The following is a 72,089-nucleotide window of genomic DNA, read 5'->3' as shown; positions in this document are numbered from 1 at the left end:
GTTAGAGAGAGGAAGGGGTGCGAGAGAGAGAGAGGTGGATGAGAGAGTGGGGGGCGAGAGAGAGATGGGGTGCGAGAGGGAGAGGAGGGGGGCAAGAGAGAGAGGGAGGGTGCAAGAGAGAAAGGGAGTGGTCGAGAGAGAGGGAGGGATGGGCGAGATAAGAGCTAGGGGGTGCGAAGGGAGAGATACGGGCCGAGAGAGAGTGAGGGTTTAAGAGAGAGGGAGTGGGTGAGAGAGTGAGAGGGATGGAGAGAGAGAAAGAGAGAAAGTGTGGGGCGAGAGAGAGATGGAGGGGGCGAGAGAGATGAAGGGAGGGGGCGGGAGAGAGAGAGGGAGGGGGCGAGAGAGATGTGGGGAGGGGGCGAGAGAGAGAGAGGGAGGGGGTGAGAGAGAGAGAGGCGAGAGAGAGAAAGAGGGTGCAAGAGAGAGAGAGGGAGGGGGCGACAGAGAGGGGGAGGGAGGCGAGAGAGAGTGGGAGGGGGCGAGAGAGAGGAATGGGGCCGAGAGGGAAAGCGTGGGCGAGAGAGAGAGAGGGAGGTGTTGGGAGAGAGAGGGAGGGGGCAAGAGAGAGAGGGAGGGTGGCGAGATAGGGGGAGCGAGAGAGAGAGAGGGAGGGATGAGAGAAAGAGAAAGGGAGCGAGAGAGAGTGGGAGGGGGCGAGAGAGAGGGGGGGGGAGGCGAGAGAGAGAGGGAGGGGGTGAGAGAGAGAAAGAGGGTGAGGGGTGTGAGAGGGGGGTGAGAAAGAGGGAGGGGGCGAGTGAGAGAGAGGAAGGGGGGCTAGAGAGAGAGAAGGGGTGAGGGGTAGGCGAGAGAGAGGAGGAGGGGGCGAGAGAGAGAAGGAGGGGGCGAGAGAGCGAGAGGGAGGGGGTGAGAGAGAGAGAGAGGGGGCGAAAGACAGAGGGGGAGGGGGTGAGAGAGAGAGAGGGAGGGGGTGAGAGAGAGAGAGGAAGGGGGATGAGAGAGGGGGGAGCGAGAGAGAGATGGAGGGGTGAGAGAGAGAGGGAGGGGGTCAAGAGAGAGAGGGAGGGGGCAAGAGAGAAAGGGAAGGGTCGAGAGAGAAAGGGAGGGAAGGGCGAGAGAGGGAGGGAGGGCGGCGAGAGGGAGAGATACGGGCCGAGAGAGAGAGGGAGGGTTTAAGAGAAGAGAGGGAGTGGGTGAGAGAGAGAGAGGGTGTGGAGAGAGAGAGAGAAAGTGTGGGGCGAGACGGAGATGGAGGGGGCGAGAGTGATTTAGGGAGAGAGCAAGAGAGAGAGGGAGGGGGTGGGAGAGTGAAAGTGGGAGGGGGTCAAGAGAGAGAGGGAAGGTGTGAGAGAGTTGTAGGAAGAGGGGGAGACAGAGAGTGAGGGGGTGACAGAGATATAAGGAGGGGACGAGAGAGAGAGGGGGTGAGAGAGAGGGAGAGGGAGAGGGCGAGAGAGAGAGAGGCGAGAGAGAGAAGGAGGGTGCAAGTGAGAGAGAGAGGGAGGGGCGACAGAGAGGGGGAGGGAGGCGAGAGAGAGTAGGAGAGGGCGAGAGAGAGGGATGGGGCCGAGAGGGAAAGGGAGGGGGTGGAGAGAGAGAGGGGGAGGTGGAAAGAGAGACAGAGGGAGGGGGTGAGTGAGAGTGAGAAGGGGACGAGAGAGAGGGAGGGGGCGAGAGAGCGAGAGGGGGGGTGAAAGAGAGGGGGAGGGGGCGAGTGAGACAGAGGGAGGGGGCGAGAGAGAGAGGGAAGGGGCGGAACAGAGAGAGAGAGTAGAGGTGAGAGAGAGGGAGGGGTGTGAGAGAGAGGGAGGGGGCGAGAGGGAGAGAGACGGGCTGAGAGAGACGGAGGGGTTGAGAGAGGGATGGGGTGAGAGAGAGAGAGGGAGGAGGCGAGAGAGGAAGAGGGAGGGGACGAGAGAGAGAGGAGTGGGCTAGAGAGAGAGTGAGGGGGGGAGAGATAGAGAGGGAGGGGGCGAGAGATAGAGAGGGAGGGGGAGAAAGCGAGAGGGAGGGGGTGAGAGAGCGAGAGGGAGGGGGTGAGACAGAGAGAGGGAGGGGGCGAGAGATAGAGAGGCAGGGGACGAGGGAGAGAGGGGATCGAGAGAGAGAGTGGAGATGAGAGAGAGGGCGGGGTGCGAGACAGAGAGAGCAGGAGGGGTGTGAGAGAGAGGGGGGGCGAGAGAGCAGGAGGGGTTGAGAGAGAGAGGGAGGGAGGGGGCGAGAGAGAGGGAGGGGTGAGGGGGGGGTGTGAGAGAGAGGGGAAGGGGCGAGAGAGAGAGGGAGGGGGATAGAGCGAGAGGGAGGGGGCGAGAGAGCGAGAGGGAGGGGGTGAGAGAAAGAGAGAGAGAGGGTGTGAGAGATGGAGGGAGAGGGGGGCGAAAGATACAGAGAGAGAGGGGAGCGAGAGAGAGAGAGAAGGAGGGTGAAAGAGAGAGAGAGTGGGTCGAGATAAAGAGTGGATGTGAGAGAGAGAGGGAGGGGTGCAAGAGAGAGAGAGAGGGAGGGGATGAGAGAGAGAGGGAGGGGTCGAGAGAGAGAGAGGGAAGGAGGGGAGAGAGACAGAGAAGAGGTGAGGGGGCGGCGAGAGAGAGAAGGAGGGGGCGAGAGAGCGAGAGGGAGGGGGTGAGAGAGAGAGAGAGGGGCGAGAGACGGAGGGGGAGAGGGGACAGAGGGAGAGGGAGGGCGGCAAGAGAGAAACAGAGGGTAGAGATAGAGAGTGGAGGTGAGAGAGAGCGAGGGAGGGGTGCGAGAGAGAGAGAGAGGGAGGGGAATGAGAGAGGGGGGTGCGAGAGAGAGATGGGGGGGCGAGAGGGGGGAAAGAGAGAGATGGAGGGGGGCAAGAGAGAGAGGGAGGGGGCAAAAGAGAGAAGTAGGGGTCGAGAGAGAGAGGGAGGGAGGGGCGAGAGAAGAGGGAGGGGGGCGAGAGGGAGAGATACGGGCCGAGAGAGAGAGGGAGGGTTTAAGAGAGAGAGGGAGTGGGTGAGAGAGAGAGGGATGGGGAGAGTGAGAGAGAGAGAGAGAGAGAGAGAGAGAGAGAGAGAGAGAGAGAGAAAGTATGGGGTGAGAGAGAGAGGGAGGGGGCAAGAGAGAGAGGGAGGGAGCGAGAGAGAGAGGTAGGGGGTGGGCGAGTAAAAGAGGGAGGGGTGCAAGAGAGAGAGGGAAGGTGTGAGAGAGATGTAGGGAGGGGGCGAGACAGAGAGTGAGGGGTGAGAGTGATGTAGGGAGGGGAATGAGAGAAAGGGGGGCGAGAGAGAGAGAGAGGGAGGGGGCGAGAGAGAGAGAGGGAGGGGGACGAGAGTGTGAGAGGGGGTCGAGAGAGAGAGTGGAGGGGAGAGAGAGAGGGCGGAATGGGACAAAGAGAGGAAAGTGTGTGAGAGGGAGTTGGGGAGAGAGAGGGAGGGGGCGTGAGAGAGAGGGTGGGGGGCGAGAGAGTGAGAGAGAGAGGGAGGGGGCGAGAGAGCGAGAGGGAGGTGTCAGAGAGGGAGAGAGATGGTGCGAGAGACGGAGGGGGAGGGGGCGAGAGAGAGAGAGGGAGGTGGCAAGAGAGAGAGAGAAGGCGGCAAGAGAGAGGGGGCACGGGCGAGGGAGAGCGGGAGGTCGGCTAGAGAGAGGGGGGGGCGAGAGAGAGAGAGGGAGGGGGCAAAAGAGAGAGAGAGAGAGACAGAGGGGGTAGAGAGAGAGGGATGGAGGCGAGAGAGAGTGGGAGGGGGCGAGAGAGAAAGAGTGAAGGGGACGAGTGAGAGAGGGGGGAAAGAGAGAGAGGGAGAGAGACAGAGGGACAGGTGCGAGAAAGAAATGGAGAGGGGTGGCGAGAGAGAGGGAGTTGAGACTGAGGGGGTTTCAGAGAGAGATGGAGATCGCGAGAGAGAGACGGAGAGGGCGAGAGAGAGAGGGAGGGGGCGAGATAGACAGGGAGGGTGGTGAGAGAGAGAGAGGGGGTTAAGAGAGAGAGGGAGGGAGCTAGAGAGAGAGGGAGGAGGCTAGAAAGAGAGGGCGGGGTGTAAGAGAGAGAGGGATGGGGAGAGAGACAGAGGGAGGTTTTCAAGTGATAGAGGGAGGGGTGAGAAAGAGAGAGGGAGGGAGGGGGGTGAGAGAGAGAGGGAGGGCGGTGAGAGAGAGAGGGGGGGTCGAGAGAGAATGGAGGTGGGAGAGAGAGGGAGGGAGGGGTGCGAGAGAGAGGGAGGGGTGCGAGAGAGAGAGAGAGAGAGAGAGGGCGAGAGTGAGAGGGAGGGGGCAAGAGAGAGAGGGCGGGGTCAAGAGAGGGATGGAGGGGGCGAGAGAGAGGGAGGGTGTGGGCTAGACAGAGGGAGAGGTGCGATACAGACAGGGAGGGGTTCGAGAGAGAAAGGGAGGGGGCGAGACCGAGAAAGGGAGGGGTTGAGAGAGAGAGGGAGTGGGTGAGAGAAAGAGGGGGAGGGGGCGCGAAAGAGGGAGGGCGCTAGAAACAGAGGGAGGTGGTGAGAGAGAGAGAGGGAGGGGGGCGAGAGGGAGAGAGGGAGGGGGGCGAGAGGGAGAGAGGGAGGGGGTGACAAAGAGGGGGTGAGAGAGAGAGGGGCGAGAGAGAGAGGGAGGGAGCGAGAGGGCGAGAGGGAGGGTGAGATAGGGAGGGGGCAAGAGAGGAGAGAGGGAGGGGGGCGCGAGAGAGAGAGACAGGGGCGAGAGCGAAATGGAGGGGGTGTGGCGAGAGAGAGAGGGGGTCGAGACTGAGAGGGTTGTGAGAGAGAGATGAAGAGGGTGAGAGAGAAAGGGAGGGTGCGAGAGAGAGAGGGAGGGTGCAAGAGAGAAAGGGAGGGGGCAAGAGAGAGAAGGAGGGGGCAAGAGAGAGAGGGAGGGGCGAGAGAGAGGGGAGGTGGCGAGAGAGAGAGGTATGGGTGCAAGTGAGAGAGTGAGGTGTGCTAGAGAGAGAGGGAGGGGGGTGAAGAGTGAGAGAAGGGGCGAGAGAGAGGGAGGGAGGGGTTGAGAGAGAGAGAGCGAGGGGGAGAGAGAGAGAGGAAGGGGGCGAGAGAGAGAGAGAGGGAGGGTGCGAGACAGAGAGATGGAGGGGGCGAGAGAGAGAGGGACAGGTGCAATAGAGAAATGGGAGGGGGATGGCGAGAGACAGAGGGGGTCGAGACTGAGAGGGGTGATAGAGAGATGGAGAGGGGTGAGAGAGAGATGGAGAGAGTGAGAGAGAGAGGGACGGGGCGAGAGAGAGAGGGAGGGGGGTCGAGAGAGGGGGAGAGAGAGAAAGGGAGGGTGGGCCGGGGGGGCAAGAGAGAGAGGGAGAGGGCAATACAGAGGGAGAGAGAGGGAGGGGGCTAGAAAGAGAGGGAAGAGTGCGAGAGAGAGAGAGGGATGGGGGAGCGAGACAGAGGGAGGGGGTGCAGGTGAGAGAGGGAGGTGTGAGAGAGAGAGGGAGGGAGAGGGCGAGAGAGAGTGGGAGGGGCAAGAGAGAGAGAGAGGGGCTCGAGAGAGAGAAGAAGGGCGGCGAGAGAGGGGGGGTCGAAAAAGAGAGGGAAGGGGCAAGAGAGAGGGGGGGGGTGCGAGAGAGAGAGGGATGGGGGTGAGAGACAGAGGGAGGGGGAAGAGAGAGAGGGAGGGGTGAGAGAGAGAGAGGGAAGGAGTGGGGAGAGAGAGAGAAAGGGAGGGGCGGCGAGAGAGAGAGGGATGGGGCGAGAGAGAGAGGGTGGGGGGCGAGAGAGAGACAGGGAGGGTGCGAGAGAGAGAGAGGGAGGTGGCGAGAGAGTGAGGGAGGGAGGGTCGAGAGAGAGATGGAGGAAGGGGCAAGAGAGAGAGGGAGGGAGGGGCGAGAGAGAGAGGGAGGGGGGCGAGAGGGAGAGAGACAGGCCGAGAGAAAGAGGGAGTGGGGTGAGAGGGAGATGGAGGGGGAGAGAGAGATGTAGGGAGGGGGCGAGAGAGAGAGGGAGGGGCGTGGGCGAGTGAGAGGGGTGTGAGAGAGAGAGATAGATGGGGGCGACAGACGGAGGGGGAGGGGGCGAGAGGGAAAAGAGGGAGGGGGCGAGAGAGAGAGTGGAGGTGAGATGGAGGGGTGGAGAGAGAGAGGGAGGGGTGTGAGAGAGAGAGGGGGGAGGGGGGGGGGGGGGGGGGGGGCGAGAGAGAGGGAGGGGGACGAGTGAGAGAGGGCGGGTGGCGAAAGAGTGAAAGGAAGGGGCGAGAGATAGAGGGAGGGGGGGCGAGAGAGAGAGGGAGTGGGCAAGAGAGCGAGAGCGAGGGGGCGAGAGACGGAGGGGGAGCGGGCGAGAGAGAGAGAGGGAGGGAGGCAAGAGAGAGAGAGAGGGTCAAGATAGAGAGTGGAGGTGAGAGAGAGAGAGGGAGAGTTGCGAGAGAGAGCGATAGGGAGGCGAGAGACAGATGGAGGGGGGCGAGACAGAGAGGGAGAGGGGCAAGAGAGAGAGAGAGGGAGGGGGCGAGAGAGAGAGGGAGGGGTGTGAGAGAGAGAGGGGGGGGCGAGCGAGAGAGGGAGGGAGGCGACAGAGAGAGGGAGGGAGGTGGGCAAGAGAGGGAGAGAGACGGGCCAAGAGAGAGAAGGAGGGGTTGAGAGAGAGGGATGGGGTGAGAGAGAGAGAGGGAGGGGGCGAGAGAGAGAGGGAGGGGGCAAGAGAGAGAGAGGGAGGGGGTCGAGAGTGGGAAAGGGGGTCGAGAGAGAGAGTGAAGGGGAGATAGAGAGGGAGGAGTGGGGAGAAAGAGAGAGAGGGGGAGAGAGAGGGAGGGGGGCGTGAGAGAGGGTGGGGGGCGAGAGAGAGGAGAGAGGGAGGGGCGAGAGAGAGGGAGGGGGCGAGAGAGGGGGAGGGGGTGAGAGAGAGGGAGGGGGCGAGAGAGCGAGAGGGAGGCGGTCAGAGAGGGAGAGATGGGGGGACGAGACGGAGGGGGAGGTGGCAAGGGAGAGAGGGAAGGCGGTGAGTGAGAGGGGGCGCGGGCGAGGGAGAGGGGGAGGTCGGCTAGAGAGAGCGGGGAGGGAGAGAGAGAGGGAGGGGGCGAGAGAGAGGGAGGGGACGAGAGAGAGGGGGAAAGGGCGAGAGAGAGAGGGAGGGGGTGAGAGAGCGAGAGGGAGGGGGTCAGATAGGGAGAGAGAGGATGTCGAGAGACGGAAGGGGAGGGGGCGAGAGAGAGGGGAGGTGGCAAGAGAGAGAGGGAAGGCGGCGAAATAGAGAGGGGGCACGGGCGAGGGAGAGGGGGAGGTAAGCTAGAGAGAGATGGGGCGAGAGAGAGAGAGGGGGTAGAGAGAGAGAGAGGGAGGGGTGTGAGAGAGAGGGAGGGTGGCGAGAGGGAGAGGGAGGGGGGCAAGAGGGAGAGACACGGGATTAAAGAGAGAGGGAGTGGTTGAGAGAGAGGGGGAGGGGGTGAGAGAGAGAGAGGGAGGGGGGCAAGAGAGAGAGGGAGGGGGTCGAGAGGGAGAAGAAGGGCGTCGAGAGAGGGGGTCGAGAGAGAGACGGAGGGGGCAAGAGGAAGGGGGGTGCGAGAGAGAGAGAGGGATGGGGGCGAGAGACAGAGGGAGGGGGGCAAGAGAGAGAGATAGGGAAGGAGTGGCGAGAGAGAGAGAGAACAGGAGGGCGGCGAGAGAGAGAGGGGATCGAGAGAGAGAGTGGAGGTGAGAGAGAAGGGGAGGGGTGTGAGAGAGAGGGGAGGAGGGGGGTGAGAGAGACAGGGAGGGGGTAGAAAGAGAGAGAGAGGGAGGGGGCGAGAGGGAGAAAGACGGGCTGAGAGAGGGAAGGGGTGTGAGAGAGAGAGAGGGAGGAGGCGAGAGAGGATGAGGGAGGGGACGAGACAGAGAGAGGGAGTGGGCTAGAGAGAGAGGGAGGGGGTCTCGAGAGAGAGTGAGGGGACGAGAGAGAGGGGATCGAGCGAGAGAGTGGAGGTGATAGAGAGGGCAGGGTGCGAGAGAGAGAGAGCGGGAGGGGTGTGAAAGAGGGGGGAGAGAGAGGGAGGGGTGCGAGAGAGAGTGGGAGGGGTGAGAGAGGGAGAGGGGAGTGAGAGAGAAAGGGAGGTGTGCGAGAGAGAGGGGGGATGGGGGATGGAGACAGAGGGAGGGGTGCAAGTGAGAGAGGGAGTGGTGAGAGAGAGGGGGGTGAGAGTGAGAGAAGAGGTGAGAGAGAGTGAGGGAGGGGTGAGAGAGAGAGAGGGGTGGGGCGAGAGAGAGAGAGAGGGGGGGACGAGAGAGGGAGGGAGGGGGCGAGACGGAGAGTGAGGGACGAGAGAGAGGGAAGTGGGCGAGAGACGGGTAAGGAGGGGGCAAGAATGAGGGACGGGGCGAGAGTGAGAGAGAGTGAGGTGAGAGAGAGAGGGAGGGGGTCGTCAGAGAGAGGGAGGATGCGAGAGAGAGAGGGAGGGTGCGAGAAAGAGAGAGGGAGGGGTGAAAGAGAGAGAGGGTGAGGTGTTGTGAGAAAGAGAAAGGGGTCGAGGGACAGTGAGTGGGGGGCGAGAGAGAGATGAGGTGGTGGGGGGCGAGAGAGAAACAGAGAGAGAGGGGTGAGAGAGAGAGGGAGGTGGCGAGAGCGCGTGAGAGAGGGGGTGAGAGAGAGAGAGGGAGGGTGCAAGAAAGAGAGAGGGAGGGCGCGAATGAGAGAGGGAGTGAGGCGAGAGAGAGAGGATGAGGTGAGAGAAAGAGGGAGGCGGCGAGAAAAAGAGGGAGGGGGCAAGAGAGAGAGGGAAGGGGAGAGAGAGAGAGATGGAGGGGTGAGAGAGAGGGGGCGAGAGAGAGAGAGAGGGAGAGGGCGAGAGAACGAGAGGAAGGGGGTGAGAGAGACAGGGAGGGTGCGAGAGTGAGAGAGGGAGGGGCGAGAGAGAGAGGGAGGGGCGAGAGAGAGGGGGAGGGGATGAGAGAGAGAGAGGGAGGTGTTGATAGAAAGAGAAAGGGGGCGAGAGAGAGTGGGAGAGGGGTGAGAGAGAGATGGAGAGGGGCGAGATACAGAGAAGGGAGGGGTTGAGGGAGAGAGGGAGGTGTTCAGAGAAAGAGAAAGGGAACGAGAGAGAGATGGAGAGGGGCGAGAGAGACAGGGAGAGGGGCGAGAGACAGAGAAGGGAGGGGTTGAGAGAGAGGGAGTGGGTGAGAGACAGAGGGGGAGGGGGCAAGAAAGAGAGGGAGAGGGCGAGAGAGAGAAGGGGAGGGGATGCGAGAGGGAGAGGGAGGGGGTGAGAGAGAGAGAGAGAGAGAGGGAGGGGGCGAGAGAGAGAGAGGGAGGGTGCGAGAGAGTGAGGGAGGGGGCAAGAGAGAGAGGGAGGGAAGCGGGAGAGAGAGAGGGAGGGGACGAGAGAGGTGGGGGAGGGGTGAGAGAGAAAGGTGGGTGTGAGAGAGAGAGAGAGTGGGGGCGAGAATGAGAGGTGGGGTGAGAGAGAGAGGGAGGGGGCGAAAGAGAGAGAGGGAGGGGGCGAGAGAGTGGGGGAGTGGGCGAGAGAGAGGGGGAGGTGTTGAGAGAAAGAGAAAGGGGGCGAGAGAGTGGGAGAGGGGCGAGAGAGAGAGGGAGAGGGGCGAGAGAGAGAGGGAGACGGGCGAGAGACAGAGAAGGGGAGGGGCTGAGAGAGAGAGGGAATAGGTGAGAGAGAGAGAGGGGGAGGGGGCGAGAGAGAAAGAGGGAGGGGATGAGAGAGAGGGAGGGGGCAAGAAAGAGAGGGAGGGGGCGAGAGAGAGAGAGGGAGGGGGGTGCGAGAGGGAGAGGGAGGGGAAGAGAGAGGGAGAGAGGGAGGGGGCGAGAGAGAGAGAGGAGGGAGGGGGCGAGAGAGAGAGGGGAGGGGGGCGAGAGAGTGGGAGGGGGGCGAGAGAGAGAGGGAGGTGGGGCGAGAGAGAGAGGAGGGGAGAGAGAGGGGGTGGTGAGAGAGAGAGAGAGGGAGGGGACGAGAGAGAGAGAGAGGGAGGGCTGCGAGAGAGAAAGGGAGGGGGGATGAGAGAGAGAGGGGGGGAGGGGGCGATAGAGAGAGGGGGGCGGGCGAGAGAGAAAGGTGGGGGTGAGAGAGAGAGGGAGGGGTGAGAGAGAGAGGGAGGGGTGAGAGAGAGAGATGGAGGGGGCGAGAAAGAGGAGGGTTGAGAGGGGGGTTGAGAGAGGGAAAGGGAGCGGTGAGAGAGACAGGGAGTGGGCAAGACAGAGAGGGAGGGGGCGAGAGAGAGGTAGGGGTGCGAGAGAGTGTGGGGGGGAGAGAGAGAGAGAGAGGGAGAGGGGCGAGAGGGAGATGGACGGGCCGGGAGACAGAGAAGGGAGGGGTTGAGAGAGAAAGGGAGAGGGTGAGAGAGAGAGGGGGTGGGGGCGAGAGGGAGGAAGTGAGAGGGCGAGCGAGAGAGGAATGGGGTGAGAGAGGGAGGGAGTGGGACGAGAGAGAGAGGAATGGGATGAGAGAGGGAGGGAGTGGGGCGACAGTCAGAGGGAGGGGACGAGACTAAGAGAGAGGGAGCGAGAGAGAAAGGCAGGGAGCGAGAGAGGGGCACGAGAGAGACAGGTGGCGAGAATGAGGGGAGGGAGCATGAGAGGGGGGTGGAGGGGCGAGAGAGGGAGGGAGGGGGCTGAGAAATTGGGATGTGGTAAGAGTGAGAGGGAGGGGAGTGTGAGAGAGGGGGGCGAGAGAGGGGGATGTGGTGAGAGAGAGGGGGAGGGTGCGAGAGAGAGAGTGACGGGGCGAGAGAGAGGGAGGGGGTGAGAGAGAGGGAGGGGGAGGGGGCGAGATAGAGAGATGGAGGATGAGAGACACAGAGAGGGAGGGGGTGAGAGAGAGAGAGGGAGGGGGCGAGAGAGAGGGAAGGGGGCAAGAGAGAGAGAGAGAAATGTGCCGAGAGAGAGAGGGTGTGGGCGAGAGAGAGAGGGTGTGGGTGAGAGCGAGAGGGAGGTGCGAGAGAGCGAGAGGGAGGGTATGCGAGGGAGAGGGAGGAGGGCGAGAGAGAGGGAGGGAGGGGTCGAGAGAAAGGGAGTGAGGGGGCAAGAGAGACAGGGATGGGGTGAGAGAGGGAGGGAGGGGGACGAGAGAGAGAGGGAGGGGGGCGAGAGAGAGAGTGGAACGGTGGGTGAAAGAGAGGTGGGGGGTGAGAGAGAGGGAGGGGGTGAGAGAGAGCACGGGAGGGGGGCGAGAGAGAGGGAGAGGGCGAGAGTGAGAGAGAGGAGGGCCAGAGAGAGAGAGGGAGGGAGGCGAGAGAGTGGGGGAGTGGGCGAGAGAGAGGGGAGGTGTTGAGAGAGAGAAAGGGGGCGAGAGAGGGGGAGAGGGGAGAGAGAGAGAGGGAGAGGGGCGAGAGAGACAGGGAGACGGGCAAGAGACAGAGAAGGGAGGGGTTGAGAGAGAGAGGGAATAGGTGAGAGAGAGGGGGGGAGGGGGCGAGAGAGAAAGAGGGAGGGGATGAGAGAGAGGGAGGGGGCAAGAAAGAGAGGGAGGGGGCGAGAGAGAGAGGGGGAGGGGGTGCGAGAGGGAGAGGGAGGGGGCGAGAGAGAGAGAGAGGGAGGGGGCGAGAGAGAGAGAGAGAGAGGGAGGGGGCGAGAGAGAGAGGGAGGTGCGAGAGAGCGAGGGGGGTATGCGAGGGAGAGGGAGGAGGGCGAGAGAGAGGGAAGGAGGGGTCGAGAGAAAGGGCGTGAGGGGGCAAGAGGGACAGGGATGGGGTGAGAGAGGGAGGGAGGGGGAGGAGTAGGAGAGGGAGGGGGGCGAGAGAGAGAGGGAGGGGGGCGAGAGAGAGTGGGACATTGGGTGAAAGAGAGGTGGGGGTGAGAGAGAGGGAGGGGGGCGAGAGAGAGTGGGACGTTGGGTGAAAGAGAGGTGGGGGTGAGAGAGAGGGAGGGGGTGAGAGAGAGCGCGGGAGGGGGGCGAGAGAGAGAGAGGAGTGGGGCGAGAGAGAGAGGGAGAGGGCGAGAGAGAGAGAGGGAGGGGGGCGAGAGAGAGAGGGGGAGAGAGAAGGAGGTGGCGAGAGAGAGAGGGAGGGAGGCGGGCGAGATAGAGAGGGAGGGGGGCGAGATAGAGAGAGGGAGGGGCGAGAGTGGGAGGGGGGCGAGAGAGACAGAGAGAGAGGGACGAGAGGGAGAGGGTGATGTTGCAAGAGAGTGAGAGGGAGTGGGGCGAGAGAGAGAGGTGCAGTGAGAGAGATAGGGAGGGTAGGCGAGAGAGAGAGAGGGAGGGGGGCGAGAGAGAGAGAGGGAGAGGCTGTGAGAGGGGGGGCGAGAGAGTGAGGGGGGGGCGAGAGAGAGAGAGGGAGGCGAGTGAGAAAGAGAGAGGGAGTGGGCGAGAGAGAGAGAGAAAGGGGGCGAGAAAGAGAGGGAGGAGGCCAGACAGAGTGGGAGGGGGCGAGAGAGAGAGAGGGAGGGGGTGGCGAAAGAGAGAGGGGGGTTGAGAGAGAGGAGGGCGAGTGAGAGGAGGGCAAATGAGGGTGCCAGCGAGAGAGAGCCAGAACGAGAGCAAGAGACACAGAGAGATGAACAAAGGGGGCGAGCAAGAGAGAGAGCGAGCGCGAGAGAGACAGCGAGAGAACGACGCGGCGAGAGAGAGAGAGGTGACAGAGAGACAGAGAGAGGGGGCAAGAGAGAGAGTGAGAGACAGGGAGAGTGCGCGCGCGAGAGAGAGAGGATTGGTAGAGAGAGAGAGAAAGGGGCAGGATAGAGAGAGAGAGGGCTACAAAGAAAGAGGGGGGAGAGTGAGAGTGAGAGAGAGAGAGAGAAGCCGCGAGAGAGAGAGCGGGAACGAGAGAGAAGGGATAGCGAGATGGAGAGAAGGGACAAGCGAGAGGTAGAGCAAGGAGAGATGGACGAAAGAAAGAGAGAGGAGGCGAGAGACAGAGGGAAGGCCCAGAGAGGCAAAGACAGAGGGATGAGAGAGGAAGAGAGGATGCGAGAGCAATGAGGCAAGAGCGAATGAGGGAGAGAGGTGGCGAGAGAGAGAGAGAGAGGTTCCAAAGAAAGAGAGGGGCAAGAGAGAGAGAGGGGCAGGAGATAGAGGGATAGAGTGGGGAGAGAGAGAAAGGAGCGAGACGGAGAGGGGGAGAGAGAGAGAGAGAGAGATGGGGGGACATGATATAGAGAGAGGGAGAGAGTGACCGAGAGTGAGTGAGACAGGGAGAACGAGCGAGAGAGATTGAGAGAAAGAGCGAGAGAGTTGCAAGAAAGAGGGAAAGAGGGGGCAAATACGAGAGAGCGAGGGAAAGAGAGAGGGAGAGAGGGTGTGGGAGAGAGGGTGGGGGAGAGAGTGATCGAGAAAGGGCAAGGCAGGGGTTAGAGAGGGGCGACAGAGAGAGCGAGAGAGAGTGAAAGGAGCGAGACGGAGAGGTGATAGAGAGAAGGATAGAGAGCGCGACAGGGGTGAGCGATGGTGAAGGGTGAACAAAGAGAGAGATATAGAGAGAGACAGGGGCGAAAGTGGGTGTAAGAGAGAGAGGGTGAAAGTGATGGCGTGAGAGAGGAGAGAAAGTGGGTGTGAGGGGGGGAAAGGAGAGCGAGAGAGAGAAGGAGTGAGAGAGAGAAGGGGAGAGCGAGAGGGCAAGAGAAAGTCGGGGCGAGTGAGAGACAGAGGGATGAGAGACAGAGGGGTGTGAGAGAGGGAGGGAGGGAACGGTGGCCCGGGGGGGCGGGGGGGCGGAGTGAGAGGGGGTGAATGGGGGGAAGAGTGGCCCGGGGGGGGCGAGAGGGGGGGTGAGGAAGGGTGCGGGGGGGTGCGAGAGGGGGTGGGGTCGAGGGGGGCGAGAGGGGCGGGAGAGGGGTGGGGGTTAAGAGGGGATTGCTGGGGGCGCGCGAGAGAGAGGGGGGAGGGGGGTGGGATGGGAGGAGTGAGTGGGAGAGGGGGGAAGAGAGGGAAGGAGAGTGCTGGCTATGTCATTTCATCAGCTGTGAAACACATTAAGACCGGCGAAGTCCATCATGGTGATGACTTTGTGGTCAGGGCTCCAGTCACTAACTTGCTGCCAGGTTCTGATAAATAACCAAAAACACAACAGAAGTTGCACTTGCAGAGAATAAGGGTGCCATGGTTACATCAACATCAGAACACGAGGAGGCTATTTAGCTCCGTGAGCCTATTCCACCATTCACCCAAATCATGGTAATTTTCCTCGTCATGACAAATCCCTGTCTTTGCCCCATAATCCTTCAGTATTTTCATTCAAAATCTACCAATCTCAGATTTAAAATTTGCAAATGATTTCCAATCAATCGCTGTTTGTGGAACTTTGTCAAACTTTATCCATTTCTGTGTATAAATGTGTTCCCCGATATCACACCTCAATGTTCTGACTCATTGTTTATCTGTTTAATCTTCTTAAATTAAGCCTTGGAATCCAAGTATCACATCAGTAAATCTACACTGCACTTCCACTCAGAGTGATACTCTCCTTAAACCATGGTGCCCAGCCCTGACAGCTTGGTCTAACTAGGTTCTGATTTGCTGAAGCATGACTTCTAATCCTTTGGTATCTCGTCTTCTGTCGAGATCAATGTCAACATTCCACCGGTTTCTTGGTCACGTTTCTGAACCTGTTTGTGACATTTTCATGGACTATACAGCTGGATCATCCCACCAAGTTTCCTTGGAGTCCACTGTCTCTATTTTCACAATCAAGAAATATCCTATTTTGATCCAACCTCTCACTTGCCGACACAAACTCATCTGTCGTTTTTTTTTTCATTTACTGAACCTATCAATATTACTTTCTAATGCTGTGCTTCCATTTACCTACACTTGGAATCGCAGTAATCTGCAGAGTGGCCCCAAATTTTGAATGTGGCTTTCCTTTCATTATGAATAGTGAATAATTAGGGCTCCAACATCGATCCGTGCAGGATATCACTAAACATATCCTTCCAATGAGAATATCTCTTATTATCTGCACAAATGTCTCTTGTTCAAATCGAGTTCCTCTGCAAGGACATCTTTTGCATCTTATTACCTTTAATGGAGAGTAGAAAGGTGTAAATTTAGGGCCATTCTTCGCAGTCAAATTTGCCTTGTGTTTATCTGATTGGGGGAACAATGAATCCCATTAAATATTAATCTGTGTCTTCACGACATGTTAACTCAATCACAATGATTAACAATGTTAAATATGTTTTCTCCTTCATGATTGATAAACTCTGGGCACATTGTTACCGATTGGTACTCGCTTTTTTCTCTCAAAAACACAGGCCCCGCCCAACTGTTGGCTCACACTCGTTACACCATATGGTCCTCGTCCTCTCCATCTGAATCTCATGACAAGATCCCTCGAACATGGAGAGGAGCAACGATTCCAAGCACTGAGATCCCAGTAATTGGTACCACCACTCACCCTAATCCATTGGAGAAGCCGATTGATCCCGCACTATGTCCTCATCTGAATCGTCCTGCTGGCTGCGTTCCTTCCCCATATTAAAGTGGTGATGGCTCTCTGATGGCAGAAGGGAATGGACGGATTTCTCTTCACTCTCATCTTTCGTCATTGACTCATCGAACTCATGGGAGTACTTAGTGGCAACAGAAGCAGAGTCTGGAGAGACAATAAATGATTGACATTGTTTTTTGTGATTTTCCATTGCTCAGTGAAAGGTTTAGAACTTGAACTTGAAGTTAAGGGCTGAGCTAGAATCCTTGGATTAATTATCTGCTCAAGGAGCAGAGTTGGGTTACAATTATTGATTCAACACAACTTTGATATTGTTTTACACATTGTTTAAGTTTCCTTATGCACAACCACAAATCCAAGGGAAACACAAGGAAGTTGGATTGAATAGCTTAAGCACATGACTGAATAAAGGAATCTTGAAATAAATCAGTGCAGGACATGTGCCTATTTGACCCACATGTCCTTTGGGTAGGGAAGGAGAGCTAACGTAGCAAAAGATTTGATTTATTCAAATCATCTAACTGAAGAGACACATTTCCCTGCTTAAGTCATGAGATCAGTGGAAGGACAAAACATCATTCCTGGTTAAAGAATTCACCTTTCTCACCAGGTAATGAAGGCACACTGTCTCTGTGGATCGAGACGTAGACCACTGTTTGAACCACCTCCTCAATAGAGCTATTTCCCTTTTGTGTGGCCAAAGGTTCTGCTTTTCTCCAAGAATGGTAAGGGTGAGCTGCCTTATTTACTGCTGCCGCTGCTGCTCCTACAGAAATGTCACAGAACAACACAGATGTATAGTTTCAGGACACAAACACAGGTTCTCAGTATTTGTGATTTACACAGGCCTCCTTCTCAACGTAAACACATCAACATAGTTTTCTTCGATTTCTTATATTCCAAGTTCCTCCTTGATATCATCTTTTATTTGCTTCAATTATTCCTGATGAAGTAAGTTCTACATTCAAACCCCTTTTTGGTAAAGACTTTGTCGCCCTCTGCAAATTACCCATTAGATTTAATAATGATTACAATTATATCCCCAGATCCAGTGGATTCTGTCATTCGCAAGCAGAAACATCTTTTCCATGTCTACTCGATCAAACGTAACTGGACCATGTCACTCTTTTTCAATGAGACAACACTGCCCAATCTTACTTGATGAATTCACACTCCGTTTGGATATAATCCCAGTAACTATTCTTTACCTTCCCCGATCCGAACTGTGTGCAGTGCCCCAAGGGTGACCTGTCCCCGATCCGAACTGTGTGCAGTGCCCCAAGGGTGACCTGTCCCCGATCCGAACTGTGTGCAGTGCCCCAAGGGTGACCTGTCCCCGATCCGAACTGTGTGCAGTGCCCCAAGGGTGACCTGTCCATGGTCCTACACAGATCGGACACATTCCCATTCTGTCGCCCCCGAAATAAACCCATGACCTACTTCTCCATCTAACCTCACAAACCGGGGCCATTTGCTGCCAGTGACTCATTCCTATCTCCAGATCCCTCTGCCCTATTTAAGGACATATTTCCAAAGAGGAAGTGGTCTCTTTAGTCTTTTGACCACAGTGTACGACCTCACACATGGGTGGAGGTTAATCTTCCACAGCTTTGACTGCAATATTCCCTTAACCAAATCTTCCCAACAGTAAGTCTTCCTAAAAACAAAACTCCAATATATTAATGTACTTAATCTCATCAACTATTTCTTATTTGAAAAGCACTAACTGTCCAGCTCAGTTTTGAACCAACATCCTCTGCCACAGTTATTAAAATGTCACAAGCTGAACGACAACCACTATTTGCATTCATATTCATTACAGCCCAAGAATGAGAGGTGGTATCATTGAGGGTCTATAAAATAGTCAAGGGATTGACCAAGTAGATGCAGAGAAGATGATTAAATCTACAATGAGTTGTCGTAAGTTTACAATAAAAGGAAAGTTGGAGGAAATACTTCTCTCAGAGGATGGTGAATCTTGGGAATTCACTACCTCAGAACAATGTGGATTCTGGGACATGAAGTAAATTTAAATAAGAGACACACGGGGTTTTAATTAGTAATGGGTTGAAGAGTTAAGGAGAGCTGGCAGGAAAGTGGTGTTCAGGCCTAGATGAGATTAACCATGTCTGTATCAAATGGCAGAGCAGGTACAAGGGGCTGGATTAATGGTCCTGCTCCTAATTCTGATGCTCTAATGTTCTTATTTCAAAAGGAGGAAGTAAGAGGAATGGACAAATACAAGGTGTTTAATGGGCATGGTATTGGAAAGACTATGGTGAGAGGCTGTTTGATTTGGTGAGGTGAGGCACAATATCTCTATAGTAGTGTCAGCAGACCAGCTGGGCGCAGCACAGAGAAAAGACCGTGATGTCTCCTTTGAAGCATCTTTCCCCACCTATCCGTTTCTAACCTCTACCTTATTCCCCCCTCACTAGCTTTCAGCCTGAAGCTCCTTTACCAAAAACCTTGCAGCCTCTTTCTTCAAACCCACCATCACCGAATCCCCCACCATCAACATTCTGGGGGTTTACCATTGACTAGAAATTGAAGTGGACTTTCCATATAACTACGGGAAGTAAACCACCCTCCAAATCGCTGAAGCCTGTCCACCATCTACAAGAATCAACTCAGGAGTGCAATAGGATATTCACTACTTGGCTAGGTTTGGGTGCAGCTCCAAGAACACTCAAGAAGCTTGACAGTGTCAGGAAAAAGCAGACTGCTTGATTGGCACAACATTCACTCCCTCCTCCACTAATGCCCAGACCAACACTATGTACTATCTACAAGGTACATTACATCAATTCATAACACTTCAATAGCATCTTCCAAACCTATGACCAATCCCAAATAAAAGGAAAAGGGACGCAGATTCATGGGAACATCACCTCCTGTAGGTTCCCTTCCAAACCACTACCATCTGGAGTTGAAAATCTTTCAGCAGTCCTGAAGTGTCATTGAGCCAAAATTCTGGAATTCCCTCCCAACAGTACTACCAATAGGCCTACAACCCACACGGACTGCAGTGATTCAAAAAGGGAGCTAACAACCACCTTCTCAAGGGCATTAGAATGAGGCAATAAATGTTCGCACAGCCAGTGACACCCATATTCCATAAATTCATTAATTCCTTCATGCCTCCTCCTTCCTTCCACAACACCCCCACCCATAGACAGCTGCGCTGTGCAAATACAAAGCCTTGAGTAGCATGTGGTAACCCACAAGGAGGCCCAAGCTACATTCAAGCCGTGCTCAGACAGGGGTGGTCCTGAACGAACAATCATCCCCAGTGATTCACACACCGTAGTCAACAGTGAAACTATCAGTTGCCAACGTTTTCACAAAGAGATTGGTTGGGACACGGGATGAACGGCCAGGGGAAGTGGTAGATGCAAGTACAGTTACAACATTTAAAAGACATTTGGAGAGGGACATGAATAGGAAAGGTTGAGGAATATGAGTCAAATGCAGGCAAACTGCACTGGCATAGTTTGGGAAATTTGGTTGACATGGATGGGTTGGACCGAAGGGTTCATTTCCATGTTGGTGACTATGATTCTATTCTTTTCAGCCACAGTGGCATTTTGCAATTGTCCTAAACTATGGTGTAATTGAACAAGTTAATGGAGGCTTTTGACACCAGGGCCACAGTACTCTGTCGGTAAGGTGTTGAGTAGTAGCTGCAATTTAGTGGACATTTAATAAACAACATAATGAAGAAGTATAGAAGGAAATTACTACAGATGGTGGAACCTGTACTGAAAACAGCAAATGCTGGAGCTGACAGCAGGTCAGAAAGCATCCCTGGAGACCAAGCAAGTTAACGATGTGTCTCGATGACTCCATCAGAGATCTGATGTAGAATCATCTGGACTCAAAATGTTAGCTTGGTCTCTCCATCAATATTTTTTGAAAAAGAAGTTCATGGGATGACAGTGTCATTGGCTCAGCTGCATTCATTGCTCATCCCTAATTGCCCAATGGGCAGTTAAAAGTCAAGCTCATTGCTATGTGTCTGGAGTCACATGTCGGACAAACTAGGTAAGGATGGTAGCTTCTTACTTCAATCATGTTAGTGATCCAGATGGGTTTTCCGTAACCCGACAAAGGATTCATGGTCATGAGATTCTTAATTCCAGATATTCACTGAATTCAAATTCCACCATTTCCTGTGACACAATTCGAACCTGGTTCTCCAGAATGTAACCTGGATCTTTGGATAAACAGTCTAGCAGTAATACCGCTCAGCCATCGGCTCCCTCCTGTGATCTTCAGTATTTGTTGTTTTCAGTTCTCAAGAAATATGTTATGCATTAATTTTGAACTCTGTAAAAGCATCCACAGTGAACACAAAATGCCCACCTCCAGTTATGATGTTTGAGTCTGGATGACTCAGTCAGATTGGCTAATGAAGCAGAGTTACGCATTTTAATATCTGGCAGTTTCTCCGCAGTTTCGGCTGGCGTTGGGCTGGTCTCATTAAATCTGCGATGAAACAAACAAAGAGATAACAGTCGATACTCCCCACTAAGTGTCTAAATTCAATTGCACCGCAACCAAAGTAATTTATTTTAATTCAAAAATGTTTCAGTGAAAGACATTTCAGCAAGCTCACCACCTCCTGTCTCAGTTTAATGGGAAATGGGATCAATTCTGTAGCGCCTACTGTCCCAGTGGAAAAGGCCACTGGTTTAAGCCCTTGAACAGGCTATCAGCTGATCTGAGTTTTCAATCTTATTCTTTGACAGATTGCAACATGTTTTGCACAAGGGGGCATGCAGACAGGACAAACTTGAATTATATTCAACACAAGAAAAGGCAATTCCATTTAAATGAGGCAGATTAATTGAGATCAGGCCTCAGGTGAGGATACAAAACAGTCATGTTTGGAATTTCCAGAGATCATCAAGATTGTCCATTCAATTACTGAAGTTTGTCTCAGTATTGCTTTCCAATCAACCTATTTCAATGCATTATGACACCTCTGGAGCAGGTGGGACAGTTCCAGGTCTTCTGGCTCAAAGTTGGAGACACTACCACAGCATCACAAGAGCACTGTGTTTTAGGCTGAGTAACTGGTGGGTTAAATTGCCCAATTATCTTACTAATCTGGAAGATACTGTTACCATTCTAATGCTGGGAAATAAGCAAGGTATTAATGGGAGCAAAGATGTTACAACAGTCTCTCTGACAAGGGACAAAATATCTTCCATCTGTTGTTTTGTTCATCCTTCGATAGTTTGAATTTTTTAAACTTTCTAGTCTACCATCATCTTTGCAGTTTTGTACATCTTTTTCAATTTGATGTCACTCATAATTCCCTCAGCTATGCACCGCTGTTCATCGTGCATTTCTTTTACAAGTTAATATATATTGTTGAGAATAATAAAATAACTGAATATATTCTTCTGCTTTAACATTCTAACTAGAGTCCCATTACAGTTTAGCGAACTACTACCTTATCCCCTTGTGACTGCCTTTAAGTTTAGATACTAGTTGAAGAACCAAATTCCTCACCCTAAAGCTAAATTCTATCATGCTGCATTGCATCTTACCAAAAGGCTCTTTTACTTTGAGCTCATTAATCAATCATATTATCAGGTCTAAAATAGCTGTTCCATGATTGGTTCCAGAGCATCTGTTTTGTAAAATTGCACAGAGCAGTCTACCTCAAACTGCTTCAGAAGGAAATGTAAGCTGAGTGTACAATACTATTTTAACTAACAGAGAACCCTCTGAATACCAGGATTCTGTTAGATCCCCAAAATTACTCAGAGCATGGAATCCCTACGTTGTGGAAACAGGCCCTTCAGCCCAAGAAATCCACACCAACTCTCCAAAGAGTATCCCATCCAATCCTATTCCTCAATGTTTACCCCTGATTAATGCACCAAAACTGTGCATCGCTGGACACTATGGCAATTTAGCATGACCAATTCACCGAACCTGCAGTTCTTCGGATTGTGGGTTTGCAGCCCTGGTTCGCAGTTGCTTCATGAAGTCTGAATGTTGTTGCTTCCATTAGTCCAACAGCACTGTCACTGACACAGGAGCTGTTCCCCCAGATCAGTTTGTGGCAGTCAGAGATCCTGCTACAACCTGCACACATGCCAACCCAGTCATCTCGATCAGAAAGAATTAGTACAGCACAGATTAGAAGACAACTTGGATCACATTGTGCTTTTGAAATCAGAGGCCCCTATTCAACCCATCACAACTGTGCCACCTTTTTAAAATAGCTCTTTGGCTAGATCCCTGCTCTCACAGAAATGCAAATAACTTATTTTTCCAAGTATTCAAATTAATTTTGGAAATTAACAGTGAATCAGCTGCCACCTCCTTTGCAGATGATCTCAGATCTTCCTTAAAACAGCAAAACCCAATGAGAACATTAAGGCATCCAATGTTTAAAAAAATCACATGCTCAGTCACTGTAATATGATGAGTTTTGTTTTAGATAATTCTTAGCAAAAGTTAATTTGAAGCAAAAAGGAGAACGCGAATAGAAAGGTGAACCGCCCGTGGGTAACAAAGGCAGTCAAGAGCAGTATCCACAAGGAAAAGAATGACATAGCCGCGGATGACTAAAAAGGGAGAAAACTGATCATGTAATTAAATTGACAAGAAACAAAAATGAATGGCAAGAGTAGTACAGGTATATAAAAATTGAGTATCTAAAGTCAGCATCGAACCCTTGGAGGTTCTGTGTGTGGAATTGACAATGGGTACAAGGAAACAGCAGATAATTTAAACCGATATTTTACATTGATCTTCATGAAGGAGGATACCGTTATCATCCTAAAGGTAGCAAATAAGCAAGTTAATCATGGGGAGAAAAATGTTATAACAGTCTTTGTCACAAGGGACAAAGTATTGACCAACTAATAGGACTAATGGTAGACAGGACCTAATGGCCTGGATCAAACACTTTTAGGGCAACTGACTGCAGAGATATTCAAGGCATCGATTGGAATATTTCAGAATCAGGGGATACAGGAAGCATCCAGTGGATTGATGTACCTGTTCAAGAAGGGAAGGGAGATAGAAATCAGGAAACTATAGACTAGTTAGTTTCATATCGGCTTTTGTAATACGGCAGAGTCGAATATTAAAGTAATAAATAGCAGGACATTTAGAAAAGCTTATCATTTAACATGGTAGACTGGGTTTTGTGAAAGAGACACTATGACAAATTTGCAACAGTTCATTGAGGAGATAACAAGCAGAGCTGATAAAGGGCAATCCAATGATGTTCTGTATTTGGATGTTAAAAATGCAAATGATAAGGTGCTACATAAAAGTAAATTGCATAATACAGGAGCTCACTGTGTCAGGGATAACGTATTTTCACGGAGTGAGGATTGGTTACCCACGCTGGCTATTGCCGAAACCTCACTTGCAGTCCTGTATACAATGTTAGCTCTCATATTTAATAAGGGATAAACCAGTATTGGAGACCATTCAAAAAAAGATTCAGTTAGCTGCTTTGAGAACGAAAAGGTTGACCTATCAAGAATAGCTAAACAGGTTAGGTCATTATTCAATAGAATCTCGACAAACAGATTACATACTTTGTGTAAACAGGCCCTTTGGCCCAACAAGTCCACACCGATCCGCCGAAGCACAACCCACCCAGACCCATTCCCCTACATTTACCCCTTCACCTAACACTACAGGCAATTTAGCATTGCCAATTCACCTAACCTGTACTTTTTTTTGGATTGTGGGAGGATACTAGAGCACCCGGAGGAAACCCACGCAGACAACGTGCAAACTCCACACAGAGAGTCACCTGAGGCAGGAATTAAACCCAGGTCTCTGGCACTGTGAGACATCAGTGCGAACCACTGTGCCACCCACATAATATAAAGGGTCATCTTATGGAAACAAGATTCTGAGGAGCTTGACAGGGTAGATGTTGACTAGATTAGATTAGATTACTTACAGTATGGAAACAGGCCCTTCGGCCCAACAAGTCCACACCGCCCCGCCGAAGCGCAACCCACCCATACCCCTACATCTACCCCTTACCTAACACTACGGGCAATTTAGCATGGCCAATTCACCTGAACTGCACATCTTTGGACTGTGGGAGGAAACCGGAGGACCCGGAGGAAACCCACGCAGACACGGGGAGAACGTGCAAACTCCACACAGTCAGTCGCCTGAGGCGGGAAATGAACCCGGGTATCTGGCGCTGTGAGGCAGCAGTGCTAACCACTGTGCCACCGTGCCGCCCACAACCATATCTGGTCGGCATGGATAGGTTGGACCGAAGGGTCTGTTTCCGTATTGTACATCTCTTTGACTTTATGACTGAAATGCAAGCACCCACACTAGATCTTATAGCACCAATGAAGTCTCAAACCAAACATTACATAAGGGAACATTCATTTTGTAAAAAATGTAAAGAATTTTTTTCTCTCAGTGAATGGCTAGAATTTTCTAGCCCAAACAATTGTGAAAGTTAAATGTGGTAGGGGAATGGATCTGGTTGGGTTACTCTTCAGAGGGTCAGTGTGGCTTGTTGGGCCAAAGGGCCTGTTTCCATACAGTAGGGAATTTATGATTCTATCTCAAATTATTCTAAAAGAGGGCAGATAGATTTTTAAAATATTGAGCAGTTAAGGGCTATGCGGATCAAGCATAAAGGAGGTGTTGAGGTCTGGGTTTGCCCAGCCATGATCTGATAGAATGGGGGAACAAGCTGGAGGAGATGAATGCCCTCCTCCTGCTCCAATTCCTTGAGGCTCCATTTCATGCTTTTTTTTAATCTCCAAAGAAGAGATTATCTCCATACAATGTGCTGAAGATCTCAGATGTTGTGAAAATGGTGTGTTTATGTAAAGGTTCAGATGGCATTGATTCATCAATCACAGCTATACAGTCATGAGTAGGAAGGCAATTTCCTCCATTAATAAAGGAAATCTACTGCAGAGCTCACACAAAGGGATCTTTCACCTCAGTAAACTCTCCCATCACATTACTGGATTAGTGGTGCTGGAAGAGCACAGCAGTTCAGGCAGCATCCAACGAGCAGCGAAATCAACGTTTGCCCGAAACGTTGATTTCGCTGCTCATTGGATGCTGCCTGAACTGCTGTGCTCTTCCAGCACCACCTATCCAGTATTTGATTTTCAGCATCTGCAGTCATTGTTTTTACCTCTGCCATCACATTACCCAACATATCAGCAAAAGCAGGACGCACTACGCATGCTCTAGCCAACAAAGGGACCCCCTCGGGTGATTGATGTCAGTTCCGGACCAATGAAAGGACGGTGGGCGGACCTGGAGGACCTGGCGGGAGGTTGGTCCTCCAACCAATCAAAGTGAACTAGGGGCAGAACTAGACTAAACCACGTGATCACCCTCGCGCGCGGAGGAGAGTCGCTGTAATGGATGCTCGGGAAGTTATGGAGCGAAAGGATACGGTAAGGAAAGAAATAAATAAAGAGGAAAACGGGAGAAAAACTGTGTTGCTATGAGCGGAGAGGTTTTACAAACATGTTGTGCACGTCGGAAAACACAAATTTGAACGTCCCAGTCCCGTGTTTGGAGTAAACGGGGAATTGCTTCAGTGTGGCTGCAGGCCTGAGTGAGCGCCGCCATCTTTATTCGGGGCAACGATTCACTGGACACGTGCGTGGCCGCCATCTTTGTAGGGGGCAAGGTGCAGCCAGGCGCATGTGCAGCCTTTCTCTGGTACAGAGTCATTGGGCAGGATTTACACAGAGCACATTCAAACTCAGAGAAATGGATGTTTATTTCTGGATTTGTTACGTCATTCATTTAAATGACTTGCTATCGTTAATGAATTTGCAGGTCATTCAAATTGGAGGTATTGTGCATAGTGAAGAAGGTTACCTCCGGTTCCAGTGAGATATTGATCAGATACGGATTAATTTAGATAAATGTGAGGTGCTGCATTTTGGAAAAGCAAGTCAGGGCAGGACTTATACACTAGGGGAAAGTGAAGACTGCAGATGCTGGAGATCAGAGCTGAAAAATGTGTTGCTGGAAAATCACAGCAGGTCAAGCAGCATCCAAAGATCAGGAGAATCGACATTTCGGGCATGAGGATTCCTGAAGAAGGGCTCATGCCCGCAATGTCGATTATCCCGATCTTTGGATGCTGCCTGACCTGTGCTTTTCCAGCAACACGTTTTTCAGCCCAGGACTTATACACTGAATGGCAAGGCCCTGGTGACGCTTGCAGAACAAAGAGACCTTGGACTGCAGGTTCATAGTCCTTGCAAGTCAAGTTGCAGTTAGATAGGATGATGAAGAAGGTGTTCAGTGTATTTTCCTTTATTGGCTGGAGCATTGATTACAGGATGTGGGAGGTCATGTTGCTGTACAGGACATTCGTTAGGCCACTTTTGGAATATTGTGTGTAGTTCTGGCCTGCCTCCTATCAGAAGGGTGCTGTGAAACTTGAAAGGTTTCAAAAAAGACTTACAAGGATGTTGTTAGGGTTGGAGGATTTGAGCTACAGAGTGAGGCGTAAAAGGCTGGGTCTGTTTTCCCTGGAGTGCCATAGGCTGAGTGGTGATGTTATGGAGGTTTATACAATCATGAGAAGCATGAACAGGGTAAATGAACAAGGTGTTTTCCCTGGAGTAGTGGTGTCCAAAAGTAGAGGACATTGCTTTAGGGTGAACGGGGCCAAAATTCAAAGGGGGCTAAAGGGCAACTCTTTCATGCAGTGAGTGGAATGAGCTGCCAGAGGAAGTGATGGAGGCTAGTACAATTAAAACTTGTTGAAGGCATCTAAATAGACACATGATATGATTGGGAAGTGTTTACAGGGAAATGGGCCAGGTGCTGGCAAATGGGAATAGATTAGGTTCGGATACCTGGTTGGCATTGATGACTTAAACCGAAGGGTCTGTGTCGGTGCTGTACATCTCGATGACTGTGGGATCATAACAGCTTATACAGCTCTGCTTCATCTCTGGGCTCCCTTATGAGCACTTTGTCAATATCTAGCTTGCTCAGTATCAAACAATGGGTGTATTTTTGGTCTGTTTAGTATCTTACGAATACTTTTACAGACATTTTTGTAAGTTAATTTTTCTCTGCTGCCCAGCCCCTGAGCATGTGCTGCTTCTTAATTTTTTTCTGGAAAATCTTTGACAGTCAAGAATTCATTTTTCCAATAAGCAAGTGTATTTTCCTTCCATTTCTGACGATCACATTCTGCACCATTTTCATTCCCTGTAATCTGTTTTGCACTCCCTGAAACATCAACTGTGTTTCTTCTTCCACAGAAACCAGTGATTAATGCCAAAGCCCTGTTGCCTGTGGAGAGGGTGATGTTTGACTTTCTTGTACAGCTGCGGTTTGTGTGGTGAAGGTGCTCCCACAATGTGGTTAGGCAAGAGACATTACAGAGTATTCATTCAGCAACAGTGATGATTTGAAGGTAATGTCCAAATCAACAACAGTTTGTAGTTTTATCATCATGCTTATAATTTCACAAAAATATTATTGGGAACTTTAGACATAAGGTCAGAGACTGATGATATTAGGTCAGGTGACCAAAAGCATTGCTAAATAAGCAGGCTTTGAGGAATGTCTTAAAGGGGGAAAGCAGACCTGTGAGGTTTTGGCTGCAAATTTCAGAAAATGTTGCTTTGGCAACTGTAAAAGCAGCCACGCAGGTGAAGTAATGAATTAACAGATCATTGGGAGTCTCGAACAGAATGGGTTGTCGAGGTCTTCAAGGATGTGTGATGCAGCGAGCTAGGGATGATCACAATCAGGAATTAAATCAAGGGTGAGAATTTTAAATTGAGGGATGTGGGCCGGATGCTGGCAGGTGAGACTAGATTGAGTTGGAATATCTGGTCAGCATGGACGGGTTGGATTGAAGGGTCTGTTTCCATGCTGTACATCTCTGTGGCTCTACGTTGTTGATTATGAATAGGAGCCTTTTGATGGATCAACAAGGTTTGGTACGAGGGAGTAACTGGGCAGCAGACATTTAGTTTTTCTTACGATTACAGGGAGATTGAATGTGGGAAGCTGGCCAGGAGTATATTTGGATACTGAAGTGTGGAGATAACACAAGGTAGATGAGAGTATATGAGCTGAGACAAGGGTAGACACAGCTAGAAATAGTAGTCTTGGAGTGGGACTGGGCTGTCACCCTCACCTCACCTCTGGGATTCAGTTAGTTGTCAGGTTGTGAATCAGGGCGGTAACACAATCGGGAGCTGAATGGACCTGGTGGAGCCTAAAATGAGTGTCACTCAGCTGGCTGTTGCTGAGCAGCTGCTGCTTGGTAGACCTGTTTATAACATCTTCCATCACTTTACTGCTGATGGAGTGTGGACTGATAGAGGGAAATTGCCTGGGTTGGGTTGCCCTGTGTTTTTGTGTTGAACATTCCTGGGCAATGTTCCACATTATCGGTAGGTGCCAGTGCTGGAGCGGTACTTGGCTTGGTGGGTGGCAAGTTGTGGAGCTCAAACCATCAGTATTATTGCCAGAATGTTGGCAGGGCCCGTAGCCTTTGCACTACTTAACCATTTCTTGATGTTATTCAAACTGAATCAAACTGGCTTAAAACTCACATCTGTGATGTTGGAAACCACTGGAGAAGGCTGAGATGGATCATCCCACTTTGCACTTCTGGCTGCAGATTGCAGCAAATACTGTTGTCTTATCTGGTGCGTGGGTGTGTGAGACCCCTCCATCGGTAAGGGTGGGGATATCTGTGATGTTTCCTCCAGTGAGTTGTTTAATTATCCATCACCATTCACAACTGGGTGTGGCAGAACTGCAGAGCTCCGATCTGTTCAACTGGTTGTGGGATCGTTTAGCTCTGTTGCTTGCTGCTGATGCTGTTTGACATGAAATAGCTTCAGGAAATGATTTAAGTAGACTCCAAAGAGATTAAACAAATATATCACAGACAAAAGATGAACTGGACCAGAGAATAGGACCCCTTAAAGATTAACGAGGCTGTCTATGGAACCACAGGGGGTGGGAAAGATATGCAAATATTTCACGTCCTTTTTACTGGAGAAAGATATGGAAGCTCGAGAGTTTGGAGAAATAAACAGAGAGAACTCGAAAAGTATCTATGTTACAGGGAGGTGTTACTGGATGTCTTGAATCGCATCAAGGTGGATAAAGCCCTGGGACCTGATCAAATGTATCCTGGAACTGTCTGGAAATCCAGGGAAGTGATTGTTGGGCCTCTCCTGAGGTATTTGTATCATTGATAGTTACAGGTGAGGTGCCATTATTTTAAAAAGGTGATAAGGAGAGGCCATGGAACAAGAGAACAGTGAGCCTGAAGTCAGTGGCAGGCAAGTTGTTGGAAGGGATTCTGAGGGACAGGATATCCATCTAATTGGAAAAGTAAGGAATAATCATTGACTGTTTTCAATGTGGAGCTGAAAATGTGTTGCTGGAAAAGTGCAGCAGGTCAGGCAGCATCCAAAGAACAGGAGAATCGACGTTTCGGGCATCAGCCGTTCTCAAAACGTCGATTCTCCTGTTCCTTGGATGCTGCCTGACCTGCGCTTTTCCAACAACACATCTTCAGCTCTGATCTCCAGCATCTGCAGTCCTCACTTTCTCCTGTTGTCAATGTGGCTCTGTACGCGCACAATCGTGTCTCACTAACTTGACTGAATGTTTTGAAGTGACAAAGAAAATTGATTAAACCAGGCTGTGAACGTTCTTTATATGGACATTCAACAAAGTTCTACAAAGCAGACTGGTTAGCAAGGTTACATAACATGGAATGAAAGGAGAACAAGCCATTTGGGTACAAAACTGGCTTGATGGTAGGAGACAGAGGGTGATGATGGAGGTTTGCTTTGTGCACTGGAGGACTGTGAGCAGCAGTGTGCTACAAGGATCGATTATTGGGTCCTTAAATAAATGACTTGGATGTGAATATGAGGTATGGTTAGTAGGTTTACACAAGACACCAAAATTGGAGGTATAGTGGACAGCGAAGAAGGTTAGTTCAGAATAGAACAGGATCTTGATCAGATGGGCCAGTGGAGCAAGGAATGGCAGACAGAGTTCAATTTAGATAAATGTTAGCTGTTGGCTTTTGGAAAGGCAAATCAGGGTAGGACTTATACACTTACTGGTAAGGTCCTGGGGAGTGTTGCTGAGCAAAGAGACCTTGGAGTGAGGGTTCATAGTTCCTTGAAAGTAGAGTCACAGGTAGCTAAGGGAGTGAATGCAGCGTTTGTTATGCTGTCCATTATGTTGTGGCTGTACAGGACATTGATTAAGGCTGTTCTGGAATTCTGTTTTCAGTTCCAATCTCCCTGTTCCAGGAATGATATTGTGAAACTTGAAGCATTTCAGAAAATGTTTGCAAGGACTTTGCCAGAGTTGGACAGTTTGAGGGCAGTGCATGTTTGGAGTGAGCTGCCAAGGGAAGGGGTGGAGGCTAGTACAATTACAACATTTAAAAGACATTGATGAAGCCACTTCTCGTATTCTGTTTTCAGTTTGATTTTCCCTGTTCTGGGAAGGATGTTGTGAAACGTGAAAAGGTTCGGACAAGACTTATAAAAACGTTGCCAGGTTTGGAGGATTTGGGCTACAGGGAGAGGCTGAATAGGTTGGGGTTAATTTCCCTGGAGAGTCCAAGACTGAGAGGTGACTTCATGGGGATTTATAAAATCACGAGGGGCATGGATAAGGTGAGCAGCCGGGGTTCTTTTTCCTGAGGTTAGGTGGGTCCAAAACTAGAGCACATGGTTGAGAGGGCAACGATTTAAAAGGAATCTAAGGGCAACGTTTTCAAGCTGAGTGTGTTGTGTGGATGGAATGAGCTGCCAGATGAAGTAGTGGAGGCTGATAAAATCACAACATTTAAAAGGCATCCGATTGGGTACGTGAACAGGAAGGGTTTTGATGGATACAGGCCAATAGCTGGCAAATGGGACTCCAGTAGTTTAGGATTCCTAGTTGGCATGGATGAATTGGATCGAAGTTCTGTTTTTGTGCTGTATATGTCTATGACGTTAATAAACTAAGATGCGTTCCTCTTTTGTGGAGAGCAAGCTGAAGCACAGTTAATTGTCCTTGGAGCTGAGAAGGTGAAGCAGTGTTTTTGACCTGGTGCAGATTTGGTTCCAAGGTCTTGAATTTGAGGAGAGAGAGGAATTGTTAACACTGTCATAACTTTTAGTAACTACTTTCAAGTAATTGGCAAATAATACAAAGTGAAAATGTGAACATTATCGTACTCAGTAAGTTCTGAGCATCTGGAACAGTCTGAATGACACAGATTCAGCAGGTATTCTGAAAGAGACTTGGAATTTTAATTTTTAAGGAAAGATTTGGGGGGCTGTGGGCAAATAGGAGGGGATTTGGGACAGATTTGCAGCATCTCCAGAGGGAGAGAGTACAGCCCCAATGGGCTGAATAGCCCCCAGCCCCTGTGCTCTGTGGTACTGCCCCATTCACTGTGAATGATGAAGCTCATCCCAGGGCAGAGAGAGGGATTAGCCCTCCACTCTCATCACAATGGGGCCCGGCTGATTGACGGCAGCTCCAGACCAATGGGAGGAGAGTCTGTGTGGTCCTGCAGCCAATGGGAGTGAATGAGGGGTGTGGCCAGCAAGATGACACAGGTCCATGAGCTGTGCAGGTGCCGTGTCACTGGGTGGGGTTGGGAGAGACAGCAGAGTCTGGGACAGAGGCTGTGGGACCTGAATTACAAACTCCCGGTAAATTAAAACCAAAAGAACTGCGGAAGATGTAAATCAGAAAAAACAACCAGGAGGTTCTGGAAAAGCTCAGCAGGTCTGGCAGTATCTGTGATGAGAAATCAGAGTTAACATTTCAGATCCGGTGTCCCTTCCTCAGAACTGATACTGAGAGAAAAAAATGTTGGTTTATATGCAGCAGGTAGGGTTTAGGGGGGGATGTAAGGATTAAAGGATAGGTGGGAATAGAGCGAGAAGAAGGGTTGGATAAAGGAGTGGATAACGATCTAGCTGGGGGAGGGCTACTAGCTGTTAGTGGAAACTGTTAGTGGCTAACCATAGGTAGTGTGTAATGACAGGCTGTGAGAACAAGGACTGGTGTGTGGGGTAAGGGGGCTAGGACATGGGGTTGCTAAACTACGGTTAGCCACTAACTGTCTCTGTCGTAAGCTGTTCTCCACAGACATCACTCCATGATTGGAGCTGCAGAGGACAGAGTTGCAGATGGGCGGCACGGTGGCATTGTGGTTAGCACTGCTGCCTCACAGCGCCAGATACCCGGGTTCTATTCCCACCTCAGGCAACTGTCTGTGTGGAGTTTGCACATTCTCCCAGTGTCTGCGTGGGTTTCCTCCGGGTGCTCCGGTTTCCTCCCACAGTCCAAAAATGTACAGGTTAGGTGAATTGGCCATGCTAAATTGCCCGTCGTGTTAGATGTAGGGGAATTGGTCTGGGTGGGTTGCTCTTTAGACGGTTTGTCTGATCTAAAAATCTCTTAAATATCCTTCCCAACCCCCTCTATACTCCTCAAAGATGTATCTTAAAGTTGTTCTCTTTAATCAACATTTCCAGCATTCGTGAAGCACTTTAGGAGAATTGTCAGTGTGAAAGGCTCCATACAATGCAGGTCGTTGTTGTTAATGTCTGACATTAGGAGAAACAGGAATGAACACTCTCTCTCTTATACCTGATAAACAGCAGCAAAAGCAGGAAGCACTGAGCATGCTCCAGCCCACAAAGGGCCTCTGGTGATTGATCTCAGTGCAGGACCAATAAAAGGATGGGGACGGGGCTGAAAGACAAGGTAGTGCCGGTTGGTCTGAGTGAATGAGGGGCGTGGCTACACTCAACCACGTGATAAGCCTCTCGATTAGTGGTGCTGGAAGAGCACAGCAGTTCAGGCAGCATCCAAGGAGCAGCAAAATCGACGTTTCGGGCAAAAGCCCTTCATCAGGAATAAAGTGATACCACGTGATAAGCTTCACTGGCAGCACTGTGATGTTGTGATCAAGGCATTGGAAATGTGTGAAGGTGCAGGGCATGGTTAAGGAAAGACATATTGATCAGGAAGAGAAGGAAATTTTAATGGAACGGGCTGAGACGTTTTACAGAACTTAGTGCACATCGGAAAACACAAATTTGAAAATCCCAGGCCTGTGTTTGTGGCAAACGGGAAAATGCTTCAAATGGTGAAAGGTGTGAGTGATCGCCGCCATCTTTATTGGGGGCAGTGATCCACGGGACATGTGTGTGGCTGCCAACTTTGAGAGGGGCAAGCTGTAGGGGGACGCATGCACAGCCTTCCTTGGCAGGGAGTGATAGGGCAGGATTTACACAGTGTCAGAGTCAGGATGTTTTCAATGTCAAAGAGTGTGATGCTAGAAAAGCACAGCAGGTCAGGCAGCAGCTGATTGGTGGGAAGGAAGATGGAAACGTAGGACAGGTCAAAAGGGCAGTGCCGAGTTGGAAGGCTGGATCTGGGATAAGGTGGGGGGAGTGGAAATGAGGAAAGTGGTGAAATCCACATTGATCCCATGTGGTTGGAGGATCTGAATACAGATGATGAGGCGTTGTTCGTCCAGGCATCAGATGCCTGGGATTTGGCGGTGGAGGTGGCCCAGGACCTGCATATCTTTGGTGGAGCGGGAAGGGGAGTTAAAGTCTTTGGGCACAGGCTGTTTGGCTTGTTTAGTGTTTTACTGTTACTTTCACAGACCTTTTGTAAGTTAATTTTCCTCTGCTGCCCAACCCCTGACAATGTGCTGCTCTCTCAACGGACTAAATTTTCCACAGTATCTTTGCCAGTGAATAAATCTTTTTTTCAACAAAAGAGTGCATTTTCCTTCCATTTCTGACCATCAAATTCTGCAACATTCTCACTTCCTGTAATGCATTTAGCACTCCCTGAAATATCAACTATGTGTTTCTCTCTCCACAGACACCAGTGATTAATGCCAAAGCCCCATTGCCTGTGGAGAGGGTGATGTTTGACTTCCTTGTACAGCTGCAGTTGGTGTGGTGACTTGGGTAAGAGATGTTACAGATTATTCACTCAGTGACAGTGAAGAGTTGACAATGTGTGTGCAAATCAACAACGGTTTGTATTTTTATCATTTTTATAATTTCACAGAAATTGAGAATTTCTGACATAAGGCCACAGATGGGGATATTAGGTCAGGTGATCAAAAGTATTGCCAAATAAGCAGGTTTTCAGGAATACATTAAAGGAGGAAAGCAAGTCTGAGAGGGTCAGGGTGCGAATTCCAGACTTTGTTCCCTTGACCGTGTCGAAACAGCCAGACTGGTGAAGCAATGAATAAATGCATCTTTGGGAGTCTGAAAGAAAATGAGTTGTCGAGGTCTCTCAGGTTGTGTGGTGCAGGGAGACAGGGATGTTCACAGCCAGGAATTACATCAAGGGAGAGAATTTTAAATTGTTGCTTGGAAGGAGCCTTTTGATGAATCAACAAGTTTTGGTACAAGTGAGCACTCGGGCAGGAGGGTTTTCGATACTCTTGAGATTATATGTAAGTTGAATGTGGGAGGCTGGCCAGGACTGTGTTTGGATAACGTAGTCTGGAGATAACACAAGGATGGATGAGTATTTCAGTAAATGAGCTGAGACTAGGGTGGAGTTGGGTGATGTCACTGATGTAGAAATAGCAGTTTTGGAGTCTGGCTCCTCCTCATCACTCCCCCTCACCAATTCACAAATATTGTTCGTTGTTCTGTCTGTCTTTTCTGGTTATGTCCTTCTCTCCAATTCTGCTAAGAACTAATACTTGACCTCAAGGTTGTTGGAAAATCCTGCTCCATCTCCACTCTCCCTTTCCTTTCTGAATTCCTCATATGTGGTGTTCATCCAGGATCTATCTTTGTTCCTTCCTGTATCTCACCTACATACTGCCAGGAGGTGACATTGTATTGGTTTCACATGTACACTGACAATGCCCAGCTCTCTCTCCCTATCATCCCTCTCCATTGCTCCACTGTTACTCATTCATCAAACTGCTTACCAAACGCCTACAACTCGATTGGCTGCAATTTCCTCCAATGAAACACTGCAATGGTTAAACCCATTGCCTTCAGTTGCTATTACAAATTACTTTCCCTTACTGCTCAGCCCCTCCCTCTTACTGGGAAATGCCTGAGGCAGAACTTAACAATATTGCTCTCATGTTCTGACCCCAAGGTAACCTTCTGATCAGACATGTACACAATTGCAAACACCTGGAATTCCAATCTCTAAAATGTTGCTTTTCTCCACCTCACCCCAGCTCCATTGCTACTGAAACCCCTTACCCATGTCTGTGTTGCATTAAAGTTGACAAATCTAAAACAGAACCCTTGATTCTGCAACTGACCCAGAATCTGGTTCTAGGTTCCCTCATGATGGGACACATCCTCTCAGTATTTACCATGACATACCCCTTAATAAGCCTATGTTTCAATAAGATCGCCTCTCATTCTCCCCCAAATCCAATGAGTCCAGTCCCAACTTCTTCAGCCTTTTCTTAAAAGATAGTCCCTGCAAACCAGGGATCATCCCAGTAAATCTTCTCTGAATGCTTCCGATGAAGTGATGTATTTCCTTAAATAAAGGGACCAAAATTTCTCTCATTACTCCATATGTGGTCTCACTCGCATATATAAAGTGGCTCTCAGGTATATACTCCAAACTCTTATACTGCAAATCCCCTGAAATCAGGAATAATATTCCATTCCCCTTCCTGATGACCTGTTGTAACTGTGTGCTAGCTTTCTGTGTTTCCTGCACAGTTACCCCCTGGGTCCCTTTTGTGTTGCAGCTTTCTACAGTTTCCACCATTTAAATAGTCCTCTGTTCTTTTATTACCTCCTCCAAAATGAACAACTTCACATTATCCCAAGTTATGCTCCATTTACCAACTTGTCCACTTCTCCGAATCCATCTCTGTAAACTGTTTATAATCCTTTTGGAAGTTTACTGTTCTACATTTTCTAGGAGACTCCCCCCTCACTCTTCTAAACCTTTCCAGGGAGCACCGGACAGTGGGAAGCATGCTGAGTTGCTGTCTTTTCAGAGAGACTCTTTGGAGTGACTGGGAGGATCTTGCTGCCCTTTGGTCAGAATGGAGACAACTTGCCCATCGAGCTGCATGAGCCTTTCACCCCCCCCCCCCCCCCCCCCCCCCCATGTCTTATTGATGAGGCACAGCGGCAGAACGGAAGGAAAGAAAAGGAAGGAAATCCTGCTCTCCAAATCTCACTGACTCTTGGAACATTCTGTCCCGTGTGTCAAAGATCTGCCCTGTTCAGTCACATGAAGTCCGAAGTTGGAAAATCATAGAAACCCACATAGATTTCCCCCTGAACTGACTACTGACCTCCACAAGGGGTAATGTGTACAGTCATCCTGGACCAGGAGGAGGGGATGGTGTGAGTTTCTAACCTGAACTGACAGTGACAGATTTTATAAATTTGTATTACAGGATACTACAGGTGGATATTCAGATGGCAATCTCAGTAACTGTAATGCCAAACTCTGATTGAATTACTCCATTCATCAGGACCTCAGGACCTGGATATTTGCACTGTGTGTGAGTATTTTGTTCCAGCTCAATTCCATTTTCTGCATAAAAATTCTCCTTTGAATCAAACCGTCCTGTCAATAGATCTCCCCAAAATCTTCAATATGTGTCCAGTAATCCTTTTATGATGAGTTGATGAGTGCAAGGTTTAACATCCTGTTGTATATGTTTTGTAAGCACTTGTCTCTCAGCTCCCCTCAATTTCCTTTGCTACAACGAGAACACCTCAGTTTCCCCAAACCCCTGATTCCCCAGTGTCTGTTTGCTCTCTATAAGGTACACATCAGGATCATGTTGGAACATTCTCCACTTGCCTTCATCAGTGCAGCCCTCAACAGTATTAAAGAAAGCGAACATCCTCCAGGACAAAGCACTGTGCCTGAGTGATGTCCCATCCACCACCTTCAGCATTCCCTCTCTCCACCCCCGATGCACAGTGGCATCACTGTGTAAAAGGTAAAGTCAGCATTGTCCTACCAGACCATAGGGCTGCTCTCTCATTAGGGAGAGATGTCTGGTGGTGGTTTAACCTGAAGGTTACCCCAGCCCAGGCAAGGGGAGAGGTTGAGAACAAGAGTCCATCTATTGTAGATGGATATTCTTGATATGTATTAACAACACCCATGTCCCTGCAACTAAAATCCCCCATTCCTTGAACCATCCTGGTAACTCTCCTGTGCCCCCTCTCAGGGACCCTGCCATCCTTCCCAATGTGTGGGCAAACTCTGGTTTGCACAGACCCAGCTGCTCTGTGTTCCTGTGGGTGATGTCATCATCGAGCAACACTTGCACTAAACCTCACTGTCTGTGAGGGTGGGAGACACAAATCCCGAAATCATTTGAGATGTATTTAGTGTGCACTTGCTATGCCATGATAGATAACACTTTTCCACAAGTACTGGAAAATAGAGGAGGATAATAGTATGGTGGTAGTTTTCAGTGGTAGTTTTCTTTCTCACAGACTCGATGGACCACCAGAGCGTTTTTCTGTTCTGTAGACCGCTGAGATGTTTATTATAGGAATATGACAGGCTCCATTGGACATCAGGTCAGAAACGGTGATACTAGAATAGATGACACATGATTGGTCGATTTTCTTGGGAGGAAAGTGAGACGCAGAGATTTAAGAGGACATTCAGAAGCTCAGCGCAGGAATTGTAAAGGGCAATCATCAAGTGAGAAATAAACATTGGGCATCCTGAAAGCTGGAAATAAAGAAAGGCACATATAGCAGAGCTTTGAGAGACTGGAGCGGATTAGACATGGGGAGGATAATGAAGCTGGAGGAGATGCAAGTTGGAAAGGATTGTGAGGATGGAGGATGTTACAGAGATAGAGATATTTGTGATAGAGGTTTTTGAATTTTGAGGCTGGAGTGGAATTATAGAGATGAGGAATATTTGTAAGGCTGGATGAGATGGCACTGATAGGGAGAGTTCCAAACATAGAGGAATTTACAGAGGTAACGAGTCATAAAGTTACACAGCATTGACACAGACCCTGTGGTCCAACCAGTCCGTGTCAACCATAAATTCGAACTGAACTAATCGCACCTGCCTCCACTTGGTCCAAGTCCATCCTAGCATTCCCTATTGATATACGGGTCCAAATGTTTTTTTCCTATTAGAATCCCATTCCCCTACCCTTTTGCTCTACATTTACCCCGACTAATTCACTCAACCCAATCATTCCTGAACACTATGGGCAATTGAGCACGGTCAGGTCACCTACCCTGTACATCTGTGGATTGTGGGAGGATATGGGAGTTCCTGGATGAACCCACGCTGTCATGGGGAAGAATATGCAAACGCCACATGGACAGTCACCCAATACAGGAATTGAGCCTGTGTCCCTGGTGTTGAGAGGTAGCAGTGCTAACCGTTGAGCCACTGTGCCACCCTGAAATTGTAATTGCATTCACATCTACCACGTCCTCTGCAAGTTTATTCCACATGTGAACCACTCTTGTGCAAAAACAAAAAATAACATCGGAACTTCTTTTTAAAGCCTTACTTTTTAATTTGAGAAAAGGATGTCCCCAATCTTGAATCGCGCCCCCTCCTGGAAAGGGCACCTGCTGTTCACATTACCAAAACTCTTCAGGATTTTATAAACCTCTAATAAGTTCACCCCTCAGCCTCCTGTGCTCCAGTGAAAAAGGACCCAACCTATCCAGACTCTGCTTATAATTCAATCCCTCCGTTCCCATCACCATCCTGGTAAATCTCTTCTGAACCTGCTCCGATTTAATAATATCCTTCCTATAACAGCGCAAGCAGAACTGGGCACAGTATTCCAGAAGAGGCCTCCCCAACATCCTGTACAACCTCAACATAATGTCCCAACGCCTATATTCAAAGATCTGAGCAATGAAGGCAAATGTGCTAAACCCCTTCTGAACCACCCTGTCTGCATGTGACACATAGTTCAAAGATCTGAACCCCTCGGTCTCTTTGTTCCATATCACTATCCGAGGCCCAACTTTTAATCAGTCTAAGTCCAGCCTTCGTTTGTTTTACCAAGATGTAATATTTTGCATTTATTCCAATCCAAAAATCACAAACATCCTTCGAGTATAGAGGCAAGAGGAGTATACTTAAGAGTAAAATCAGTAAGGCAAAAAGGGGACAGGACACCGCTTTGGCGAATAGGGAAAGGGTTTTTACAAATACATTAAGAGCAAATGGGTCATTAGAGAGAGAATAGGCCACCTCAAAGATCAGCAAGGCAGCCTATGTGTGAAGACGCAGGAGATGGAGTTGTTGGGGGGGATACTAAACGAGTGGCATCAGTTTTTACTGTGGAGAAGGACAGATTTGTGGGGGTTGTCAAGATTAGAGATCGTGAGGGTGGGTGATGAGATGGGAGGCAATTGGAGGATGTTACAGAGATGCTTGTGATACCAGAGATAGTGATGGTTCTGAGGCGAGAGAGGATTTCTAGAGATAAGGAAGAGTTTAGTCTGGATGAGGTGATAGTGATCTGGGGAGTTGTGAGCATGGAGGAATTCAGAGATAGCGAGAGTTTGAGTCATAAAATGATACAGAACAGAGACAGACCCTGTGGTTAAACCAGTCCGTGTCGACCATAATTCCCAACTAATCTAATCGCACCTGCCTCCGCTTGGTCCACATTCATCCAAATATTTCCTATTTATGGACTTGTCTAAATGTCTTTTAAACATTGTAATTGTATTCACAGCTGCCTCTTTTTCTGGGAGTTCACTTCACACATGTAAAGGTAAAAATAAATCCCCAATTTATTTTTTAAACCTTTCTCCTCTATTTTCAAATTGTATGCACCCAGGTCTTGAATCCCCCCCTCCCCCTTATCTACACGCTTCATGGTTTTATAATCCTTTAAGGTCATCCCTCAACCTCCTACGCTGTAGTGAAAAAGCATCCCAGCCTATCCAGCTTCTCCTTGTGACACAATCCCTCCATTCATGGCAACATCCCGGTTAGTCTCTTCCGAATCCGCTCCAATTTAATAATATCCTTCCTATCACAGCACAACCAGAACTGGACACAGTATTCTAGAAGAGGCCTCCCCAGCATCCTGTACAGCCTCAACCTAAATTCCCAACTCTGGTACTCAGAGGTCTGAGCAATGAAGATAAGTGTGCTAACCACCTTCTTAACCACCCTGTCTACATGTGACACAGACTAAGAAGACCTGTACCTCTCAGTCTCTTTGTTCCATATCACTACTCAAAGCCTTACTTTTAATTAGTGTAAGTCCTGCCCTCGTTTGTTTTATCAAGATGCAATATTTTGCATCAGTATTTACTGTGGAGAAGGACACGGGAGATGTAGAATGTGGGGAAATAAATGGTGACATCTTGAAAAATGTCCATACTACAGAGTACGGGATGTCTGGAAACGCATAAAGGTGGATCAATCCCCAGGCTTTGATCAGTTGTACCCTAAAATTCTGTGGGAAGCGAGGGAAGTGATTTCTGGGCCTCTTGCTGAGATTTTTGATTTATTGATAGTCACAGCTGAGGTGCCAGAAGACTGCGGGTTGGTTAATACGGCGCTACTATTTAACGAAGGCAGTTTGGACAAGCCCAGGAACTACAGATGCTGTGCTAGACTAGGTGTTGGAGGGAGCCCTGAGCGACAGGATTTGCGTATATTTGGAAAAGCACAGACTGATTAGGGATAGTCAGCATAACTTTCTGCATGGGAAATCATGTGTCACATACTCGATCTGCTTTTTAAGAAGTAACAAAGAGGATTGATGAGAGAAGAGTAGTAGATGCGATCTATATGGACTTCAGTAAGGTGTTCGACAAGGTTCCCCATGGGAGACTGGTTAGCAAGGTTAGATCTCACGGAAGTAGCCATTTGGATATAGAACTGGCTCAAAGGCAGAAGACAGAGGGTGGTGGTGATGGATGATTATTTTTCAGACTGGAGGCCTGTGACTAGTGGAGTGCCACAAGGATCGTGCTGGGTCCACTACTTCTCATCATTTATATAAATGAATTAGATGTGAACACGGGAGGTATAGATAGTAAGTTTGTAGATGGCACCAAACTTGGAGGTGTAGAGGACAGTGAAGAAGGTTACCTCAGATTTCAATGGGATTTTGATCAAATAGGCAAATGGGCTGAGGAATGGCAGATGGAGTTCAATTCAGATAAGTGCGAGGTGCTGCATTTTGGAAAAGCAAAGCTTAGTAGGACTGATACACATCATGGTCAGGTCCTGGGGAGTGTTGCTGAACAAAGGGACCTTGCTGTGCAGGTTCATAGCTCCTTGAAAGTAGAGGCGCAGGTAGATAGGATAGTGAAGGTGTTTGGTATGATTTCGTTGATTAGTCAGAGTATTGAGTAAGAGAGTTGGGAGGTCATGTTGCGGCTGTTCAGGACATTGGTTTGGCCACTCTTGCAATATTGTGCGCAATTCTGTTCTCCACCTATCACAAAGATGTTGTGTAACTTGAAAGGTTCACAAAAGATTTAGAAGGATGTTGCTAGGGTTGGAGAATTTGAGATATAGGGAGAGGCTGTACAGGCTGGGGCTGTTTTCCCTGGAGCGTCAGAGGCTGAGGAGTGATCTCAGAGGTTTATAAAATCATGAGCATGGATCAGATAGATAGACAAGGGATTTTCACTGGAGTGGGGGAGTCTAGAACTAGAGGGTATAGATTTAGCGTGAGGGAAAAGATATAAAAGGGACCTAAGGGGCAACTTTTTCATGCGACGGTGTTGTGTTTATGGAATGAGCTGCCAGAGGGAGTTGTGAAGGCTGGTACAATTGCAACATTTATTCGGCATCTGGATGAGTATATGAATAGGAAGGGTTTAGAGGGATATTGACCAAGTGCTGGCAAATGGGACGAGATTAGGTTCGGAAAACTGGTCGGTATGGACGAGTTTGACTGAAGGGTCTGTTTCCATGCTGTATGTCTGTGACTCACAGCCGGGGATCAGCTCAGTGGGTTTCAGTCTCTTCAAAGGTAAATCTTACTCTGTTTTACTTTTTCAAATCTGCAACATTCAGTAGGGTGAGTGTTTACTAGTTTAAGTGCCTCTGTTATGATCTTTTGGTTGAATGTTTTAAATGTAAAATACAGGTACTAATGTATTCGAGAGTAGTCTTTTGTAAAGCTGTAAGACTCTGCCTTTTTCTGGGTCTACAGATTAAGGAGCAGAGATGGCCATTCGTACAGTGATGTGTACTTCCTGGAGGAGAGTAGGGGGAGTTTGAGTGATCCTGAGGATTGCCTGCAGGAAGTGATGCAAATCCTCTTGGATCACATGGATCAGATGGAGCGGTGCTTAATGGTAATGAAGAATTTACAAGAGTCAGGATGTGTGATAGGTGGCAGTTTCAGGCCGAAAAACTGCCGATACAGTCAGGTAGATGGGTTACCTCTCGGAAAGGTAGGAGAGGGAGGTAGGTAGAGAAGGAGTCTCCTGTGGCTATCCCCATCTGAAACAAGTATACTATTATGGATAATGTAGGTGGTCATAGACTCTCAGGGGAATGTTGCACTGACAGCCAAGTTACTGCTACTGAGACTGGCTCGACTATAATGAGAGGAATATCAGATTCCAAACGCTCAAGGATGATAAGGGACTCTGTAGTTGGGCACAGACTGCCCTTTCTGTAGCTGACAGACATCAGAATGGGGTGGTACCTCCCTGGTGCCAGGATCAAGGATGTTTCGGACAGGTAGCAGAATATTCTCAAAGGGAAGAATGACCAGTGAGAGGTCATTGTACATTGGTACCAATGACATAGGAAGGGGAAGAGATGAAGTCCTGATGAGAGAATATAGCAAATTAGCCTGGAATATAAAAAAGTAGGTCCTCGACCATAATATCTGCATTACTTCTGGTGCTACATGCTAGTGAGAGTAGGAATAGCAGGATGGAGGAGATGAATGATTGGCTAAGGAGCTGGTATAGGGCAGAAGGATTCACATCTTTTGATCATTGTAAGCTCCTCTGGAGTAGAGTTGACCTGCATAAGAAGGATGGATTGTACCTGAATTGGAAAGTGTCTAATATCCAGGCAGGGAGATTTGCTAGTGTTACTCAGGTGGCATTAATCCAGTGAGGGTAAACCCAAAGAGATGGTGAGAAAATAGGTAAGTCTGAGGCTGGTACAGTTCAGAAGTCAGACAGTCAAGACAGGCAAGGGCAAGGCACAGAACCAGGTGGAACTGACAAGTTACACTGCATTTACTTCAATGCAAGAGGCCGGACAGGGAAAGCAGATGGGCTCAGGGTATGGTTTTGAACGTGGCACTGGGATATCATGAGTATTACAGAAACGTTACTCAGAGATGGGTTGGACTGGCAGTGTAATGTTCCAGGGTATCGATGCAAGAGGAAGGATAGGAAGGGGGACATGAGAGGAGGCGGAGTGGCCTTTTTGTTTAGAGGTAGCATTACAGTTGTGCTGAGGGAGGATATTCCTGGGAGTACGTCCAGTGAAGTTATTTTGGTGGAACTGGGAAATAAGAAAGGGATCATCACCTTGTTGTTATTATCTGTGTGGGTGTCGTCTGTTTGCTCTGGTTTCCTCCCATTATCTAAAGATATGCAGGTTGTGTGGATATTCCAGGCTGAATTGCCCATATTGTTCAGGGATGTGCACGCTAGGTGGATTAGCCATGGGGAATGCAGTGGTAAGGTAGGAGTCTCTGAGGGTCCGTGTGGTTGTGATGAGCTGAATGGCCTACTTCCACGCTGTCAGGGTTCTTTGATAATTCTACTAGTTTTAAAATAGTTGCAGAAAATAATAGACCAGATCTAAATGGTGTTCTAAATTGGACAAAGGCGAATTTTGACAGTACAAGACAGTACAAGGTATTCCTTTGCTATTCCCAGGCTGGAAAGTGGGAACATAAGAACATAAGAAAGAGGAGCAGGAGTAGGCTACATGGCCCCTCAAGCCTGCTCTTCCATTTAATAAGATCAGGGCTGATCTTTTCATGGCCTCTGCTCCACTTTCCTGTTCTCTCACCATAACCCTTAATTCCTTTCCTGTTCACAAATCTACCTTTTGACCTAACGATAGTCAAGTCGATAACCTAAACTGCTGCACTCAGCAGCAAATTCCACAGATTCACAGATTTAGCTGAAGAAGTCCATCCTGAACTCAGTCCTAAATCTGATACCCCCTTATTTTGATGCTCTGCTCCCTAGTTTAAGCGACCCCTAGCGGAAATCACCTCCCTGCTTCTATCTTATCTACTCCGTTCATAATTTTATTTTTTTTCCCATCCAACCTCCCATATTTCGAAATTCCAATGAGCATACTACCAGTTTCCCCAATCTCTCTGCATACGCCAACCCTCTGAAATCCTGACTGAAACTAGTGACCCTCCTCTACACTCCCTCCTGTGTCAGTACATCTTTGCTAATGTAAGGGGACCAAACCTGTACACAGTACTCCAGGTGTAGCCTCCCCAGCACCCTGTACAGCTGCAGCATAACCATCCCTCTAGCAATGAAGGACAATATTCCCTTCACTGTCTTAATTACCTGCTGTACCTGCAAACCAACTTGCTGTGATTCGTGCATAAGGACACCCAGCTCCCTCTGCACAGCAGCATGCTGCAAGTTTTCACCATTTCATCATCAGTTTGCTGTTAGTCTGACCAAAATGGATGACTTCACGTTTCCCAATCTTGTCCTTCATCTGCCAGATCCTTACCCACTCACATAGCCTATCTGTATCCCTGTGCAGACTTACAGTGGCCTCGGCACACATTGCTCTACCACTCATCTTAGTGAAGTCTACCTTTCATGAATCGATGCTGTGTCTGCTCAATGAGATAATTTCTATCCACATAGCTCACTATTTCTTCCTTAAGAGATCGGGCATTTTCCCCACCAAAGAAGTTATGCTAACAGGTCCATTTTAAAATATTCGCATCACATTTGTAGCTTGCCAATCTGTCAGATCTGTCCCAGAGTCCAGCAAATTTTAGTGAATTATCACGAGTGCATTTGCTATTTACCCACTGCCATCTGTTAACGTCCCCTGGGATGCATTCCATCACGGCCAGGAGACCCATCTACCTTTAGGCTGTTATCTTTCCCAACACCACCTCTTTACTGAGAATGATTGCTTCTTTGTCCTCATCTGCCATTACGTCCATAGGCCTGCAACAACGAGAGTACACAGACAGTATGTTCCTGTTAAGGCCTTAATAGGTAGTGTAGGGAATGCTGCCTGTCCAGAGAAATTGAGAGTCTCGTCAAGAAAATGAAGGAGCGATACGGCAGGTGCAGACAGCTGGGTTTGTGTGAATTCCTGGAGGAGTATAGGGGCAGTCGGAGTCTCCTCGAGGGAAACCAGGAGAGCAAAAACGGGACATGAGAGAGCTTTGGGAAATAGGTTCCCAGAGAATCCAGAGATTCCAGAAATACACTAAGGATAAACGAGTAACCAGGCAGAGAATAGGGACCCTCAAAGATCAAGAAAAAGGTCCTATTTGTCCGAGATAAGTATATACCTGTCAGGCAGGGCGGAAGCTGTAGAGTGCAGGAGCTGTGGTTTACAAAGGAAATGGAATCTCTCTTCAAAAGGAAGAAGGCGGCTTATGTTAGGATGAGATGTGAAGTGTCTGTTAGGGCGCTTGAGGGTGACAAAATAGCCAGCAAAGTCCTAAAGAAAGAGCTCAGAAGTGCCAGGAGGACACATGAGAAATTGTTGGCGGATAGAAACAGGGTAAACCCTAAGGCTTTCTATAGGTATTTAAAGAATAAAAGAATGACGAATAAGATTAGGGCCAATCAAGGATAGTAGTGGGGAGTTGTGTGTCGAGTCAGAGGAGATAGGGGAAGCACGAAATGAATATTTTTCAACAGTATTCCCTTTAGAAAATGACAATGTTGTTGAGATTACTGAGATACAGGCTACTAGACTAGGTGGGATTAAGGCTCATGAGGAAGAGGTATTAGAAATCTTGCAGAGTGTGAAAATAGATAAAACCCATTTGGCCCAGTGAACTTATCCCAGGATCCTCTGGGAAGCCAAGGAAGAGATTGCCGAGCCTTGGCATTGATCTTTAAATCATCATTGTCTACAGGAATAGTGCCAGAAGACTGGAGGATAGCACATGTGGTTCCCCTGTTCAAGAAGGGGAGTAGAGACAACCCTGGTAATTATAGACTAGTGAGCCTTACATCAGTTGTTGGTAAAGTGTTGGAAAAGGTTATAAGAGATATGATCCAGAAAAGAATAATTTGATTAGGGATAGTCAGCACGGTTTTGTGAAGGGTAGGTCGTGCCTCACAAACCTTATTGAGTTCTTTGAGAAGGTGACCAAACAGATAGATGAGAGTAAACCGGTTGATGTGGTGTATATGGATTTCAGCAACGCGTTCGATAAGGTTCCCCACAGTAGACTATTGTACAAAATGCGGAAGGATGGGATTGTGGGAGATAAAGCAGTTTGGATCAGTAATTGGCTTGCTGAAAGCAGACAGTGGTGATTGATGGGAAACGTTCATCCTGGAGTCCAGTTACCAGTAGTGTACCGCAAGGGTCGGCGTTGGGTCCACTGTTGTTCGTCATTTTCATAAACTACCTGGATGAGGGCGTAGAAGGATGGATTAGTAAATTTTCAGACAACACGAAGGTTGGTGGAGTTGTGGATAGTGACGAAGGATGTTGTACGTTACAGAGAGACTTAGATAAGCTGCAGAACTGGGCTGAGAGGTGGCAAATGGAGTTTAATGCGGACAAGTGTGAGGTGATTCACTTTGGTCAGAGTAACTGGAATGCAAAGTACTGGGCTAATGGTATGATTCTTGGTAGTGTAGATGAGCAGAGAGATCTCAGTGTCCAGGTACACATTTCCTTGAAAGTTGCCACCAGGTTGACGGGGTTGTTTAGAAGGCATACAGGGTTTTAGCTTTTATTAACAGGGGGATCGAAATCCAGAACCATGATGTTATGCTACAGCTGTACAAAACTCTAGTGAGGCTGCACTTAGAGTATTGTGTACAGTTCTGTTCCCCACATTATAAGGAGGATGTGGAAGCTTTGAAAGGGTGCGGAGGAGATTTACTAGGATGTTGCCTGGTATGGTGGGAAGGTCTTACAAGGAAAGGCTGAGGGACTTGAGGCTGTTTTCGTTAGAGAAGAAGGTTGATACGTTACTTAATAGAGACATACAAGATAATCAGATGGTTAGATAGGGTGGACAGGGAGAGCCTTTTTCCAAGAATGGTGACGGCGAGCACGAGGAGATATAGCTTTAAATTGAGGGGTGATAGATATAGGACAGATGTCAGAGGTAATTTCTTTACTCAGAGAGTAGTCCGTGTATGGAATGCTTTGCCTGCAACGCTAGTAGATTCACCAACTTTAAGTACATTTAAGTCGTTATTGGACAAGCAAATGGACGTACATGGAATAGTGTTGGTTAAATGGGCTTCAGATTGGTATGACAGGTCGGCGCGACATTGAGGGCTGAAGAGCCTGTACTGTGTTTTAATGTTCTATGTTCTATGAGCAATATGCTGTAAGGATCGTTTCTGGGTCCACTGCTTTTCTTCATTTATGTAAATGTTTTCTATGTGAATATAGGAGGCATGGTCAGTGACTTTACATAGATACCAAAATTGGAGGTGCAGTGGACAGGGAAGAAGGTTACCTCAGATTACAATGGGACTTCAAACAAATGGGCTAAGGAGTGGCAGATGGAGTTTAATTCAGAAAAATGTGAGGTGCTCCATTTTGGAAAATCAAATCAGGGCAGGACTAATACACTTAATGGAAAGGTCCTGAGGAGCGTTGCTGAACAAAGATCTTGGAGTGCAGGTTCATAGTTCCTGAAAGTGGAGTCATAGATAGGCAGGGTAGTGAAGAAGGCGTTTAGTATCCTTGCCTTTACTGGTTAGTGGATTGAGTACACGAGTTGTGACGGCATTTTGTGGCTGTTCAGCACATTGATTCAGCCACTTCTGAAATTTTGCTTTCAGTCCTGGTTTCCCCGCTATCGGAATGATATTGTGAAACTTGAAAGGGTTCAGAAAAGATGTGCAAAGATGTTACTAGGGTTGAGGGTTTCAGCTATATAGGGATGGGCTGAATAGGCTGGGGCTGTTTTCCCTGGAGCATCGGATGCTGACCGATGACCTCAGTGGTTGATACAATTGTGAGGGACATGGATAGGGTGATCAACCAGGATCTTATTCACAGGTTAGGTGTGTCCAAATCTATGGGGCACAGGCTTAAGGAGCGAGGAAAACAATTTATAAGGGATCTGAGGGGCATTGTTTTCAAGCTGAACGTGGAATGTGTATGGAATGAGCTGCCAGAGAAAGTGTGGTGGCTGGAACAATTGCAACATTGAAAAGGCATCTGATTGGGTAAGTGATTAGGAAAGGTTTAGAAGGTTATGGGCCAAGTGCTGTCAAATGGGACGAGATTAATTTAGAATATCTGATCGGCATGGACAAGTTGGACCAAACGGTTGGTTTCTGTGCTGTACATCTCGATAACACTGAAACATTAAAATAAGATACGTTTCTCTATGTGGAGAGTTAGCAGAAGGTCGGATAATTCTCCTTGGAACTCAGAAAGTTAAGCAGTGATTTCAACTAGGAGCAGATTTCTTACAGGCAAATGGGAGGTGAGTTGGGACAGACTGGCACCATCTCCAGAGAGAGAGAGTACAGCCCCAATGGGCTGAATAGCCCCCAGTCCCTCTACTCTGTGATACTGCCCCCTTTCACTGAATGTTGAAGCTCATGCCAGTGCAGAGCCATAGAGATATACAGCATGAAAACAGCCCTTTTGGTCAAACTAGTCCATGCTGACCAGATATCCGAACTTAATCTCGTCCCATTTGCCAACACTTGGCACACATCCCACTACACCCTTCCAATACATACACCCATCCAGATGCCAAATGGTCTAGTTTTACCAACTTCCACCACTTCCCCTGACAGAAGATTCCATACACGCACCACCTGCTGTGAAAAAAGTTGACCCTCTGATCCCTTTTATATATTTCCCCTCGCACATTGAACCTATGCCCGCTAGTTCTGGACACCCCCACCCCAGGGCAAGGACCTTGTCTATTTATCCTATCCATGCCCCTCATGATTTGATAAACCTCTATAAGGTCACCCTTCAGCCTCCAATACTCCTGGGAGGAGCGCACAACTCGTGTCACAATGGGGCCGGTGAGATTGATGGCAGCTTCAGACCAATAGGAGAGTTGATGTGATCCTCCAGACAATGGGAGTGAATGAGGGGTGGGTCCAGTGGGCCAACATGTGACCATAAACTGTGCAGGTGCACTGTCACTATGGTGCGGGTGTACTCCGTGAGTGTGAAGGGAATGAGAGAGAGAGCAGAGATTGGGAGAGAAATTGAGTTTGTATGGACTGGGAGTGTTGATAAACACACGGTTTTAGGTGGCTAGACCTGAATTAGAAATTCCTGGTAAATTAGAACCAAAAGAGCTGCGGATGCTGTAAATCTCACAATAACCAAAAGGTACTGGAAAAGCTCAGCAGGTCTGGCAGCATCTGAGAAGAGAAATCAGAATTAACATTTTGGATTCGCTGAGCCTTCCTCAGAGCCGATGTGACTGAAAAGAAATGTCGTTTTTTTATGCAGAAGGTAGGGGTTAAGGAGTACATGATAGGTGGGGATAGAGTCCAAAGAAAGAGATGGGAGCAGTTGGACAACGGAGTGGATAACGAACTGGCTGGGGGAGGGTGAATAGCTGTTTATGAGGACTGTTAGTGGCGAACCATAGGTAGTGTGTAATGGCATGCTCTATGATAACAAGGACTAGTGTGTGGGTTAAGAGGCTAGGGCGCTAGGACATTGGAGAGTTCAGGGCCTAAAATTATTGAATTTGATAGAGGTGTGCAGGATATCCAAGTAGAAAATGAGGTGTTGTTCTTCCAGCTTGTGTTAAAGTGTGGCGCTGGAAAAGCACAGCAGGTAAGGTAGCTGACCTTCAGCACTTGATCACCCTGAAGCTCTACTTTCCAGGGACTGTACACTTGTTCTGAGCCCTTCAGAGGGATTGAAGGGGATAGGGAGAGAACAGGAACAGGGTTGTGTTGTAATCTACAAAATAACGGTCACCCTCCCCCTCTCGGTGTCTCCCCTCTGTCTCCCATCCCCCATCATGCCTCCTCCCCACCGCAGGGAAAAGATCTTGTGTATTTTCCCTATCCATGCCCCTACTGATTTGATAAACCTCTATAAGGTCACCCATCAGCATCTGACGCTCCAGGGAAAACAGTGTATTCATCCGCTCCCTTTGGTTCAAATCCTCCAACCCTAGCAACATGCTTGTAATACTTTGCTGACCCCTTTCAAGTTTCACAATATTGTTTTGATAGGAAAAAGATCAGAATTGCATGCAATATTCCAAGCATGACCTAACCAAGGCCCTGTACAGCCGCAATATGACTTCCCACCTCCTATACTCAGTGCTCTGACCAATAAAGGAAAATATACTAAACACCTTCTTAACTATCCTATCTACCTGTGATTCTGCATTTCAAGGAGCTATGAACCTGTACTCCAAAGTCTCTTTCTCAGCAGCACTCCCGAGGACCTTATCATTAAGTGTATTCACCCTGCTAATATTTGCTTTTCCAAAATGCAGCACCTCACATTTATCTAAATTAAACTCCATCTGCCAGTCCTCAGCACATTCAACCATCTGATCAAGATCCCGTTATAATCTGAGGTAATCCTCTTCACTGTCCACTACACCTCCAATTTTGGGGTCATCTTACGAACATTACTTCCTATATTCACATCCAAATCATTTATATAAATTATGAACATTTCAGGATCCAGCACCGATACATTGTGACATCCCACTGGTCACAGGTCTCCAATCTGAAAAGCAACCTTCCACCACCACCCTCTGTCTTCTCCCTTTGAACAAGTTTTGTATCCAAATGGCTAGTTGTCTCTGTATTCCATGAGATCTAACCTTGCTAACCAGTCTCCCATGGGGAACCTTGTTGAATGCCTTACTGAAGTCCATGTAGATTATTTCTACCGCTTTGCCGTCATCAATCCTCTTTGTTGTTACTTCAAAAAAATTGAATCAAGTTCATGAGACGTGATTTCTCACACACAAAGCCGTTATTAATATCCCGGACTTAACTCTGTACATTGGGGTCTGCGTCACCCAGTTATGGGTGTTAATATTCTGGATAAATTTCACATACACCAGCTTTGTGTTGGTGACTGTGTACTGAGTCTTGTTAATAACACCAACACAGATGAGTTCCTTTTGAAAGGCAGTCCCTATATCCCTAACCCCCTTCCAGTTGCTCTGTCTCCTCCATTCCCACGGTAGACAGTAAGTGGGAGGAGCTCATGGAGTTTCCATGTGAGTGAGATTGAGAAAATCTTCCCTTCTTTCCACTAGCCCACCAAGAAATGGCGGTAGTGTCCTTACCTCTGGACCAAGAGAATCGGGTTCAGAGTTTGGTAACAGCGGCTTTGAAGAGGCTGATTGGAAATCATGCCCAAGCCACCAGGCCATACTGTCTCCCAGCTGTCCCTGCCTGAGTCTCCAAACAGAACCATCCTTACGTTTCTCTCCTGTCAGACTCTCCCATTGCTCAGTTTGTCCAGGATCCCCTCCTGATGCTGCACTGATCCTGTCCCTCACTGATCCTGTCCATCCCCCAGTGTCCTCCACATTCATTCATTGTTTACAATCCCATTGTTCCAGTCCTGCAGCCCCTCCCCCTCCACTCTATTGGGCACAGCTGCTGTCAATCACCCAGGCACCTGTGTGATCTGGAGCATGCTCTGTAGGAGGGGAGACCTGTGCACGGGCGCAGTGCTGGCCAATTGTTGGCGTATGTGCAGTATGGGTCAGTGCCAGCGAGGGAGGCTGTGGATGTGTGGGATTAATCTGTCATTGGCTGCTCCCTCCCTTCCTCCCTCTGAGAACAGGACCCAGGGGACTGGTCCCTGCCCTGGTATCGTGACAAGTGGTCGGCGTATCTGTGGGGGGAGCATTTTGCAGAAAGTTATCAGAACTCAGGTGAAGATTCAGGAATGTTATGGAAAGGAACAAAGGTAGGCCTGCAATTAAAGTTCTAATTTGGTTCATTTTAGTTCAACCAGATGTGATTTGTCCAGTGTGTGCAGGATGGTTCTTATCAGAGGGTTGGTGTGGAGGAAATAAATAAGAGGTTCTAGATTGGAAAAAAAAAATCAATGTTGGTCTGACTAGGAAACCTTGGGAGGTGGGGGGAGGATTCACCAACACCCAGGAGACTCCGAGTCAGATTCATTGATTTGATTAGATTAGATTTCCTGCAGTGTGGAAACATGCCCTTCGGCCCAGCCAGTCCACACCGACCCTCGGAAGTGTAGCCCACCCAGACCCATTTCCCTCTGACTAATGCACATAACACTATGGGCAATTTAGCCTAGCCGATTCACCTGACCGATGCATCTTTGGATTGTGGGAGAAAACCGGCGCACCCGGAGAAAACCCACGCAGACACGGAGAGAACATGCAAATTCCACACGGACGCTGTGGGGCAGCAGTGCCATCGTGCCACACCTTTGTTTTGGTCCTTAGTCTGCAGGCAGGAGCTAAGAAGCTGAATTCAACGAGAGGAGAGAGCATTAGAACTGGGTGTGGAGGAAAGGAGTGAGGAGATTGGTTTTGATTTCAGTTCACAGAAGGGAGAAATTGTGAGACTGAGAATTAAAGCTTTGGGGGAACAAAGAAACTACAATTTAATACTATAATTGTCTTATGAATTTCCATCCTGTGTTAATGGTGGTGACTTGTTTTCTCTGTTGTAGGGTACTGAAAGGGCAGATTTGTGAATGAGAAATTCAGATTGAACTTCATGTTCAGTTTTGACAGTTACTTAATCCGTGCCGATCTGAATATCATTGGCCTTTTCATGTGGAAAGAAAGGTGTGTATTCTGTCCGTGGGCGAATATTTCAAGTGTCAATGTGACTGGAAAAATTACTGAGACACAGCCAAGTCCATGTCAGCGTGGTGAATGTGGAGAGAGCTTTCATTTGTTTTTAAAAGTCTGAAAATACATGTCACATTTCCCAGGAATAATGAAGTTACAGATTTGTTTTGTATGAGGACAAGTTTTTAATTAACCATGCAACCAGAAAGACAGAAGGATACCTGCACCATGGAAAATACAATGAAAACGGGATTGTTGTAAAGGGGTTAATTATCGATCATGGCTTGTAATCCATTGGCGATGTCACGTCTGTTCCAGCGCCGTGGGGAGACACTGGAAATGTGATGAATGCAGTGAAGATTTCGGTTATTCAACTGGATAAGGTGCAGAAGAAATGGGCTCAGGGGTCTGAGTTAGAGGGAGAGGTTGGACAAGCGAGGATTCTTTTTTGTTTAGAGCAGAGGAAACAGAGGGGAGATCTATTTCTGGCAGTGTATAATATTGTGACAGGCTTGGGTAAGGTGAATGCACTCAGTCTTTTTCCCAGGAAATCAAGGAGTAGAGGGCATCAGTTTAAGGTGAGAGGAGAAATTATGAAAGGGAACCTGAGGGGCAACTGTTTTACATAGAAGGTGGTATGTATATGGACTGAGCTGCCAGTGGAAGTGGTTGAGGTGGGTACATTAACAACATGTAAAAGACATTTGGACAAATACATGGATAGCAAAGGGTCAGATGCAGATGGGCCAAGTGCAGGGAAATGGGTTCGCGTGGATGGACATATTGGCCGGCATGGGCCAGATTGGGCCAAAGGGCCTGTCTCTGCTGTAGGACTCTGACTCCAAATATATTTTCTATTTCTCCCGCCACCTCTGGTAGTACCCTGGGATGTATTCCATCCTGGCAAAGAGACATGCCTACCTTTAGCTCCATTAGCTTGCCCAGCTCTAACACTTTCGTGATAATGGTTGTTCCTTGGTCTTCACCTTCCTCAGTCTCCTTATCAATTACTGGCATGTTCTTCGTATCCTCCACTGTGAAGACTGACTACTGTGTACTCATATTCCTGAACCCTGCTGGATAGGAATAACTGGGCACAGAACTCTGAGAGGTCTTCTTTGAGTCGTTATTGCTGAGACACGGCAGTTACCTGGATAGTGTACATGCAGAACACCTCCAGGCAGCATCAGGTAACTCCCCGCCTGTCCGATGTGCCGCTCCCATTCTTCTCCCTTTGTGGTTTGTGTTTTGAATGGACGCTGTCTCTCAATATTATCTCCATGGCAATGGCAGTTAAAAAAGTCGAGTTCAGCTCAACACTTTGTGGTTAAACCACACACCCCTCCCTCACGGCCCTGTGGCTCAGTCAGGTATCTGACAGGCACTTCAGTTTCAGTGGGGCTGTCTATCAGGATTCTGATATGGAGGAGCCGGTGTTGGAGCTGGGTGGGCAAAGTTTAAAACCTACACATCACCAAGTTATAGTCCAACAGGTTTATTTGGAAGTACAAGCTTTTGGAGTGTGCTGTGATTTTGCACTTGATCAGGATTATCTCTATGGTAACAGTTAAGTGCTTCAACAATTACAGAGGCCATATGTTCCCCAAATAATAGGTTCCCCTCTAGCAGTGTAAACTGCTATTCCAGCCCTGGGGACAGCTACTCATCACTTTTCTCCCCCAATCCCATCCAGCTTTCTGTTGATCTTTTAAAGTTTTTCTAATCTCCTAGTTTCTTCTTGGTCTTTGCCAATTTGAATGCTTTCTATTTCAGTTTGATAGACTCCCTTATTTCCTTAGCCACCCACGGCAGATTATTCCATTTCCTACAGTCCTCCCTTTTCACTGATATATAATTTTGCTGAGCAGTTTGAAAGATTATTTGATATTCCTCCACTGTCTGTCAACTGTCCCACCCTAAAGTCTTTGCTTCCAGTCTACATTAGCCAACTCCTGCCTCATCCTATTGTAGTCTCCTTTGTTTAAACACAGGATCTTGGGATTGGATTTAATCTTCCCGCTTTCCAACTGTATTCTAAATTCAACCAGATTTATCACAAGTCTTTTATCAGATTACGAGGTGAGGCCATGTTACCTGGATGTTTTGGTTTTCATTGTCAGAGACCTTGGCTTTGTAATAAAGTACAGGATAGATGTTCAAAACAGAGTATTCTGGACGGTGTGAATGTACTGAACAGTCTAAAACCATAAATCACTGTCTCCCCTCAGTTTACATGATCTGGAGATGCCGGTGTTGGACTGGGGTGTACAAAGTTAAAAATCTCACAACACCAGGTTATAGTCCCTCAGGTTTAATTGGAAGCACACTGGATTTCGGAGCGTTGCTCCTTCATCATGATCCAATTAAATCAGTTGGACTATAACCGGTCTAACTCACCTCAGTTTAAAATTGAAAAATCATTTTCTCCCACGTGCTTCCTTACTTTCGAAGTTTGAAACGCTAATCCACCTGACTATCCTGCTTTTTCCAAAAATCTCCTTTGGTGAAGGTGGTGAGTTTTGGATTCAGCTTTTCAGTTATTACCGCAAGAATATAAGCACTGGGCACAGGAGAGGCAATGCAGCTCCACCATTTAATACCATGCTGATTGAGCTCACCTCGGTCTCAGCTGGATTTTCCTGCCTGCTCTCTCTTACCCTTCAATTCATTGCAAATTCAACATCTGTATTTCTTCAGTAAATTTGCTCATTGTCCTAGCATCTACCGCATTTTGAATAGGGAATTCCACAGATACACAGCACATTGAGATAGGTACATTCTTCTTCATGAGAATGGAATAGGAGCCCTACCGTGCAGAAACAGGGTAATCGTCCATGGAGTCCACACCAACCCTATCATGAGTATCCCATTCACACTCACCCATTCCCTGTATTTCCCATGGTTAATGGCTTAACCTGCACAGGTATGGACACTGGGAATTTCGCATAGCCAATCCACTTAACCTGCACATCTTTGGACTGTGGGATGAAACTCGAGCACCCAGAGGAAACCCGCAGTGACGCAGGGAGCACGTGTAAACTTCACACAGTTGCCTAAGGCTGTAACCAAATCCAGGTCTCTGACGCTGTGAGTCAGCAATGCTAACCATTGAGTCACCTCTGCTTAAAATCTCCTGCTCCTATTATTCTCGCCACACCCCAGTTGGCTGAATCTATATTCCTTACATCAGAAAATCAGGTTGTGGAAGCAGATGTTTCAATAAAACCCAGTGACAATCCAAATGTTATGTGTGTCTGAATGGGGATCAGATACACAACACCCTCCAGTCTACACTTTTTGTTGACTTTCCAGAGACAGGGCTCCAATGGCGTCATGGGGACTACAACTCCCACAATCCCTGAGGCAGGGACCACACGTGTGTGGGGAAACACGGCACTGTACATGTACAAAATGTGTGCGGGTTTTGGAGCATGTGCTTTGGGTAAATATGCTTTGCGGAAAGTTTTTCACACTGTGATTGGCTGGAGGAGGAACGTATTTACTCATAGTATTGATCTGTTGGGGGAGGGGGTCAAAGTATCACTACACCCATGTAGGACCACTCTCCATCCCCAATTCATTGTAATGGTCGGAATCAACTAATGGGGAACGAAGAAGGATCTGATCCATTCTCCCAGATTGAAGGTTCCTCTTCTGTCCAGGATCTGCCACCTCCCTTTCTTTCCTTTTGTTTCATTCTGCTGTTACATTATTGACTTGCAGCAACTGAAAGGAAAGGAAATGAACCCAGAAAGGGTGCAGAGTTTAACCAGGGACGGGAAGTCGTGGCATGGATCTGTTTATCAACAACTCCATGAGAATGTGGAGGGTGTACATTAGGGGGTAGCAGAGTTAGAATGGTGGGAGAGAGTAAGTGGGCTGGAGCGTTACAGCTTTGAGGGAAGAAAGGGAAAAAGATATTCCAGAGTAAGTAGAATTGTCTGCTCTGAATTTCTAACATGTACATATTCCTTTATACAGGGTGCTAGATGGTGAAGATTTGCAGACTGAAATCTCAAAGTCATGTGCAGATCATGATTAAGTTAACCAGCATTTGAAGAAGCAAAGACAGAGAATCACTCAGCCAAAATCCTGCAACACTCTCATCGCAGCATTTTCGATCTCTCTGCACCAAATGGACTGTGAATTGTACAAGACAGCAGCTCCCCACCATCTTCTCAAGGGTAACTAGAGATGGGGAATAAATGCTGGCTGAGCCAGTGATGCCCATATCCTGGAAATGGCTTCTATCTCGAGTTGCTGAAGCCCAGTTGATGTTCCTGCAGGATGATGAGGGACGCTGAATGCATCCTCCAGGAGGTAGCACCATCACATTACCCCTGCCTACACCCACACAGTAACACAGCAACATCACTGGAACAAAAGGCAGTGAAGCCAAAGGAGGACTTAGATATAGTTCTTCAAGGTAAAGTCATGAAAAGGGATTGGAACACAGCAGGAGACTGAGCTGGATGGTCAGCTGTTTCCCATTGAATGGTGGAGCAGGATTGAAAGGCTGAATGGTCTCCTCCTGCTGCTATCCCCCAGGTCTGTATATAGTCATGGAGCCTGGGCAGGAAGGAGTTCGCAGGGATTCTCCAGGAGATTGCACTTCCACAACAGTTTTCAGTGAGGGATGGTTTGATGGATTTTATTTAACATTTATCTTTAACAAAAGGTTTGTAAATTTTGGTTTTAAAATGTTGTAAAAGTTATTTTGCACAGCAAATAAAATTAAAGAAAATAACGTAAACTGTCTGAATATAACAGTTTTAAAACTTTCAACCCTTGTAAAACAAAATCCTGTCTACTCCTGGACACAATCACTTTCCAGCTACTCAAACTCCAGGGAAATATTCCCTCCCTGTCTGAACCTTTGGTTTGATTTAACTGCTTTTCAGTTCTCGTTCTGTTAGCTGTGAAGCATTCTTTTTCCCCATTTCTCCGACCCAGAAATGTGAGCACAGCAATCTACCCACCATCAAAATCATCAGTACGCCATTTTGCTTTTGGTTAACATATAATCACCAGCAGTGCAAAAGTGAGGACTGCAGATGCTGGAAATAAGAGCCGAGATGAGAGGGATGCTGGAAAAGGCCTTTTGCTGAAATGTTGATTTTCTGGCTCCTCAGATCCTGCCTGACCTGCTGTGCTTTTCCAACACCACTCTAATCTAGACATATAATCACCAGCAGTCAACCATTTGTGTAACCAATTGAATATTTCCAAACAAAGCCCATTTCGGGCCAAGCAAACCATTACAAGTGTCAGAATGAGAAGGGACTAAATCAAAGTAGAGTTGTGGGGAGGGGGCAGCGATGGAGATAAAGCACTATATCCCCTGCGGTGCCCACTTCTATCTAAAGGCATCGAGAGCATTGATCCACACCACATGCTCCTTTTCCAAGGACACCCTTCTGTGTAGCATTTATCCTCAATCATAGAATAGAATCCCTACAGTGTGGAAGGAGAGCATTGGCCCATCAAACCCCACCGACCATCCGAAGAACATCACGCCCAGAGCACTCCATCACTGTAACACTGCATTTCCCATGGCTGATCCACCTAGTCTGTACAATTCTGGATCCTGTGGACAATTTAGCACGACTGATCCACCTAACCTGCACATCTTTGGACTATGGGAGGAAACCGGAACACCTGGAGGGGACCCACACTATTATGGAGAGAATGTGGGAACTCCACACAGGCCGTTGGACAAGGCTGGACTCCAACTTTGTACCTCATGCTGTGAAGCAGCTGTGCTACAATCACAATTTAAATCAAAACAGATGATCCCTGCTCATTGTCACATTGCTGTTTGTGGGGACTTACTGCCCAGAGAGACATCCTGAGGTTCAGAAAGTGGCAATGTAAGTTCAGTCACCTCCAGCCCAGTTAATGTGGTTAACAACAACATCAATCCTCCAACAGTGTCATCATGTACAAGGTCCCCTCCTGACTCTGATGGACAGTAACATCAGAATCAGAGTCCTGCAGTCCACACAGAGCAGGGGGATGACCACTTCCCTGTGAGTACTCACTGGGCTCTCAATCGTGTTGAAGATGCAGCAAATCCCTTGTCACACAGAGGGGTGAACAGCTCCTACCCAGTGTGAACACGCTGGAGTCTCAGGGGGTGGGATGAATAACTGAATCCCTTCTCTTCATTGAGCATCTGAATGAGATCTGCCTCAGCAGATTGTGAGGTCGAGTAAATCCCTTCTCATACGTGGGGCAGGTGAACTGCCTCTCTGCAGTGTGACTGTGTCGGTGAGTGTCCCACTGTTCGGGTGAAGTGAATTCCTTATTCTGATTGAGCCCGTCCTCCTGTTTCTCTCAGTTATCATTGACAATCTCACACCAGAACTTGTTCCAGAGAGTGTTCCAGAACAGGCAGAATGGTCAGCTGCGGCTGGTCACCTGACTTGTCACTGGTCCTGAAAGGTTCACTCTCCACAAATGCTGCCAGATCTGCTGAATTTTTCCAGCAATTTCTTTTATTTTTTTCAGTTTTTCCCAGCATGTGCAGATGTTTAGTTTTCCAATTCTCATCTTGTCTGTTGCAGAGGAGTTTATTGATGAAATTAGAGGGTTTTGAAAATTGTACGTTATGTCACACATCAGCTATGATCATCATGAATGGCAGAGCAAAGTCGAGGGGCTGAATGGCCTCCTCCTGTTCCAAGGAAAGTTTTCCATCGTCAGCTTGTGGTAACATTTCCCGTCACTGCTCACTTCACCTCCATGTCGAACACATTGTTACTGACTGAACAAACCTCCTGTGTTTGAAATAAACTTACTAATGCTCAGTGGCTCCCTCTCCTGCCACCCGGGTTTAACTCTCATCATGGAATACTGTCGTGTATTACTGCAGGAATGCCCACAAAGACTAATCCTGGAGTCTGTATCCCCTAGGATCCACAATCACCGTTTATTGACTTCTTCCTATTTCATTCTGGCTATTGAACTCTTGGTTTCAATCCAATCTCCTGTCATGCTCTTCAACATGTCCACATGGGTGGACTAGAGGTAGCTAGGATTTAATGAAGGGAAGTGGGGATTAGGTGGAAGCATGAGGAGCGGTGACAGCAAAGACAGTTCTCATTGTAACAGCAGAGTTTCTCCATGACCTAGTGAGTGGTGAGGCAGCTGAGTTTGTGGGCGGAGACAGTTTCAATCAGGGATTTGGTAAGACACTCAGACATTGACCTGTCCAACTGATTGTTAACTCAGACAGATAGAAAGAAAGATGCACATTTAGATATCACCTTTGATGATCTGGGGCAATGAAACATGCTTCCAACCCAAAGATTTCAACCTCAAAACTCTGAAAACACAGACACAATGCTTTCTGTTTGTACCAGGCTGTCTCTGAGGCTCCTCTTTTCTTGTGAAAAGCGTTTCGACCTGTTCAGCCTTTCCTGGTGATTATAATCGCTATGTTCCTGTGAGATTTGTGACTGAACCTTTATTTTCCTCTTCCTTGTGAGTGATGAAAGTAGCAGAAACAGTTCCTGACCTGTGAGGGGTTTTGATTGGCGTATTTATATTTACAAATCCATTCCCACCCTCACATACAGTGTGAAATTGATGTAAAACTGAAGGAAATGAGTGAGTGAGCACCCACAGAATCATAAAGGAATCATATGTATCTGAGTTGAATGAACAACAATCACAACTAGTTAGAATCACAGAATCCCGTGGGTGCAGAAAGAGTTTATTCTGCCCATTGAGTCTGCAATGACCTCCTCACCCACCCTACCCCCATAACCCCACATTAACCATGGCTAGCCCAACCCACCTAAATTGCACACTGCGACCATGTTAGCATGGCCAATCCAGTGACGTTACACATCTGTGGGAAGGTCACAAATTACATACAAATGCTGAGAATTGTGGAAGATGGCTCACAAATACTAGACTCTGACACAAATGCTCTGCTTTTCAAAATAAAATCTGGGGGACACTGCAACCGGAAAAAGTTCTGATTTTCTCAGGAGGAAGAGAATTCAAAACTCACGCCACTGACCCAGGGGGCGCAGTGAAAGTTACAGAGGTCTCGGAACCATCAGAAATGTAAGAGGTTGTGAGCAAGGTGGGGGTGAGACAAGGACACAAAGACAGTCTGTCACACGGGGGAAGGCAGGAGAGGTTCAACAGCAGAAATGGTCATCCCTCAAGGCCATGGAGAATGGAGTTAGAGCTGGGAAAGAAACAAGGAAATAAGGTGTGCAGCTGCCAAAGGAATATGTTAAAAAACAGATTATAAAAGCATAGAGGGCAGAGTTCAGTCTGAAATCTTTGCTCTCAATGATGAGTAAAAAAGCTGTAACGCCTGGGGAGTTGTATTTCAGCCAACACTTACCCAGGATTGGCCAAGTGTGCTGTCATTTTCTGATAATTTTTTTTCTGGCATTTGTAGTTCAAGTCTGATGACGCTAGTAACTTTTCAATTTGGACTGGAGTTTAAATTTCTGGAGAAATGTCAAATAAATCACATTGATCACATTCTGCAGATCTTAGTCCATTACCCTGCATGTTCCAGTATTTCAGTGACATCCGTGTCCTGCCGGTGGGACAGGACATACAGGGATGGTGACGATGGTGTCTAGGACATTGTAAGCTATGATTCTGTGCGTATGACTGTGTCGGCTTGTTGCTTGACTTGTCTGCGTTCCAGCTCACCCAAGAAGATGTTGGCAGGGTGAGACAGTACAGTTGGAGATCCTCTGCTCGCCAATTCCTTTCCTTTTTGTTTTTTTAGAATTTCATTCTCTCTCACTCTCCCCTTTGCAGACTCTGACAATCATGACAATTTTTTTTTAAAAAACATGTCTCTATTAGAAAACCAATCGAGGAAAATATATTATTCTTGCATCAACTGCATTTTTAAACAAAATCCATTGTGTTCAATAAACACTGTCTCATTTTTTCCTTCAATTCTATCAAGTGAGCTATTATATTTTGTCCCTCCGTTTACCGATCTTAATAAATATCCAATCAATTTCAGAGCAACATGCTGACAAAGTATTGAAACAATTTATCTGTTTAGGTTTTAGCATTAGTTATAACGTCATTACAATTACAACAATTGCAGAATAATTGGTCTGGGTAACAAGTATACTGAGGTTTACAATTTAATTTATTGATTGTTTGAAAATTGGTACAATATATCCTTTTTTCAGGATTCTAACAGTAATTGTTAAGGCATTTGTACGACAATAATTATAGTATGCTTTAGTTTAGTTTTGCTAACAACTACAGTGATGTTTATATTTGAATTTAATCCAATCTTCCATAGTACCTATATAGTAATATAAAACTCCATTTGATTTCCAATCCACACACCTACAAAAGAATCCATTATTTCTGATGCAATGCGCACTGTTCAAAATATGACTTTTGCTCATTTGAATGATCTGTGTAATCCCAGCCTTATAAATTTAGAAAATCCTATTTACTTTTCCCTGCAACAATTCCTGTTCATTTTTTGCAGATAGCACAGTCAAATAGCAAGATGAAATTTATCATTATTCTTAAGTATGCCAGTAGAATTTTGAAAATCTCTATGTTGCTAATATATAATAATTGTTCATTTCAATCCATAGAATATAGAACAGTACAGCACAGCCCTTTGGCCACGATGTAGTTCAGACCTTTTATCATACTCTAAGATCAAACTAACCAACATGCCCTTCATTTACTATCATCCATGTGCCTATCCAAGAGTCGCTTAGATGTCCCTGATGAATCTGAACGTACTACCACCACTGGCAGTGCATTCCACACACTCACCACTATCTATAAAGAAACTATCTCTGACATCTCCCCACAACTTCCCCCATTCATCTTAAAATTATGCCACTTTGTGAGGAAACGTCTTTCATTATCCACTCTATCTATGCCTCTCATCATCTTGCACAAAGCTATCAAGTAAACTATCATCCTCTTTCATTGCAATGACCAAAGCCCCAGCTCTGTCAATCTTTATTCATGAGACATGTCTTCCAGTCCAGGCAACATCTTGATAAATATCATCTGCACCTTCTCTAAAGCTTCCGCATCCTATGTCTTATGAGGTGATCAGAACAGAACACAATATTCCAAGTGTAGTCTCATCAGGGATCCACGGAGCTGCAGCATAACCTCGTGGCTATTAAACTCAATCTCGCCACTAATGAAAGCCAACACCCTATGCACCGTCATAATAACCCTATCACGTTGGATGTCAGCTATGAGGGATGTATGGACGTGCACCCCACGATCCCTCTGTTCCTCCACATTGTCAAAAATCCTGCAAATAATCTGAAAATTTGCATTCAAATTTGAAATTCGAAAATGAATAACTTCACATTTTCCCAGGTTGAACTCCATCTGCCACTTCTCAGCCCAGTTCTGCATAGTCAATGTCCTCCAGCAACCTACAAAAGCCTTCCACACTATCCACAACTCCACCAACCCTCGTGTCATTGGCAAACTTCCGAACACACCCTTCCACTTCCTCATCCAAGTCATTTGTAAAAATCACGAAGAGCAGAGATCCCAGAACTAATTCCTTCAGAACACCATTGGTCACCGTGCTCCAAGCTGAAAACTATCTATGCAATCTCACCCTGTCTTCTATGGGTCAGCCAATTTATTATCTAACCAGGCAGGTTTCCCTATATCCCATGCCTCATTACTTTCTAAATGAGCCTACCATGTGGTACCTTATCAAACACCTTGCTAAAATCCTTATACACCACACCCACTACTCTGTCCTCACCAATGTGTTTGCCACAACATCAAATAATTCAATGAGCCTTGTGAGGCATAACCTGCCACTCACAAAGCCATGCTGACTATCTCTAATCAATCTAAGCTTTTCCAAAGAATCATAATCCTGTCTCTCTGAATTCTCTCCATATATTTGCCCACAACTGATGTAAGACTGACTCATCGATCATTCCCAGGATTATCTCAATTTCCTTTCTTGAATAAGGGAATAACGTTTCCCACCCTCCAATCATCTGTTATGACTCCAGTGGACAGTGAGGATGCAAAGATCATTGCCAAAACACAGCAATCACTTGCCTCCCTTCTCATAACAAACTATGGCCCAGGGGACGTATCTATCCCCATTATTTTTAAATGTTTTCAGCACATTCTCTGTCTTTACATCAACCTGTTCGACCATATCAGCCTGTTTCATGTTGTCCTCACAAGGAAAAAGGTCCCACTCACTCGTGAATACAGAAGCAAAGTACTCATTTAAGACCTCCCCAACCTGCTCAGACTCCTGGCACAAGTTTGCTTCACTATGATGCGTATAAATGTGGAATTATGTCTCAGCACTGAATTACTGTAAAGATATTGCAGTGTACAATCACTCGACTACTTTGAATATTGAACGGTATTTTAACTGAGAAAACACAGTTGAATTCATTTGATTATATTTCACTTCATGCTAACATTTATTGCATTTAGGACAACAATAAGAGTTTCCTTTTTACATATATGAAACTTACTTAAATTAATCACACGTTTATGTGAAGAAAATAGAATTAACATCTCCTTGTTCCTTCCTTTATCAATGACTGTTCATTTTGAAATTGTGGAAGTTGTACATTGTTGAAAGGAAGGGAACTTGTCGTCAGCTGAATATTCACATTGAATGACTGATGTATATTTAAAATTAAAGTACAATGATCATGCAGTTTTGTCAATTTGTCTTTCAAAGAATTGCCATGAGATTCCTCTTTATTTAAGACTATCATTCATTTATTCTATTGTTATTGTAAAATATTGTTTAATTTCCAGTCCATTACACACAGAAACCAACGAATTAATTCCCATTCGAATTACTGCAATAAACAGCTGATTAGTTTTCATTTGTGTAACCCCATTAAACATAATATTGCAGTTCTGACCGTCCTGAGTGGGAACATTATGAAAGGAGCCTGTGGAGCTGTGGCAGTGTCTCTATTACTAGACCCGAGGGAAGGTTTCAAATCACACCTTCACCACAAATATATCAAGAGCTATCTGAATGTTGATTACAGAGTACATAAGCACATATTGAACTGGTTTTCAATCCAACATTAGATCTGCTTTTATCTATTATATCAATAATCACAAAATCTGATACTTATTTGAGTCAGGTTACTAAGAAATATGTGTTGGAAAATTCGTTTTAGCCACTTTGCTTTTACAAAAGACTTACATCTGTCCCTGTTTTCTCTAACTGAAATAAATCTGAAGAGGATTTTCACTTTTACGAAAAAAGGGGAGGTGTTTCCCATATAAATTAATGCTTCTTCGATTTACCCCTTTTCAGTTTATGTAAGGTTTCATAATAACGCTCGACTTTCGGATAGTGGGGATACCTGTATCTAATTCTGTTGCTTATAAGTTCCTGGAGAGTATTTGAAAATGCTGCAGAATTAAAGATTACGATGTCTAAGTAATGAGATTGATCTTTTTTTGTTGCAAAGGGGCAAGTCCAAACAATTGAAACACTTTAAACATTATTCTCTTGTGCTATAAATTTGAAATAAAGTTGATATCTTCTTCAGTAAACTAACGAATGCTACCACCTATTACTTGTCAGTCAGCTGATTATCTACTTTGTAACTAAATGTTGTGATTCATCTAAATATTACTCTGTCCTTTGATGAAAGTGAATTTGTAACTGTTGTTCAGTTTATGAATTGTCAGAAACTTGTTTTTATTTTCCCATTCACCTGTTCATTTTGACCGTAAGATTGAAATGCTTTGAAAATATTGGAGTTTGTTCATTTAAAAATAAGGTTTGCACATCTCTCACATATCTCACTTCTTTTATTATGATTCAAGAATGTTTTCTGGTGGAATTCTAGTAAAGACCAAACATTTGTTGGCTTCAAATAAGGTCTTTAACATCCAGTTATCCATCTGTTGTGAATGTTTCAGCTGTTACATTGACATTGATTAGGTACTCATTCAGAGAGATCAACTGACAATTATAAACTACTTGCAGGATTATTGAATTGAGAAAAAGATACAGACGTGGAAACATTTTTTAGAAGGAATTGCTTTTTCATTCAAATATGTAGGCTGTTCAAGCATTCTTTCACGCCTTCCATTGGTTTTGTTGTCGAGAATGTAAATTTATAATTCATGTGAATTTTAATGTGTTCTGTATTTTAAAATTTGTATCAGATTTAAGAAGAAAAAGAGGTGCAATTAACATGAAAACTTCAGTGAATAGAAAGCACAGTAAATTAAATTGACAGAGGTAACTTTTAGTATTGTCTCTGAATATTCAGTCAAATATTTCTAATGGCACGAGCATTGTGCCGGTAAAGCACAGCAGGTCAGGCAGCATTCAAGGAGAAGCAGAATCGACGTTTTGGGCATAAGTCCTTCATCAGGAATCTTTTCGATACTCCTGCTCTTTGAATGTGCCTGCACTTTTGCAACACCACAGCTTTCCTCACTTTCTCCAAATATGCTTAATGAACATGAACTGAAAATGTTAGCATCAGCAGTTGAACAAGACCAAATAAATGCAAATTTTTTTACAATATTTATCGTGAAAACTTGTTTGAATACATGCAACAAATCAGATCGAACAACATCTCTTGCCGTTAGAACCCTTGGCCATTCATAATAAAGAATAACCATGCTTTGAACAACCAGTATGGTGTATAACGACTGAACTGAAATACCAGAGGACAACTATTACATTTATTGAAGGGAATGATAACCAGATCCTTACTGTGATAGTGGGGATTGATCTCAGAAACAATAAAATTTTACTGTGATTATTCCACTGAACAGTAATTAGATGGTCGTGAAGATCTTTGTGTGGCTTTATGTGCAGTGTTTTGTTTGAACATTGATTTCAGTAACATTGAGATATTTTACAAGATTGACAAGTGACAGTTAAAGATAAGTTTTAAATGCAACATTTCAAAAAATTGTCAGTTTTGTTTAGCAAAACACAATTCTAATTATATGGAATCCCTACTGTGTGGAAACAGGCCATTTGGCCCAACAAGTCTACACTGACGTTCCAAAGAATAATCCACTCAGCACCATTCTGCTCTCAGATTACTGGACATTTACCCCTGACTAATGTACCTAACCTACACATCCCTGAACAGAACGTGCAGCTTAGCATGGCCAATGTACCTAACCTGCATATCTTTGGATTGTGGGAGAAAACCAGAACATGCAAACTCCACGCAAACATGTGGCCGAGGATGGAATCAAACCCAAGTGCATAACACTGTAAGACAGGCGTACTAACCACTGATCCTCTGTTCTCAATGCCCAACCCCATGCAAGAAGTGAGTTAAGTGAGAGACGTGCAAAGTCAAATTTCAAATGAACACTCTCTGATGTTGCCAAAGCATATCAATCTTGCATTCAATATGAATAGATGAATGGAAAACAAAAAATAAAAACCCCTGACAAAGCATTAATGTACAATAATGAGAAAATTAATGTGATCAACGGGCACAACAATATTTACGTGAATTGCATTGTTTAATTAAAAATTTGGGAATTAGCTAACTTAGAATAATGGAAATTGACATTTGTTTATTTCACTGATGAAGAAATTTACTTGCTTTTCATCTTTGTAACACTGCAGAATAGAAATTGATGTGCCTGAAATGTTTGAATTAGCTCTTTCCAATTAAAAAAATCAATAAAATTAGATTGACTTCTTCAGCTTTAAGACTGCAACAATATCAAATACTTTCCAGGAATTTAGAACCAGCAGAATTAATTAATTTGGTTGCTTGGGAACTCGAAGAGAATAAACAGCAGATTCTGTGAATTAGTCATTCAATGTTATTATTCAGCTGAAGGCAATATCCCTTCTTTGCAAAAATGCTCAACTTCGAAAAATGCAAAATGCATTGTCATTGCTAATGAAACAAAATAGAAATGTTAATTCTTTTTCATTTGACTTAACAAAACGCAGGAATTTTGCATGATATTGTGTCATGAAAAATACTTAAATCTTATTATGGTTAGAAATATAGTAAATGTTCGCATCAAAGTGAAATATATTTAAATGAATTCAGCTATGTTTCCGCAGGTAAAATAAGAATTAATATTAACAATGATTGAGAGATTGCACCTTACAATAGTTATTCATGTAAAGAACCATAATTCCACATTCATAGCATGTACTGGATTGAATAATTTTTAGGTTTGAGCAACAACTGAATTATAAAATTCGACAAATGAATTTAGAAACAATGAGAAATCTCGTTTTGCTATGTGACTGAGGAATATGTGCAAACAAACCGGAATTATTGCAATGAAAAGTAATTGCAGGTTTGTGAATTTAAAGTCTGTGGTTACGGAGATCATTCAAATAAGCAAACATTAGGCATTCACAATTAATGTTGGATGAGAAGTCATTGGATCCATTGTGGGAAACTTGACCTGAAAATAAAGTTTCATATTGCAGTGTTGGTACTTAGAAACAATTGGTCAAATTAAAATGTGAATCTCACTTTACTTGTTCAAAAGATTTTCTCAAACAATTGTGCAATTGTTATTATGACAATGACTTGATAATGTTGTTATATGAGCAATTAAAATGATTCATTATATCAAAAACACTTTGCTGTTATGTTGATAGGATATTTATTAAAATTGGTAAATTGTGGAATTAAATATAGTAACTAGCTTTATGAATTGAAGAAAAAATGAGCCATTCAGTGATTATGGAAACTTTTTTTCTTTCATTGCTAAAAAATGAAGGTAACACAAGAAATATGAATTTCTATCAAATGGTTTCATCATACAGACATATTATTTTAATTTAGATGATTAATGTTATGATCAGAGTTCAGACATTTGTGTTAGAATTTGGAAGCAAGTTAATAGATAATGAAAGTGAGCATGAAAGTGAACAAATGATGCAGTCAATGACATTTGGTACATAAAGGAATTATCATAATTGTTCATTATTGTACAGTGATGAATAGTGTTGGTATAGAAAAGACAAAAACAATCGACATGTTCAAAACAGTTATTTTCTTACAATTAAATGAAACCAATAATCATTTTGCAGAGCGCGTGATTTGGAAAAAAAACTGTTATTTAATGTGTTATATAAACTGAAAACTACTTCCGTTTTGCAAAAATGAAGACTTTCCCAAATTCAAATTTAAAATAAGTAAACTTAAAGATTTTTAGAATGACAAACGTTTGTTGTTTGCATGATTGTATTACAGTCAATATCCGTAATAAAGTAGAAGCATTGTTTTAAGCAACATAAATCATCTTTAACTACTGAACTGAAATAGAAGATATCAATTGCACTTGTTGCATGGAATAGTAAACAAATGTTTACTGTTGTCATTGGTTTCAGGAGCAATAAGGTACTTACTCAGGTTATTCTACTGAAAAATAATCAGATGGCAATGGAAGTCTTTGTGTTGCTTTGTGTGTATTGTATAGTGTTAACATTGGGTTCGATAAAATTGAGGTATTTGTATGAATTAAGAACAAAGTGATAATTGGGTGCAAATGATCTGATTTAAAATCAGACAGTTTTTGATTTTTTCGAGGATTGCTGAGTGAAACGTTCTTAAACCATCATGCAATCAACGGGATAAGTGAGAGATATGCAAATTGAACTTTCAAATGAACAAACCCTGATATTTTCTCACCATTTCAATATCACATTCAATGTAAATAGATGACTGGAAAGCTAAAATTAAATCTCACACAATTCATAAACTGACCAATAATTATTAATTGATAAATAATAGCAAGTGACATTTGTTTACTTTACTGATATGTAAGTGATCTTTTCTCATATTTATAGCACTGGAACATAAAATTCTGTGTTGTTTTAACTAAGATCTACAGAACAAGAGAAAATTAATGACTATCGTGACTTTGTATATTTCAGCTTTATGACCACAACATTCTCAAATATTTTCTGAGGCATATTGATTGAGTGGAATTAGATACATTTTGCTATGAGTGACCAGAAGAAAGTATATAGCAGATACTGTGATTATTGGAATGGACGATGATACCTCCAAATAATCTACTGATATTGTGATTGTATATACAGTAAGTGTCAGCATCGAAATAAATTATAATCAAATCATTTAAAAAATGTTTGCAAGTTTAAAATAAATACAATTTTCACAATGATTGAGAGATTGTACTTTGTAATGACCTTGCAGTATTTATTGTACTGAAGCATAATTCCACATTTGTAGCCCTTACTGGATTGCACAATTATTAGATATAAGATATATTAGCAACAAACGGATTTTAAAAATCATATTCGTGAATTTGAGAATAATGAGATATCCCATCTTGATATTAGACTGAGTAATATGTAGAAATGAAGAGTAATATTGCAGGGAAAAGCAATTGGAGCTCTCTGAATTTCAAAAGCTGAGATAATTGTTATATTTCACCTGAGCAAAAATCAGACATTTACAAAGAATTTTGCAAGGGATATTATTGGTAGTTTGGTATGTACATGGGCCTGAACATATTGGTATTAATAAAAAATAATGAATGAAATTTTTTTAAAAACTGCATTTTTACAAAGTCTATGTTAAATTTCTGTGCAATTATTGTAATTGATAAATTGATTTTAGAATCCTGACAGATAAATTGACTTAATATTTTGAAAACACTTTGATTTGATGTTGATTGGATATTCATTAAGATTAAGAAACTGAAAATTAAAGCATAACACTTAGCTGTATGATGTAAAAAAATCATTCAGCAACAATTGAAAAAAAATGATTTTATTTAAAAATGCAGGCAATGCAAGATTTATATGCTTCCAATGGTTTTCTTGAAGAGTCATGCCAATTTTGTTGATGTAATTTTTACCACAATAAATGCTTCGATATTTATTTCAGAATTAGGAGGAAAAGAATTAGGCCATAAAAGTGACTATTATTGTGAACAAAATATAGAGTCACTGACATTTGATACAGAAAGGAATTCTCATAATTTTGTGATTATTGTTCACTGACACCTAATATGGGAGGAAAAGGAAAATTGTCAACAATTGTCCAAGCAATTTTTTCTTATAATGAAAATAAAAATCATTTTGGAGGGCACATTGTTTGAAAAAAGGAAACAGTCATTTCATATGACATTTGAGCTGAAGACTCATTCCCGTTTTCCCCATTGTAGTCTTTACAATAATTTAAAACTTAGTGTTGGTTGAACAAAAGAACAAATGGATATAATCAAAACGTTTTCTTGTACACCAAACAAAGTAAATGTAAAGCAATTTTATCATGAAAATTAAATCACTCTGAATGTAATCATTTCACACACAATAAAAGTTTGTATTGAATTGAAATGTCATCATAGTGTAGAAGTGCTTTCCCTGACAGAGAATGAGGACTCAGGAGGCAGGCTGAGCTCAGGCATGTGGAAGATGTTTACTCATGCAGCAACTAGTTAATGAAGGGATCATCCCCCGAGGCCAATCTCGGAAGGGAGATCCATAACACACTGTAACATGCACAGTAAAAAAGCAGCATTTTTATGCACTTTCTGCATCACAAAGGCCACATGCAATGTGGTTACAGCCCTTCTCTCCTCATCCAGCCACCCAATTGAAATACATAATCGCAGATGGGCATTCTAATGGACATCCCCAGATTCCTATTGGGATCTTTCCATGCATCTTATTAACTTAGATTCCAAAGTTATTCCTGAACTCCCTCGCGCCTCTCAGGATACCTTATCAGTTGGGACATTTTGAATTCTGCTATTCATCATATTTTATTTTATGAAAGCCAATTACTCCTCATATTGTTCACTGTCTTAATTATATATGTACAAACAAATAGAAAAGACAGTTAATTTTAGCTTACTTGCCATAAGATTAGTAATATGATTTATGTTATAAAGTTCGTTATATTGTGCAAAATTATACAGCTACTCTTTCTGTCAGGACTTTATAATTAATGGGCAGTCAACATCATACCATGAAGTTAATTCCTAAAACTAGCTAACTTCAAATCTCAGTCTAAATGCTTTTCTATAATGTTTTTAGTAGGCATTGGTTACATGTATCAAACTTATGTTGCAAATTTCCCCTATTATACTCAAGAATCTGTAATTAGAACCTTTGTTTAATATTCTGAGTAACTGTAAAATAATAACTATATCTGACAAATGAACTCTTCTGTTGTCATGATAGCTGCTTAGTGAGGTAACTGGGCTGCACCCTGCAGCTGCTGTGTATTCATTTCCTGCGACAATAATCCTTTCATTTATGAAGATCAGGATTGGTCATTTGTCTGCATGTCGGCATGCTCTTATTAAGAAATGTCTGGAATGCTGTAGTCCTGGCGTTGGAGTAAGTCAATTGGTAGTGTGCTTTCTTTTAATTTAAGGCTGGAACAGAATGTTAGTCTAGTTTATCATCCCCTGACACCTTGTATTTTAGTTCTAAGGTAGGCTGCCTGTTTTTGATTGTCAGGCATTTTGTATGAGCCAATATGGACCATTCTATTCCAGGTTGGGGCAAGCCATGCCCAGGACAGCAAATTAACTAAGATTCAAGTATTGAAATAAAAATCACCATTCGCTATCATTGGTTTCTGTACAATGCAATACGTTTACATTACTGAGCCTTAATTTCACACTTAAAGCTGGATATACTGGAATTGATCAATTCTTAAATATTAGATATAAGCAACAATTAATCTTAGAAACATTTCATAGCAAACTTAAAAATGATTAGAAATCTCATATAGCTGCCCGTCATGTGTAAAAATGAACAGCATTTGTTGGAGTGTAAAATAATCAGACGTCTCTTAATATGTAAGGACGAATATTAATCCAATAATTTCTGTGAACATTCAAATGAGAAGGGACCAGATATTATCTTTGAGTGTTGGATAGGGAATCATT

The 72,089-nt window shown here is 46.1% G+C and overlaps 1 long non-coding RNA gene across 3 annotated transcripts; it reads left to right on the top strand.

Annotated features, from left to right (window-relative positions):
• Window positions 1-24,579: 24,579 nt before the first annotated feature.
• On the top strand, window positions 24,580-56,943 carry LOC140470944 (uncharacterized). 3 transcript variants are annotated; one of them, XR_011956806.1, is made up of 7 exons: window positions 24,580-24,657; window positions 26,497-26,603; window positions 33,137-33,225; window positions 35,670-35,777; window positions 36,045-36,224; window positions 52,067-52,184; window positions 56,172-56,943. It is a non-coding gene; the product is annotated as an uncharacterized lncRNA (long non-coding RNA). The 3 variants fall into 3 exon arrangements; XR_011956804.1 differs by lacking the exon at window positions 36,045-36,224; XR_011956805.1 differs by lacking the exons at window positions 26,497-26,603; window positions 36,045-36,224 and having other exon boundaries at window positions 24,614-24,657.
• The last annotated feature ends 15,146 nt before the right edge of the window (window positions 56,944-72,089 follow it).

This window comes from Chiloscyllium punctatum, chromosome 52 (genome assembly GCF_047496795.1).
Source record: "Chiloscyllium punctatum isolate Juve2018m chromosome 52, sChiPun1.3, whole genome shotgun sequence".
Lineage (NCBI taxonomy): Eukaryota > Metazoa > Chordata > Chondrichthyes > Orectolobiformes > Hemiscylliidae > Chiloscyllium > Chiloscyllium punctatum.
Note: the sequence above shows the minus strand (reverse complement) of the source record. Positions and strands in the feature narration are given on the sequence as shown.